Source organism: Pseudophryne corroboree, chromosome 8, assembly GCF_028390025.1.
Source record: "Pseudophryne corroboree isolate aPseCor3 chromosome 8, aPseCor3.hap2, whole genome shotgun sequence".
Classification (NCBI taxonomy): Eukaryota; Metazoa; Chordata; class Amphibia; order Anura; family Myobatrachidae; genus Pseudophryne; species Pseudophryne corroboree.
The window spans coordinates 87,975,966-88,048,054 of record NC_086451.1 but is presented as its reverse complement, the minus strand read 5'-3'; positions in this window follow the sequence as shown (position 1 = coordinate 88,048,054).

Sequence of the window (72,089 nt, the reverse complement as noted above, 5' to 3'; positions counted from 1 at the left end):
AGGTGGTGTCATCTTTTAATTTAAACCAACCTATTGTGGTGCCCGCGGCTACTCGTGACTTGGAGGACTCCAAGTTGATGGACATAGTCCGGGCTTTGAAGATTTATGTCACCAGAACAGCTGGAGTCAGGAAGACGGACTCACTGTTTATCCTGTATGCATCCAACAGGCTGGGTGCTCCTGCTTCAAAGCAAACTATTGCTCGCTGGATCTGTAACACGATTCAGCAGGCTCATTCTGCGGCTGGATTGCCGCATCCAAAATCAGTGAAAGCCCATTCCACAAGAAAGGTGGGCTCTTTTTGGGCGGCTGCCCGAGGGGTCTCGGCTTTACATCTTTGCCGAGCTGCTACTTGGTCAGGTTCAAACACATTTGCAAAGTTCTACAAGTTTGATACCCTGGCTGAGGAGGACCTTGTGTTTGCCCATTCGGTGCTGCAGAGTCATCCGCACTCTCCCGCCCGTTTGGGAGCTTTGGTATAATCCCCATGGTCGCCCAAGTGCGGACTTTCTGCAATACGTGTATATAGTTATTGCTTAATAAAGGGTTATTGTTATGAGCCATCCGTTGAGTGATGCTGGGTTGTTGTTCATACTGTTAACTGGGTAAAAAGTTATCACAAGTTGTATGGTGTGATTGGTGTGGCTGGTATGAGTCTTACCCTGGATTCCAAAATCCTTTCCTTGTAATGTCAGCTCTTCCGGGCACAGTTTCCTTAACTGAGGTCTGGAGGAGGGGCATAGAGGGAGTAGCCAGTGCACACCAGATAGTACCTAATCTTTCTTTAGAGTGCCCAGTCTCCTGCGGAGCCCGTCTATTCCCCATGGTCCTTAGGGAGTCCCCAGCATCCACTACGGACTACGAGAAATAGAATTACCGGTGAGTAAATTCTTATTTTCTTTAAAGTATCTCACACTTCAATCAAAGATATAATTATTTCGGACCATGCCCCCATAACTCTATCCCTACACTTAGCTTTACCTCAATGTATCTCCAAATGTTGGAGATTTCCGGCATATCTTGCACAATCGGAGGATTTTTTGCTACATCTTAAACACACCTGGCTTAACTACGTCACTGACAATTTGGAACAAGAACCTAATGCCCCACTTTTTGAGGGGCCTCTAAGGCTGTCCTCAGAGGACACATTATTTCTTATGTCAATTCTAAGCATAAGAAATTCAATTCTAAATTACAAGAGCTGAGCGCTGCGCTCACGCCTGCTTATCGTACTTACATACGATGTGACAGTCCCACTCATAGGGAAACGTACCTCATGGCAAAACAAATCTATGACACCTATCTTATCGAACAGGCCCAAACGAGCTATGACTATGGCAGGAATAGGTTTCATAAATGGGGAAATAAGTCAGGGAAACTTCTGGCTAATCTAGTCAGGGGACCTCGGAACAAAACATGGGTCGATGCTTTGCACAGTTCTGGAACCATCCTTTCTAATCCTACTGACATTTGTTCTGCTTTTATGCGTTTCTATAAATCTCTGTATGCCGCGGACACTGACGATGCATTGGATGGCCAATCCTTTTTGAGCAAAGCACAGTTACCGGTGCTCAAGTCAGAGGAGAGAGACTTGTTGGTTGCTCCTATTACCGATGATGAGGTTCGGACCACCATTAAGTCTCTCCCTAATGGAAAGAGCCCTGGCCCTGACGGCTTCAGTGCCGAATTCTATAAGATGCTTAATGCTGAAATACTTCCTATTCTAACCAAGCTATATAACCATATCCTTACGACAGGAGAGACTCCCCTTCGTTTTAATGAAGCACGGCTCATTGTACTTGCAAAGCCTGGCAAGGATCCCACCCTGGTGGGGTCATACCGCCCTATCTCACTCCTCAACCAGGATTTTAAAATCTTAACTAAGATAATGGCTAACAGATTTCAGACTTGCTTGCCCCGCCTAATTTCACCTGCGCAGATGGGTTTTGTCAGGGGTAGACAGTCCACACGGGGTATAAGAGCGGCCTTGGCTGCAATATCTCACACTCATTTCTGTCAGGCCAAAAGCAATATTATTATAAATCTAGATGCAGAAAAGGCGTTTGATAAGATCGCCTGGCCTCATCTGACTAGAGTACTTGCCCACCAATGGTTTGGCACATTGTTCTGTAACTTGGTGCGGACCATATACACTAACCCTGTAGCGCAAGTTTTAGTTAACAGTGTGGCATCTGCCCCCTTCACACTGGAAAGAGGCACCAGACAATAATCTAGCATTAGAACCCCTCATAAGATATATTCTGTTACATAGAGACTACAGAGGCATTGCCGTGGGCACTCAGGAACTGAGGGTGGTAGCGTTCGCTGATGACCTTCTCCTTTTTATGTCCAACCCCCACCTTTCGATTCTTCAGCTGATTACCACAATCGACCACTTTTCTTCTTTCGCAGGATTCTCTATCAATTATGGGAAGTCTGAGGCATTGGCCATGTTTGGACAGGCGAGAGCGGGGTGGGGGACCACCTTTCCTTTTAAATGGGCGACTAGAATAGAGGGAGGAGCCAGTGCACACCAGATATAGTACCTAATCTTTCTTTTAAGAGTGCCCAGTCTCCTGCGGAGCACGTCTATACCCCATGGTCCTTACGGAGTACCCAGCATCCACTACGGACTACGAGAAATAGAATTACCGGTGAGTAAATTCTTATTTTTTTCTTTGCATCATGTGCTGTTTGGGGACTATTTTTTAAATCTGCCATCCTGTCTGACACTGCAGTGCCACTCCTAGATGGGCCAGGTGTTTGTGTCAGCCACTTGGTTCGCTTAGCTTAGCCATCCAGCGACCTTGGTGCACCTCTTTTTTTCTTTGCATCATGTGCTGTTTGGGGGCTATTTTTTGAAGTGCCATCCTGTCTGACACTGCAGTGCCACTCCTAGATGGGCCAGGTGTTTGTGTCGGCCACTTGGGTCGCTTAGCTTAGTCACACATCTACCTCATTGTACCTCTTTTTTTCTTTGCTTCATGTGCTGTTTTGGGACTATTTTTTAAATCTGCCATCCTGTCTGACACTGCAGTGCCACTCCTAGATGGGCCAGGTGTTTGTGTCAGCCACTTGGGTCGCTTAGCTTAGCCATCCAGCGACCTTGGTGCACCTCTTTTTTTCTTTGCATCATGTGCTGTTTGGGGACTATTTTTTAAATCTGCCATCCTGTCTGACACTGCAGTGCCACTCCTAGATGGGTCAGGTGTTTGTGTCGGCCACTTGGGTCGCTTAGCTTAGTCATCCAGCAACCTTGGTGCAAATTTTAGGACTAAAAATAATATTGTGAGGTGTAAGGTGTTCAGAATAGACTGGAAATGAGTGGAAATTATGGTTATTGAGGTTAATAATAAGAATTTACTTACCGATAATTCTATTTCTCGTAGTCCGTAGTGGATGCTGGGAACTCCGTAAGGACCATGGGGAATAGCGGCTCCGCAGGAGACTGGGCACAAAAAGTAAAAGCTTTAGACTAGCTGGTGTGCACTGGCTCCTCCCCCTATGACCCTCCTCCAAGCCTCAGTTAGGATACTGTGCCCGGACGAGCGTACACAATAAGGAAGGATTTTGAATCCCGGGTAAGACTCATACCAGCCACACCAATCACACCGTACAACTTGTGATCTGAACCCAGTTAACAGTATGATAAACGTAGGAGCCTCTGAAAAGATGGCTCCCAACAATAAACAACACGATTTGTTTGTAACAATAACTATATACAAGTATTGCAGACAATCCGCACTTGGGATGGGCGCCCAGCATCCACTACGGACTACGAGAAATAGAATTATCGGTAAGTAAATTCTTATTTTCTCTGACGTCCTAGTGGATGCTGGGAACTCCGTAAGGACCATGGGGATTATACCAAAGCTCCCAAACGGGCGGGAGAGTGCGGATGACTCTGCAGCACCGAATGAGAGAACTCAAGGTCCTCCTCAGCCAGGGTATCAAATTTGTAGAATTTAGCAAATGTGTTTGCCCCTGACCAAGTAGCTGCTCGGCAAAGTTGTAAGGCCGAGACCCCTCGGGCAGCCGCCCAAGATGAGCCCACCTTCCTTGTGGAATGGGCTTTAACAGATTTTGGCTGTGGCAGGCCTGCCACAGAATGTGCAAGCTGAATTGTATTACAAATCCAACGAGCAATCGTCTGCTTAGAAGCAGGAGCACCCAGCTTGTTGGGTGCATACAGTATAAACAGCGAGTCAGATTTTCTGACTCCAGCCGTCCTGGAAACATATATTTTCAGGGCCCTGACTACGTCCAGCAACTTGGAGTCCTCCAAGTCCCTAGTAGCCGCAGGTACCACAATAGGTTGGTTCATGTGAAAAGCTGAAAACACCTTAGGGAGAAATTGAGGACGAGTCCTCAATTCCGCCCTATCCGAATGAAATATCAGGTAAGGGCTTTTATAGGATAAAGCCGCCAATTCTGATACGCGCCTGGCTGAAGCCAGGGCCAACAGCATTACCACTTTCCATGTGAGATATTTTAAATCCACCGTGGCAAGTGGTTCGAACCAATGTGATTTTAGGAACCCTAAAACTACATTGAGATCCCAAGGTGCCACTGGAGGCACAAAAGGAGGCTGTATATGCAGTACCCCTTTGACAAACGTCTGAACTTCAGGCACTGAAGCCAGTTCTTTCTGGAAGAAGATCGACAGGGCCGAAATTTGAACCTTAATGGATCCTAATTTTAGGCTCATAGACAATCCTGCTTGCAGGAAATGTAGGAAACGACCCAGTTGAAATTCCTCTGTAGGGGCCTTCTTGGCCTCACACCACGCAACATATTTCCGCCAAATGCGGTGATAATGTTTTGCGGTTACATCCTTCCTGGCTTTGATCAGGGTAGGGATGACTTCATCTGAAATGCCTTTTTCCTTCAGGATCCGGCGTTCAACCGCCATGCCGTCAAACGCAGCCGCGGTAAGTCTTGGAACAGACAAGGTCCCTGCTGGAGCAGGTCCTTCCTTAGAGGTAGAGGCCACGGGTCCTCCGTGAGCATCTCTTGCAGCTCCGGGTACCAAGTTCTTCTTGGCCAATCCGGAGCCACGAGTATCGTTCTTACTCCTCTCCTTCTTATGATTCTCAGTACTTTTGGTATGAGAGGCAGAGGAGGGAACACATACACCGACTGGAACACCCACGGTGTTACCAGAGCGTCCACCGCTATTGCCTGAGGGTCCCTTGACCTGGCGCAATATCTGTCCAGTTTCTTGTTGAGACGGGACGCCATCATGTCCACCTTTGGTTTTTCCCAACGGTTTACTATAACTTGGAAGACTTCTGGATGAAGTCCCCACTCCCCCGGGTGGAGGTCGTGTCTGCTGAGGAAGTCTGCTTCCCAGTTGTCCACTCCTGGAATGAACACTGCTGACAGTGCTATCACATGATTTTCCGCCCAGCGGAGAATCCTTGCAGCTTCTGCCATTGCCCTCCTGCTTCTTGTGCCGCCCTGTCTGTTCACGTGGGCGACAGCCGTGATGTTGTCCGACTGGATCAATACCGGTTGACCCTGAAGCAGAGGCCTTGCTTGACTTAGGGCATTGTAAATGGCCCTTAGTTCTAGGATATTTATGTGAAGAGACGTTTCCATGCTTGACCACAGGCCCTGGAAATTTTTTCCCTGTGTGACTGCTCCCCAGCCTCTCAGGCTGGCATCCGTGGTCACCAGCATCCAATCCTGAATACCGAATCTGCGGCCCTCTAGAAGATGAGCCTTCTGTAACCACCACAGGAGAGACACCCTTGTCCTTGGAGATAGGGTTATCCGCTGATGCATCTGAAGATGCGATCCGGACCATTTGTCCAGCAGATCCCACTGAAAAGTTCTTGCATGGAATCTTCCGAATGGAATCGCTTCGTAAGAAGCCACCATTTTTCCCAGGACTCTCGTGCATTGATGCACTGACACTTGTCCTGGTTTTAGGAGGTTCCTGACTAGTTTGGATAACCCCCTGGCCTTCTCCTCCGGGAGAAAAACCTTTTTCTGGACTGTGTCCAGAATCATCCCTAGGAACAGTAGACGTGTTGTTGGAATCAGCTGTGATTTTGGGATATTTAGAATCCACCCGTGCTGACGTAGCACTACCTGAGATAGTGCTACTCCGACCTCTAACTGTTCCCTGGACCTTGCCCTTATCAGGAGATCGTCCAAGTAAGGGATAATTAATACGCCTTTTCTTCGAAGAAGAATCATCATTTCGGCCATTACCTTGGTAAAGACCCGTGGTGCCGTGGACAATCCAAACGGCAGCGTCTGAAACTGATAATGACAGTTTTGTATCACAAACCTGAGGTACCCTTGGTGAGAAGGGTAGATTGGGACATGGAGATAAGCATCTTTGATGTCTAGAGATACCATATAGTCCCCTTCTTCCAGGTTCGCTATCACTGCTCTGAGTGACTCCATCTTGAATTTGAACCTTTTTATGTAAGTGTTCAAAGATTTTAGATTTAAAATTGGTCTCACCGAGCCGTCCGGCTTCGGTACCACAAACAGCGTGGAATAATACCCCTTTCCCTGTTGTAGGAGGGGTACCTTGATTATCACCTGCTGGAAATACAGCTTGTGAATAGCTTCCAATTACTGCCTCCCTGTCGGAGGGAGACGTTGGTAGAGCAGACTTCAGGAACCGGTGAGGGGGAGACGTCTCGAGTTCCAATTTGTACCCCTGTGATACTACCTGCAGGATCCAGGGGTCCACTTGCGAGTGAGCCCACTGCGCGCTGAAATTCTTGAGACGGCCCCCACCGTGCCTGAGTCCGCTTGTAGAGCCCCAGCGTCATGCTGAAGACTTGGCAGAAGCGGGGGAGGGCTTCTGCTCCTGGGAAGAGGATGCCTTGTGCAGTCTTTTTCCCCTTCCTCTGCCCCGGGGCAGAAATGAGCGGCCTTTTTCCCGCTTGCCCTTATAGGGACGAAAGGACTGAGTTTGAAAAGACGGTGTCTTTTTCTGCTGAGAGGTGACCTGGGGTAAAAAGGTGGATTTTCCAGCCGTTGCCGTGGCCACCAGGTCCGATAGACCGGCCCCAAATAACTCCTCCCCTTTATACGGCAATACTTCCATATGTCGTTTGGAATCCGCATCACCTGACCACTGTCGCGTCCATAACGTTCTTCTGGCAGAAATGGACATCGCACTCACTCTAGATGCCAGGGTGCAAATATCCCTCTGTGCATCTCGCATATATAGTAATGCATCCTTTAAATGCTCTATAGTTAATAATATACTGTCCCTATCCAGGGTATCAATATTTTCAGTCAGGGAATCCGACCAAGCCACTCCAGCGCTGCACATCCAGGCTGAGGCGATTGCTGGTCGCAGTATAACACCGGTATGTGTGTATATACTTTTTAGGATATTTTCCAGCCTTCTATCAGCTGGTTCCTTGAGGGCGGCCGTATCAGGAGACGGTAACGCCACTTGTTTTGATAAGCGTGTGAGCGCCTTATCTACCCTAGGGGGTGTTTCCCAACGTGCCCTAACCTCTGGCGGGAAAGGGTATAGTGCCAATAATTTATTAGAAATCAGCAGTTTTTTATCGGGGGAAACCCACGCTTTATCACACACCTCATTTAATTCATCTGATTCAGGAAAAACTATGGGTAGTTTTTTCACACCCCACATAATACCCTTTTTTGTGGTACTTGTAGTATCAGAAATGTTCAATGCCTCCTTCATTGCCGTGATCATGTAACGTGTGGCCCTACTGGACATTACGTTTGTCTCCTCACCGTCGACACTGGATTCAGTATCCGTGTCTGGGTCTGTGTCGACCATCTGAGGTAACGGGCGTTTTAGCGCCCCTGACGGTGTCTGAGACGCCTGAACAGGCACTAATTGATTTGCCGGCTGTCTCATGTCGTCAACAGTTTTTTGCAAAGTGCTGACATTGTCACGTAATTCTTTAAATACGACCATCCAGTCAGGTGTCGACTCCCTAGGGGGTGACATCACTAACACAGGCAATTGCTCTGCTTCCACATCATTTTCCTCCTCATACATGTCGACACAATCGTACCGACACCCAGCACACACACAGGGAATGCTCTGAATAGAGGACAGGACCCCACGAGCCCTTTGGGGAGACAGAGGGAGAGTTTGCCAGCACACACCAGAGCGCTATATATATACAGGGATAACCTTATATAAGTGTTTCTCCCTTTATAGCTGCTGTTTTATATTAGCTGCCAATAGTGCCCCCCCTCTCTTGTTTTACCCTGATTCTTGTAGCAGGACTGCAGGGGAGAGTCAGGGAGCCGTCCTTCCAGCGGAGCTGTGAAAGAAAATGGCGCTCGTGTGCTGAGGAGAAAGGCTCCGCCCCCTTCACGGCGGCCTTTTCTCCCGCTTTTTTCAGGAAAACTGGCAGGGGTTAAATGCATCCATATAGCCCAGGAGCTATATGTGATGCATTTCTTTAGCCATATAAGGTTTTTATAGTGTTCTATTGCGTCTCAGGGCGCTCCCCCCCAGCGCCCTGCACCCTCAGTGACCGGAGTGTGAAGTGTGCTGAGAGCAATGGCGCACAGCTGCAGTGCTGTGCGCTACCTTATTTGAAGACAGGAACGTCTTCCGCCCAATCCACTCTGCAGTCAGGTGAGTTCGCTTCTTCTCCCCTTAGTCCCACGATGCAGTGAGCCTGTTGCCAGCAGGACTCACTGAAAATAAAAAAACCTATTTAAACTTTTACTTCTAAGCAGCTCAGGAGAGCCACCTAGCCTGCACCCTTCTCGTTCGGGCACAAAAATCTAACTGAGGCTTGGAGGAGGGTCATAGGGGGAGGAGCCAGTGCACACCAGCTAGTCTAAAGCTTTTACTTTTTGTGCCCAGTCTCCTGCGGAGCCGCTATTCCCCATGGTCCTTACGGAGTTCCCAGCATCCACTAGGACGTCAGAGAAAATACTATGGGATCAAAATGACCCCCAAATTCTATGATTTAAGCTGTTTTTGAGGGTTTTTTGTACAAATACACCCAAATCCAAAACACACCCGAATCTGACAAAAAATTTTTAGGGAGGTTTTGCCAAAACGCATCCGAATCCAAAACACGGCCGCGGAACCGAATCCAAAACCAAAACACAAAACCCGAAAAATGTCCGATGCACATCACTAGTTTAGTTCCTATAAATTAGATGCCAATATTGGCTAATACAATCACCAGTGGACCATACAGTCTCTTTCCTCTATGCCCCACAAACTGCGTACTTCTTACCAGGGCCGGTGCAAGGTTTCTCGACACCCTAGGCTATGGGTCTTCAACCTGTGGCCCTCCAGCTGCTGTGGAACTACACATCCTAGCACCGTCCACTGTACACTGAATGGGCAAGACAATGGGAAAAAAGCGCTATAGTATACTTTGCCCTGCCTACTTGGTGATCTGAATGCAGGGTCGGATTAAGGGTTACTCAGGCCTAGGGCTGAATATGACCAAAGGCCTATTGAGAGAAGGGGAGGAGATGTAACAAGTACTGTGTGGGTGTGGCCAGTGCCATGTGGGCATGTACATCCCTACACTCTCAGCCCAATGTCTCCACAAATACCGGTGATGTGCGGTCAGGGTGTCGTACTCCAGTATACTCCAGAGTTTTGACTAAAAAATAATTAGAATAATACATCTTTGTCTAATCATTTTTATAGTGAAATCTCACCAAATTTGCAGCACTTTGCTGGGTATACAAAGACTGTCAGGGAGAATTGTAGGTAAATTGCATCATTTTGTGAGGGGGGAAAAAGAAATAAAATTCTAATACTAATTATTTATGGCAGACCATGCTGTCATCTGGGGGGCTTTTCGTTGTCGTCATCATCATCTTATGATTATGTGGAGGCTTGGAGCTGTAGCTCCATCTGCCCCATTGATAACTCGGCACTTGTCATCCTAAGTCACATGACCTATGTATAGACAGTCTGTGTCGATCTTTTGGATTGGTCCGTTGCTTATCAATCAACGGAAGTAACAATAGTTTAGAATAACAATATCATCAGCCACACCTGCGCACAAGAGACCTGCATCCTCAAGAAAAGAATTCCATTAGTTAATATACTGAAGTATTAATGGTTTGTTTCAGGGCTCCTTTAGCATAGAAAGAGCAGAATGCTGGCAAGAGCAGCTGCCATTACTTCTGAGTTTCTCCTCATTATGTTCATTAGGCTGTGTACACATTGGCCCTAATTCAGACCTGATCGTAGCCCTGCAAAATTTTGGGAAGGTAATTGAATTGCCTGATAATGAACATTAGGCAACACTCGCAGGGAAAAAAAAATGTTTGGTTTTTTTTCGGCAAAAGTTTACCGCGCCTAATTGAATTAGTATTTATATATTATTTTCTGCCTGTTTTATGTATTAGGTTTTATAGGGTTAAGAGTTTGGTGATTCTCTATCACATAGGGGCCTATTTATCAAATGCTATTATACATATAAAATCAAACACATTTACAAATGTTACCCAGAAGCTATGTAGTCATTAAGGGGTACATTTACTAAGCAGTGATAAGAGCAGAGAAGTGAACCAGTGGAGATATTTCCCCATCGACCAATCAGCAGCTCTGTATCATTTTATAGTATGCAAATGATAGATGTTACTTCAGTGCTGATTGGTTGCCATGGGCACTTCTCCACAGGCCCACTTCTCTGCTCTTATCACCGCTTAGTAAATGTACCCCTAAGTCTACATTCAGAATGTTGACATGGTCTAAAAGTCAACACTGAATGTTGACAGCATGAATGTAGACAGATGATTTTATTGGGGTTAGGGTTAAATTAAGTCTATACAAAATCGCATTGTCAACATATGAAATGTGGCAGTCTATCCATACTGACATTCTTTAATGTTGACTTTACATATCACAACCCAGAAAGTTGTGTTGGGTAACTGCCAAAATCTGTAAACCCAACAACAGATGCATACCCTCCAACTGTACCTTTTTTATTTTTTGTTTATGCTCAGTACCGTTTTTTGGCTTTGAAAACTTCCATTGAAAGTATAGGAAAAAGGATGTGACCACACCCCTTTACCTGTGACCACGCCCCTTTCCCTAATTTGTACCAATTTTTATGTGTAAAATATTGGATGGTATGCAGATGTGTGCAGGTTTAGGCTATACAATGTATTTCTAATATCTATTATACAACGTTTAAGAAAACACAATGCGACTTTACTCAAATTATATAATGTACTTAGATCGGGCCAAATAAAAATGAGAACCTTCCTTTGTGTTCTCTATATCAAGTGAGTGTTTCCTGACAGAATTGCCTAACATCTCCTGACGGGGCAATAAATTGCTCATCTTACTAAACTCCACACAGGAGATGAATGGCCTACAGCAGAGCCGGCCATAACCAATATGATGCCCTAGGCAAGATTTTGGCTGGTGCCCCCTAGCACCACCGCTGGTTCCGCCTCTGACCTTGCACCTCTTTCCCAGCACCATCACCCCTCATACATAGCAGCCCTCATTTTGGTGTTTGTACCCCCTATATTTTAAATAGGAACAGATCGCACATTTGGCGCACAGCCCCAAAAGGGGTGTGTTTTTGCTGGCAAGGGGCATGGCCACACAATAGTAACCCCAATTCCAATTACACCACACAGTACTGCAACTTTATTCACATTTGATCACGCGATAGTGTCCATAATTCATATTACATCCCACAGAAGTATCACTTTACCTTATATATTTATCCTCACAGTAGAGCCCCTTATTCACATTACATCACACTGAATTGCTTCTTATTCACATTACACCACACCCTATTGCTCTTTATTCACAATAGACGACACAGTAGTACCCTTTCTATACGCAATGCCACATAGTAGAGCACCTTATACACATAATGCCACACAGTAATGCCCCTTACACATATGAGACACATTATTAATGTCCATAGAAACATAATGTGCCTTACACATTATGACAACCTTTATTAATGCCCTTTTACACATAATGTCCCTTACACATTATTAATGCCCTTATACAATCACTGACACACATAGTGCCCCCTACACATTTGCTGCACATTATTAGTGCCCCTATACACATAATGACACACATACAGTAGTACCCTGTTACACATATGCCGCACATTATTACACATAGTGCCCCTTACACATATGTTGCATATTATTAATGCATTTTTACATGACACACATAATGCTTCTTACACATATTCCGAACACTACTGCTCAACCAACCCACTCACATGCATACAGCACTCACCCTGCCACTAACACTGTGACCTCTGCCTCTGCTTGGATACAGATGTGTCCTCAGAAATCTTGCCTCAATGCTAATGTCGGGCACATTTTTTTAAATGAAAATGCATCTTATTTGCATTGCTATGTGGCTAGGCTGCACAAGCAGCTTCTGCTGATTAAACTGATATGCTGCATGCCTATATACTGTGTGAGACTGTGGCTGTATCTGCATATGAAATGCTACACACAGAATATAGGCATGCTGCATATCATTTTAATCAGCAGAAGCTGCTGATGCCCCTAGGCATATCAAATTCCCTATGCAATTGTCTAGTTTGCCTATGCCTATGGCCGGCTCTGGCCTACAGTTCACGCAAGGCAATTATATTGTTTAATCGTGTTACCTGCAGATCACCACACTGCAGAGAGGTTAAAAGTCGCTTGTGTAGCACAGCACAGAGAACACACAAACAAACAACAATCATTTATATAGAATGTGAGAAAACTGATCTATATAGATATATTTATATAGATCTATAGATCTCTCAGTCTGTAGCTTCCTGCTGCCTCCATTCTTCTCCTGACATCATGTCACTGCCTTTGTGGCATGCAGCCCTGTTCTCACTAAGCTTGTCACACAAGAGGACAGGTCACAGTCTTCTACATTGATCGCACACTCCACACCTTAGGGTTGGCAGGGTTGGATTAAGGTTTGTGGGGTCACCAGCACAACTAACTTGTGGGGGCCTCTACCAATAGAATTGTCAAAATATATACTGGTGATGGTATTCTAAAATATAACATGAAAATACTACCAGCACCACAGATATGTTGAACTGCACACTGCAGTTCCCCCAGTTTACATTATGTCACACTGAACCCCCTGGTTACATTATACCACAGTATCCTAGCTATGTGTAAGGTGGGCACTGGGCAACTGCCCTATCCATCTTGCTGTTAATCCAGCACTGAGGGATGACCGTAGAGGGTGGAGCACGGCCGCCGGCAACCAGAAGACCACCCGGCCGTAGACCATCATTGGTCTGTGACCAATGGCACTTGGAGGTCTGATGGCAGATGTCTGCATATGCACTGTCCTATTTTGCGCATACACACCACCCAACCATCAGTGATTTCCTGTTGATGGGTTTAAAATCATAGTCCATGGCTTACTCTCACAGTCCAAATATCCAACTGGCTGCTGGTTGTTCTATCCCTGCCCACCTCAGAGCGTTGTGCGTTCCACACCAGCAGATGACAGTGTGATGTTCAGACCCTTTTAACTTATAAAAAAAAGAAAAGAAATAGCAGTATAAAATGTGAAAAAAGTAAAAATGACATGCTGCTCGGGCCATTCAGTGACGTATGAGGTATTTCTGTGCAATGTTCCCGTTTTATCTGACAGGCCAATATTTACGTGTCAGGATGTGATGGAATTGTGCGCTGTCGGATTGGAGTAGCTGGGAGCACTTATGCACCACTCCACAAATGTGTTTATGTGTGGTACATATTATTGAAATGTTATTTAATGTGTGGAGGGGACGAGTTTGATAATTGAGAATTCTCTCAAATATTTAATAAGATTTGTTTTTTTTTATTTTTTTCCCCCCAATCTTGATGTGAGTACAGGCATTTTGTCTCCTCACACTCAGGATTCATTTCGGACATAAAGAAGGAATCGGTAATGTTTAAAGAAAAAAAACAAAAAAACTATTTAAACTCCTCTTAGATAGAGGGGGCAACCCGTGTCCTCCTTCTATGTCAAAGGGTCAACCTGGGTCACAATTCCGGGGACACCAGTCACGACCAGGGTTGAAGTTTTAGCAATTGCAGCCCGGGTTGACCCTTTCATGCAGATCACTGGGTCCAAATACTTGACAAGACAATTTCATCTTTGGTCTGAAATGGGGTTCTAGGCTGGGACCGGGAACCAACCTGTGCTCCAAAATCCGGGTAAAAGCCGGATTGAAGCCCCGGCTCCTGTGTGAAAGCGGCATTACTGAAGGATGCATGTAAGTTATATGACTTTCATGAGATGTTTTTAGCTTTTACATCTTGAATATCCCCAGCTGGGCATGCACTCCTTCACCAGTACAGACAGCACGTTTGTGTGAGACAGACAGCCTGAGATGATAGGGCGTACTACCAGGCCACGCTCGTCTTCCAAAGCAAAAAATGGTGTATCAGTGTGGCATGTAATGCAGTCACGTATTCTCCAGCTCCGAGGGTACCCGGTCATGCCATCTGCATTGCACACACGCTCCCAGTTTTTCCACATGATCATTTTGCTGAGTAACTTCCCAAAAATCAGAATGTGGGTGCACATGGCAGAGGAATAGGCAGTTATGTGCAAGAGAAAATCGCCTTTTTGTGTCCACATTGTACACATTTTTGTGCTATCATGAATGATTTAGCAGGGGCGGGTTGGGAACTGAAAGTGTATAGATGAGGTACGACGTGGGCAGCACCAGAGGTATAGCATGATGTTTAGCCAAGGCAGCATCACTTTGATGGCAGTTAGTGTACTGCAGAGATGAAATGAATGGGGACAAGGCACTGGTGTATTTCTGAAAAGCCTGACATACAGAACTATACAGGAGCTAGTTGGCTGATACTTTATCTATCGCCACTTTATCACTTTATTGATGCCCCCAAAAGCATCGGGTTTAGAGGTGTAAAGGGCTAAACCTGACTAAAGTCCTGACCGCGACTCAGAAGCGCGTTTGAGTGCACAAACGGGACGCTTTTCAGATTTCTGCTCTTCCCCTCAGGAGGCGGAGAGCAGAAATGTCTGCCCCGGTGGCACCTGCACCCTATTGGCAGGACAGTTGAATAGCACCGAGATTCCCAAACACGGTCCTTAAGGCACCCGAACAGTACAGGTTTTAGGTCTATCCATTGCTCAGCACAGATGGTTAAATCAAATTGACTAAGGTGCTTATTAAGTCACCTGTGGCCAAGCATGGATACATTTAAAACCAGGACCGTTGTGGTGCCTTGAGGACCACAGTTGGGAACCTCTGGAATAGCAGGTTTTTTTTGTTTGTTTGTTTTATTGTTTTTATTGTTGCGCTTTAAAAGGTAACAAGGAACTAGACATCAACATATTATTCAATGGCCAAAGTTCACAAGACACGAAAGATAACCTTTAAATAAACAAAATAAGATTATTTATACTCTTAAATGTGTCAAGAAATTTTTTATCTTTTAATGATTTTACGCTACTCTGACCCCCCTAATGGGAAACACAACTGGCCCACAGTATAGAGTTGCAACTTTTTTGTAACATACTTTTATTGAGCATTTTCAATAACAGTACAATGAAAAACAGCAAATATCATCAAACAAAATAATGACCACCGTAGGCGTAGCTATTACATCAATGGCATTGGACCATGATCCAGCCGGGATGCGTCGGTCGGGATCCCGGCACACAGCATACCAGCACCGGAATCCCTACACGTGACAAAATGCAGACGCGGGCCAGGACACAGACACCGGAATCCCGACCGTCAGGATCATCGAGACAGCCAGATGGGGATAGCTGGGAAGGGGGGGGGGAGACTAGGTGTAGGTGACCCCTGAGGGATTTGGGATTAGGGTGCGGAGAGGGTGGGGGGAGTCAGGTTTAGGGTGTGTTGGGGGTTTAGGGTTAGGATGCGGGGGGGGGGACGCTTAGGTTTAAGGTGCAGGCAGGGGGAGTTCACTTTAGGTGCCATCTGGGGTGGGTGTGTGTGTGTGTGGGAGGGGGGTAGGGTTAGGCACCTAAAAAGGAGGGGTAGGGTAGGGAAAGGGTTACACTACTTACCGCCGCTTGTCTGGTTTTCTACATGGAACTACCAGTAACCACTCTAGGGGTCAGTAATGGTCATTGACGGAAATCAAACATGTCATTATTATTATTATTATTATACAGGCAGAGAGCATATCTTTGAGAAAGAATAGAGAGGAAAAAAATCTAAGATTAGCGAGAATATGAAAAGTAAAATATTAGCCTTTGACAGTAAAACATCAGACCAAGGTTACCGGTGAATAGACACAAGTGCCCAGAAGATACTATAACTATACCATAGTATACTATTCTACCATCAGACAACAAGGGGAAGAGACCTGCAGAGAGGGTGGGGAATGGGGGGTGATGTGACATAGCATCTGTGCAGAATATGAGCATAAAAATAAGAGACTCATATTGAGCAGAGATCCATCATCATCCGTTAAGGTGACATTAACAGCTGTCTATGTAAATACCACTCAGTGGGTTAAATTAGCTGAAAGATCAGGTCTTGGGTGTCAGAATCCAACGTATAAATATCAACATCCCATTTTCCGTAGAATCTGACCACTCCTTTCTCAGTAGCTGGCAGAGTGAAGTGTCTATAGTAATACATTCCTTTCAGTAACATCTGAGTAGCTGTAGATAGGGAGGGTGAGCTTCCTGCTGTCCAACGTTGTACAAGAACTCTTTTTGCCACAGTTACTAAAACGGTGAGAAAGTGGCGGTCTACCCCCATTGCTTCCCAAATCCCAATTCACAAAGTAAGCGTTCGATAGAGCTGTCGGGTCCAGTTTGAGCTGCAAATAGAATATGGAATTAATGAATATTATGAACTTATTCCAGAACTTCTTGGTGACGCCACAATCCCAGTAATTATGTATAAATGTAGCCACGGAGCTATGGGATTTTGGGCAATGACCAATTTCATCTGGCACCATGAATTTGCGTTGAACCTGCGAAATATATTCCCTATTCATAGGTATGGGACTCAGGGTCGTCAGTGTCTAGGTCGACACCTATTGGTCGACACATGAATTAGGTCGACATGGAAAAAGGTTGACACAAGTTTTTTATGGGGGTCTTTTGGGGGATGTTTTCTTCGTAAGGTGCACCGTGTCCCCTCGCAGCTCGCTGTGCTCGGCACAGGTTACCGTTCCCAATTGTAGTCTATGTGGATCGTAAAGTATGAAAAAGGGGGGGGGGAGAGAGAAAAAGTGAAAAACTCATGTCGACTTAATGGCCGTGTTGACCTGCTCACTGTCGACCAATGGGTGTTGACCTAGAGTCCGGATACCCCTATTTTCACTAGAGATGAGCGGGTTCGGTTTCTCTGAAACCGAACCCGCACGAACTTCATGTTTTTTTTACGGGTCCGAGCAGACTCGGATCCTCCCGCCTTGCTCGGTTAACCCGAGCGCGCCCGAACGTCATCATGACGCTGTCGGATTCTCGCGAGACTCGGATTCTATATAAGGAGCCGCGCGTCGCCGCCATTTTCACACGTGCATTGAGATTGATAGGGAGAGGACGTGGCTGGCGTCCTCTCCATTAGAAATTAGATTAGAAGAGAGAGAGAGATTGTGCAGAGTCAGACAGAGTTTACCACAGTGACCAGTGCAGTTGTTGTTAGTTAACTTTTATTTATTTTAATATATATCCGTTCTCTGCTATATCCGTTCTCTGCCTGAAAAAAAACGATACACAGCAGCAGCCAGTCACACAGTGTGACTCAGTCTGTGTGCACTCAGCTCAGCCCAGTGTGCTGCACATCAATGTATAAAAGGCAAAGCTTATAATAATTGTGGGGGAGACTGGGGAGCACTGCAGGTTGTTATAGCAGGAGCCCCCAGGAGTACATAATATTATATTAATTTAAAATTAAACAGTGCACACTTTTGCTGCAGGAGTGCCACTGCCAGTGTGACTAGTGGTGACCAGTGCCTGACCACCAGTATAGTAGTATATTGTTGTATGTATTGTATACTATCTCTTTATCAACCAGTCTATATTAGCAGCAGACACAGTACAGTGCGGTAGTTCACGGCTGTGGCTACCTCTGTGTCGGCAGTCGGAACTCGGCAGGCAGTCCGTCCATCCATAATTGTATTACAATATATACCACCTAACCGTGGTATTTTTTTTTCTTTCTTTATACCGTCATAGTGTCATACTAGTTGTTACGAGTATACTACTATCTCTTTATCAACCAGTGTACAGTGCGGTAGTTCACGGCTGTGGCTACCTCTGTGTCGGCAGTCGGCAGGCAGTCCGTCCATCCATAATTGTATTATTATTATAATATATACCACCTAACCGTGGTTTTTTTTCCATTCTTTATACCGTCGTCATAGTGTCATACTAGTTGTTACGAGTATACTACTATCTCTTTATCAACCAGTGTACAGTGCGGTAGTTCACGGCTGTGGCTACCTCTGTGTCGGCAGTCGGCAGGCAGTCCGTCCATCCATAATTGTATTATTATTATAATATATACCACCTAACCGTGGTTTTTTTTCCATTCTTTATACCGTCGTCATAGTGTCATACTAGTTGTTACGAGTATACTACTATCTCTTTATCAACCAGTGTACAGTGCGGTAGTTCACGGCTGTGGCTACCTCTGTGTCGGCAGTCGGCAGGCAGTCCGTCCATCCATAATTGTATTATTATTATAATATATACCACCTAACCGTGGTTTTTTTTCCATTCTTTATACCGTCGTCATAGTGTCATACTAGTTGTTACGAGTATACTACTATCTCTTTATCAACCAGTGTACAGTGCGGTAGTTCACGGCTGTGGCTACCTCTGTGTCGGCAGTCGGCAGGCAGTCCGTCCATCCATAATTGTATTATTATTATAATATATACCACCTAACCGTGGTTTTTTTTTCATTCTTTATACCGTCGTCATAGTGTCATACTAGTTGTTACGAGTATACTACTATCTCTTTATCAACCAGTGTACAGTGCGGTAGTTCACGGCTGTGGCTACCTCTGTGTCGGCAGTCGGCAGGCAGTCCGTCCATCCATAATTGTATTATTATTATAATATATACCACCTAACCGTGGTTTTTTTATACCACCTAACCGTGGCAGTCCGTCCATAATTGTATACTAGTAAACTATCCAATCCATCCATCTCCATTGTTTACCTGAGGTGCCTTTTAGTTCTGCCTATAAAATATGGAGAACAAAAAAGTTGAGGTTCCAAAATTAGGGAAAGATCAAGATCCACTTCCACCTCGTGCTGAAGCTGCTGCCACTAGTCATGGCCGAGACGATGAAATGCCAGCAACGTCGTCTGCCAAGGCCGATGCCCAATGTCATAGTACAGAGCATGTCAAATCCAAAACACCAAATATCAGAAAAAAAAGGACTCCAAAACCTAAAATAAAATTGTCGGAGGAGAAGCGTAAACTTGCCAATATGCCATTTACCACACGGAGTGGCAAGGAACGGCTGAGGCCCTGGCCTATGTTCATGGCTAGTGGTTCAGCTTCACATGAGGATGGAAGCACTCAGCCTCTCGCTAGAAAACTGAAAAGACTCAAGCTGGCAAAAGCACCGCAAAGAACTGTGCGTTCTTTGAAATCCCAAATCCACAAGGAGAGTCCAATTGTGTCGTTTGCGATGCCTGACCTTCCCAACACTGGACGTGAAGAGCATGCGCCTTCCACTATTTGCATGCCCCCTGCAAGTGCTGGAAGGAGCACCCGCAGTCCAGTTCCTGATAGTCAGATTGAAGATGTCAGTGTTGAAGTACACCAGGATGAGGAGGATATGGGTGTTGCTGGCGCTGGGGAGGAAATTGACAAGGAGGATTCTGATGGTGAGGTGGTTTGTTTAAGTCAGGCACCCGGGGAGACACCTGTTGTCCGTGGGAGGAATATGGCCGTTGACATGCCAGGTGAAAATACCAAAAAAATCAGCTCTTCGGTGTGGAGGTATTTCACCAGAAATGCGGACAACAGGTGTCAAGCCGTGTGTTCCCTTTGTCAAGCTGTAATAAGTAGGGGTAAGGACGTTAACCACCTCGGAACATCCTCCCTTATACGTCACCTGCAGCGCATTCATAATAAGTCAGTGACAAGTTCAAAAACTTTGGGTGACAGCGGAAGCAGTCCACTGACCAGTAAATCCCTTCCTCTTGTAACCAAGCTCACGCAAACCACCCCACCAACTCCCTCAGTGTCAATTTCCTCCTTCCCCAGGAATGCCAATAGTCCTGCAGGCCATGTCACTGGCAAGTCTGACGAGTCCTTTCCTGCCTGGGATTCCTCCGATGCATCCTTGCGTGTAACGCCTACTGCTGCTGGCGCTGCTGTTGTTGCCGCTGGGAGTCGATGGTCATCCCAGAGGGGAAGTCGTAAGCCCACTTGTACTACTTCCAGTAAGCAATTGACTGTTCAACAGTCCTTTGCGAGGAAGATGAAATATCACAGCAGTCATCCTACTGCAAAGCGGATAACTGAGTCCTTGACAACTATGTTGGTGTTAGACGTGCGTCCGGTATCCGCCGTTAGTTCACAGGGAACTAGACAATTTATTGAGGCAGTGTGCCCCCGTTACCAAATACCATCTAGGTTCCACTTCTCTAGGCAGGCGATACCGAGAATGTACACGGACGTCAGAAAAAGACTCACCAGTGTCCTAAAAAATGCAGTTGTACCCAATGTCCACTTAACCACGGACATGTGGACAAGTGGAGCAGGGCAGGGTCAGGACTATATGACTGTGACAGCCCACTGGGTAGATGTATGGACTCCCGCCGCAAGAACAGCAGCGGCGGCACCAGTAGCAGCATCTCGCAAACGCCAACTCTTTCCTAGGCAGGCTACGCTTTGTATCACCGCTTTCCAGAATACGCACACAGCTGAAAACCTCTTACGGCAACTGAGGAAGATCATCGCGGAATGGCTTACCCCAATTGGACTCTCCTGTGGATTTGTGGCATCGGACAACGCCAGCAATATTGTGTGTGCATTAAATATGGGCAAATTCCAGCACGTCCCATGTTTTGCACATACCTTGAATTTGGTGGTGCAGAATTTTTTAAAAAACGACAGGGGCGTGCAAGAGATGCTGTCGGTGGCCAGAAAAATTGCGGGACACTTTCGGCGTACAGGCACCACGTACAGAAGACTGGAGCACCACCAAAAACTACTGAACCTGCCCTGCCATCATCTGAAGCAAGAAGTGGTAACGAGGTGGAATTCAACCCTCTATATGCTTCAGAGGTTGGAGGAGCAGCAAAAGGCCATTCAAGCCTATACAATTGAGCACGATATAGGAGATGGAATGCACCTGTCTCAAGTGCAGTGGAGAATGATTTCAACGTTGTGCAAGGTTCTGATGCCCTTTGAACTTGCCACACGTGAAGTCAGTTCAGACACTGCCAGCCTGAGTCAGGTCATTCCCCTCATCAGGCTTTTGCAGAAGAAGCTGGAGGCATTGAAGAAGGAGCTAACACGGAGCGATTCCGCTAGGCATGTGGGACTTGTGGATGCAGCCCTTAATTCGCTTAACAAGGATTCACGGGTGGTCAATCTGTTGAAATCAGAGCACTACATTTTGGCCACCGTGCTCGATCCTAGATTTAAAGCCTACCTTGGATCTCTCTTTCCGGCAGACACAGGTCTGCTGGGGTTGAAAGACCTGCTGGTGACAAAATTGTCAAGTCAAGCGGAACGCGACCTGTCAACATCTCCTCCTTCACATTCTCCCGCAACTGGGGGTGCGAGGAAAAGGCTCAGAATTCCGAGCCCACCCGCTGGCGGTGATGCAGGGCAGTCTGGAGCGACTGCTGATGCTGACATCTGGTCCGGACTGAAGGACCTGACAACGATTACGGACATGTCGTCTACTGTCACTGCATATGATTCTCTCAACATTGATAGAATGGTGGAGGATTATATGAGTGACCGCATCCAAGTAGGCACGTCACACAGTCCGTACTTATACTGGCAGGAAAAAGAGGCAATTTGGAGGCCCTTGCACAAACTGGCTTTATTCTACCTAAGTTGCCCTCCCACAAGTGTGTACTCCGAAAGAGTGTTTAGTGCCGCCGCTCACCTTGTCAGCAATCGGCGTACGAGGTTACATCCAGAAAATGTGGAGAAGATGATGTTCATTAAAATGAATTAATATCAATTCCTCCGCGGAGACATTGACCAGCAGCAATTGCCTCCACAAAGTACACAGGGAGCTGAGATGGTGGATTCCAGTGGGGACGAATTGATAATCTGTGAGGAGGGGGATGTACACGGTGATATATCGGAGGGTGAAGATGAGGTGGACATCTTGCCTCTGTAGAGCCAGTTTGTGCAAGGAGAGATTAATTGCTTCTTTTTGGGGGGGGTCCAAACCAACCCGTCATATCAGTCACAGTCGTGTGGCAGACCCTGTCACTGAAATGATGGGTTGGTTAAAGTGTGCATGTCCTGTTTTGTTTATACAACATAAGGGTGGGTGGGAGGGCCCAAGGATAATTCCATCTTGCACCTCTTTTTTCTTTTCTTTTTCTTTGCATCATGTGCTGATTGGGGAGGGTTTTTTGGAAGGGACATCCTGCGTGACACTGCAGTGCCACTCCTAGATGGGCCCGGTGTTTGTGTCGGCCACTAGGGTCGCTAATCTTACTCACACAGCTACCTCATTGCGCCTCTTTTTTTCTTTGCGTCATGTGCTGTTTGGGGAGGGTTTTTTGGAAGGGACATCCTGCGTGACACTGCAGTGCCACTCCTAGATGTGCCCGGTGTTTGTGTCGGCCACTAGGGTCGCTAATCTTACTCACACAGTCAGCTACCTCATTGCGCCTCTTTTTTTCTTTGCGTCATGTGCTGTTTGGGGAGGGTTTTTTGGAAGGGCCATCCTGCGTGACACTGCAGTGCCACTCCTAGATGGGCCCGGTGTTTGTGTCGGCCACTAGGGTCGCTAATCTTACTCACACAGCTACCTCATTGCGCCTCTTTTTTTCTTTGCGTCATGTGCTGTTTGGGGAGGGTTTTTTGGAAGGGACATCCTGCGTGACACTGCAGTGCCACTCCTAGATGGGCCCGGTGTTTGTGTCGGCCACTAGGGTCGCTAATCTTACTCACACAGCTACCTCATTGCGCCTCTTTTTTTCTTTGCGTCATGTGCTGTTTGGGGAGGGTTTTTTGGAAGGGACATCCTGCGTGACACTGCAGTGCCACTCCTAGATGGGCCCGGTGTTTGTGTCGGCCACTAGGGTCGCTTATCTTACTCACACAGCGACCTCGGTGCAAATTTTAGGACTAAAAATAATATTGTGAGGTGTGATGTGTTCAGAATAGGCTGAAAATGAGTGTAAATTATGTTTTTTGAGGTTAATAATACTTTGGGATCAAAATTACCCCCAAATTCTATGATTTAAGCTGTTTTTTAGGGTTTTTTGAAAAAAACACCCGAATCCAAAACACACCCGAATCCGACAAAAATAATTCGGTGAGGTTTTGCCAAAACGCGTTCGAACCCAAAACACGGCCGCGGAACCGAACCCAAAACCAAAACACAAAACCCGAAAAATTTCAGGCGCTCATCTCTAATTTTCACAACTACTATAATGAAATGTGGCCGATTGTAATGTTCGCAAAGTAGAAGGGGTTTATTCATGAAGCAGTGAGAAGTGTGGAGAAATGAGCCAGTGGAGAAGTTGCCCATAGCACCCAATCAACACTGAAGTAACATTTATAATTTGCATACTATACTATTGTATGGAGAACCTGATTGGTTGCCATGGGCAACTCCTCGACAGACTTACTTCTTCACTCTTTTTTCACTGCTTATAAACTCTGAACAATCTATTAAAGCAGGGAAATCCCTAGAGTGGCACTTTTAAATAGGGATTACAGGGGTAGAATGCAAAGGGTGACATCTAGAATGTGATATGATGTTTTGTGGGAATAAAATCTCTGCAAATGCAGAAAAGCAATGGGATTGGCACTGTGTAAGGGCTTGCTCGCTCCTGCAGTCTGCTGCTGCCCTTGGCATATATTTTAAATCCTTACTGTAAACATGAATTAACGTCTCGTATAACCAGCTGGCTAATGTTTATATTGTACACACTGTGTCAGGATTTTCCCTGCAGCTAAGGAGAACAAGAACCTGCCTCCTGCAGTGCGAGGGACATGGGGGTAATTGTGATAGTGACAGTTCTTCTGCCATTATCAGGGAATTATGATGGAGATAAAAGGAGATTATCTATGTAATGCTATATAGATAAAGAGTCAATACACGTTCAGTAAGCAATCAGCCTTATCTGTATATTTTCAGTTTAAGACCTAAACAACAGATCTGGTTGGCTAACTTGCTTCCTTACAACCAAATTGGCCTGACATTCTATACTGGCCTCCCTACAGTCCGCTTACAATGTGGCTGATGAACATTTCCCATCTCTATTTATAGGAAGTCGCTCCTAAAGCATTTGAACATCTCTGCCAATACCCTTGCGCTAGAAACAGACCCTCTTCCATTACAGAACGGTTTGGTAGGATAGCTATGTACTGTATATGTGTATGGATGATCTGCTGCTATCAATCCAGGGAAAACTTAATGGCTTTGTTGCCACTTGGCTTTGCTGGTTGACCCAATTGACACCCAATCTCCCCCTCCCTTCCCCCTTTATCTTATCCAGTGGCAATGCGTCTTTCATGTACAGTATTCTTTTTATTGCTGTTCGTTCCTCTTTTTCACACAATATTTATCAGTCTGCCGAATGCTTTAAACGGAATGTGACACGCCTTTTTTTTAAGTTCTTGTGAAAGTCACTAAAGTGGTGTGTGTGTGTGTGTGTGTGTGTGTGTGTGTGTGTGTGTGTGTGTGTGTGTGTGGTAAATGCATAGTGCTGCCAAGTGTCTGTGATTAGCATCTGTAAGCTGTAGAAAGTGGTGGCAGAATAAGAGTTTGGTAATCAAGAAAAGCTTTGCATTGTATACTGGTCACCAGTAACCAGTATGTCATTGTATAATGGTCACTGGTACGGGCTCTGCATTGTGTATTGGTAACCAGTATGTCATTGTATAATGGTCACTGGTACGGGCTCTGTATTGTGTATTGGTAACCAGTATGTCATTGTATAATGGTCACAGTACGGGCTCTGCATCGTGTATTGGTAACCAGTATGAGTATGTTATTATACAATGGTCACTGGTACGGGCTCTGTATTGTGTATTGGTAACCAGTATGAGGATGTCATTGTATAATGGTCACTGGTACGGGCTCTGCATTGTGTATTGGTAACCAGTATGAAGATGTCAATGTATAATGGTCACTGCTACGGGCTCTATATTGTGTATTGGTAACCAGTATGAGGATGTCATTGTTTAATGGTCCCTGGTACGGGCTCTGCATTGTGTATTGGTAACCAGTATGAGGATGTCATTGTATATCGGTTAACGGTATGGTCTCTGGATTGTGTACTGGTAACCAGAATGAGTATGTAATTGTATAACTGTCACCGGTACCAGATTAGGCTGCAGTTTATATACTGGTCACCCAGTGGGGCTGTGTTTTTTATGCCAGCCACTGAATATGGCTTCGTATACAGACTGGTCAACTTTGTACTATATCAGTGTTTGAAATGATAAAGCCTCCACCCAGTGCGCCAAGTTAATGCCATAGTTTTTTTTTTTAAAGTTAGAGTTTTTTATTGAGAATGAACAGTGTCCAAAACAGTAACAATAATTAGGTTGTACAGGTTGAGGAAATAAACATGGGTATGGGGTGTGTACATATCATACCATCTTAATAAAGACACTTCTATTAAGATAAAGGTGAACCGGTATCATCAAAATGTGTCTTATAAAAGTCCACCTGTGAACCTAAACAATTCTCAATTTATTTTTAATTTATCGGATCGATTCTATATCCAAACAAAGTGTAAATCTATGGAGGATAGAAGCATGAAAGAGAAGGAGGGGGAGGGGAGTGAAGAAACGAGAAAACGGGCGTTGATAAAGGAGGAAGATTAAGAAGGTTCCCTATAAGAAAGCAAGAGGTTGGAGATATTCTTCTGTTTTAATACCATAAGGAGGGACAATTGGTGAGCTAGAAAATATAGTAATGCTAGCGGTCTTAGCAGTATTAGCTATATTAGTAATATTAGCAGTATTAGCAGTATTATTAGCAGAGTCCGGGCATCAATAGAGAGCGGGCGAGGTACCAAGGAGACCAGGTGTTGTGAAACTGCGCCACAGTGTTATTCCGTAGGCTTGTAATGTATTCCATATTGGCTATGTGATTAATCTTAGTCATCAGTACAGCCTTGGAAGGTGGCTTATGGTCTTTCCAGCATTTGGCGATCAGTGCTTTAGCTGCCATGCAAAGTTGCATGATTAGCTTGTCTTGGGTTTTGGGTATTGACGGTATGGGGGCGTGAAGCAAAGCAATGTCAGGGGAGAGGTCAAAGGTATGCCCGCAGGTTTGAGCAATAAGTGCTCCGACCGTGTTCCAGAAGGGGCGGATAGAGGGGCAAGTCCACCATATGTGAAAAAAAGTTCCCTCCTCTCCACAGTGTCTCCAGCACAGGTTTGATGTTGTGGGGAAAATGGCGTGAAGTCTGGAGGGGACCAGATACCACCTGGTGTAGACCTTATAACATGTTTCCTTAAGTGCTACGCTGATAGAAGCCTTAGCGATACGCAATCTAATTTCCTCCCATTGATCGTCATCCAACGGATGGGAGAGGTCTGATTCCCAGGCTAATTCGTGGGGTTCTCGGATTGGGGGGTCTGGTGCCAAGATTGAGTTGTATATTGTTGAGATATTCCCCTTTTTGCCAATTGAACGTAAACACATATACTCATAAGAGGTGGGTGTTTTCAGAGGGGTGGTTCTAAGCTGAGACTTGAGGAAGCTGAGAATTTGGATATAATGGTATTGACACGAGGATGGGATACCAAAGCGCTCTTGAATTTCTCCAAAAGTGGTCGGTGCTGAGAGGCCTTTAATATGGATGAATCTCGTGATACCCTGGAATTGCCATGGGGCCGCTATTCTTCGCTCGCATCCTGGGGGAAAGGCGGGGTGACCCCAGATGGGTGATAAGGGTGAGGGGTGTGAAGATAGATTGTGGGTGCTGCGGAGTTTATCCCACAGTCTGAGTGTGAATTTAATCGTGGGGACTGAGTAGGCCGAGGCTGGTCTGCAGGACCCGGGGAGCCAGGTAAGAGAGTCGAGGGGGACGCCCTGGTATAGTGAATTCTCGATATCTACCCATTTTCTGATCCCTAAGGGGGAGTGCCAGGACACTATGTGGTTAAGGTGACATGCGTTAAAATAAGCCTGAAGGTCAGGGTATCCCAAACCCCCTGAGGTGGCGCTCTTAGTCAACATAGCACGTCGTAATCGAGATTTACGATGAGCCCAAACAAATTTGTTGCACTGTGATTGCAAGGACGCCAAAGTCACTCGGGGCACCATTATTGGAATGGTCTGAAACAGGTAAGTTAATGCCATAGTTTGTGTTGATTTTCCTTCTCAGCTTGCTATAAAAGGTAATTCCAAGCTTGTTAGGATTTTTTTTTTTGCATAGAGCAGTTTAAATGTTAGGTTTCAGGTGTCCTTTAAATTCAGGGACCTTTTGGTGCTACACGAATACTGTTGAGAAGAGAGATATGACTCATGACGGAAGTTTGGAGATTGGGATGAATGCGTAAATCGCATACTACGCTTCATTCCAGACCCTGTGAGTGCAGACGCAGTATGATCAGAGGAATCATGTACATCACACTAAACATTGTTTTCATATTGTTCCAACAGAAATGGAGGCTGGTATTCAACAGGAAGGAGAAGGAAGTGGAGCTACAGCAGAATTGAGCCACAGAGCTAACACTCCATGCTCAGGAATTGTCCAAGCGCCTGAACAGCCCAAGCATATTTCAGAAGAGCCAGAAGGCATAGAGAACACTGGATTTGTTGGGGATCTTCCACCTTATTCTCCTCCAGACTCAGAGATTGCACACCTGCTGTACCCAAATGATCAGCCTAACTTTTCTGGCCCTATGCCAGACATGTCCCAGCCCGGACCCCCAATGCAAAGTGCCTGCACTCAACAGAACCTGCCGCCAGGATCAAACTCCTATATCATAGTAAGTCCATCTCTTTACTCTGTAGCATCCAAATGTCCATACTATCTAGGAGCCCACAAGAACACAGATGTTTTAGCATCATTTTGCCCCATTCGGAATACAGTGCATTGATGCAGCTCCATTTTACCTCTTTACTTGGACCAAGCCTGTTATTTGTGATAAAGCTAAATATTTATCTTACTTAAAACCCTTTAAGAGGCCTAAGAACACTGTACGCTAATGACGTCTGGAGTACCGTAAGGGTACGCACGTTGCGTAACAATCGCTTAGCCGTAGTCGAGACGCTCAAGCGTCACGTTCGCTCACGGCCAAGAGATCACAGGCAGGCACGCTATTGGCTGCCGACTAACGTAATGGTTCGCTATAGCGTTGCGGACGCTCGGGACCACGAGGAGATCACCAGCGGCGCAGACGCTCACAATGTTAAACCTTTATATGTAAACCATGAACAATGTAATATACAGGAAAAACCTTAGTGTAGTGGTGGGGTGTAGATGCAACACAGTGTAACCTTATTAACTTTAAAAGCTGTACGAGCGTCTTCGACGCTCTGAGAATACTTAACACTATAAGAAATACACAAATACCGTGCTTAGGGTCTAGCGCCTTATATGAATGTTATACTTGCAAAAGGATAATACAATACAAGTCATACACTACAATATAACATAGACTAACTAACCAGATAACTACACAGGAAATACAATACAATACAATTACGTTTAAGGGAAAATGAGAGAGAAAGAGGAGAAGAGAGAGAGAGATATGGCCCACAATAACAACAAAGACAATATGGTTGCGGAGAAAACTTACGCACAAGGGGAACGATCGCATGCGCCTCGATATCCAGCTCCCGATTATCAGCAATGAGAACCGTTGAAGAGTGTGAGCTGGATATGATCGGCTTGTCTATTTATGCCCCACACACAATACAATTCAATGGTCCCTACAATCTCATTGTTCATTGGACACAGGAATTCGTCTTCGCATTATAACAAAAGGTCATAGGTTGATTCATACAGGTGGGCTGTGTCTATTTCCAACTGCTCAGGTGGGTGGGAAACTAGGTTTCCCGCCGCATGGATAAGTAAGTGCTAATAATAGTAAAAGTACATAAACTTCTTATGTCCATAACTATTCGCACGAGCGATTAATCTGCTTCAAACCAACACCGGAATATTGCTAATTAAATACTCTTCCGATGGATACTAAACACCACTGTATGACCCATGTCTGACCCTTCGTATCAAACAAAGAGGGATCTCTCTGTCTATGAACATGCTATATTAACTAAACTTTCAGATTCTATCAAAGGGACCATAATCTACAAAATACATTATATAGTTAAAATATGTTACGAACGAGTCGCCCGCCAGACGCACATAAACTTTACCGCAAATGCGCATACCGTGCTCCCGCGGGTGCACGCAACAGCGAGTATGCGCACGCACGGCAGGGCTCATGAACGTGCAACAGGCACTCGCATAAGGTGCAAATATGGCAGTGTGTAGCGTGATATTTTTCTGACTTTGACAGTCCACCCTTTGGCAGTCAACAAAAACTGCCACTTCCTAAAACATTTCAAAAAGAGAAAAATATATGTCAAGTGTAAATACATTTCTATGGTTGGGTAGGGGAGGAGAGGAGAAGGTAGGAAAAGGGTATGACCTAGTGAGATAGCAGAAGCATGTGTGTATGAATCCATGTTTGGGGGGTCATGTATCATCGTGCCGTACGTGTTTTAAATCAAGCTTCGAGGTATTGCGAAGTATACATTCGAATTCCTTCTTATCCCGTGGTACGGGTCTGTGGATGGGCTGTCAAACTTTACCGAGCTCTTTTCGGCTGTGGTTGTAACAAAATGGGGGAGTACATTTTAGTTGATGATACATGAATGGGGGAATATGTGATTGCTGATATCTGTGTTGGTATTCCCTATCGACTATGTGTGTAATTACCTGAAGGTTGTAGAGATGAAGATAAGACACCATTATGGTAAATGCAGTGGTATTCTATGTCAGGTTAATGAACATTTGTCGGTTGAAGTCTTGTTCGGTGTCTGTTGAATGCAGTCTTCTTTGGGCTTTTGCCAAAAGGTGTGGGCAAAAAGCTTTGTCAATGTCCATAGACTTACAAAAGTGTTGGGCTAGCGTAATTTTAAAATTTCTAGGGAAACTGGGGGTCTATGGCATAGTTCATCAAATATCTGTGTATAAGGTTGTCAAAACTTCTTCTTTAATCCATCAGTTGTCTGTATACAGGGTCATCAAATTCCTCGTCAAAAGTGGGTCTTTTTACCTTGGAAAAAACGGAAAAACAGGTGAAAGAAACGGACCGTATAATCGCATTTTCATCACATCATTGTTTCTACAGTTGGGTCATAAATCAAATCCATTGGAATTACAATTTCCTGACTCCTTAGACTCATTACCCTGGTACTACGTTTGCACTTCATTAAAGCCTGACCGCATCTAAATATCAAGCCAATCGATATGACAACACCTAAGATACATAGAAGAAACTTCCCAACATCCATTATGACTCCTTGAGCCCATTCTCCTAAACCAGAGAACCAATTTCGCGGGTTCAACCATGACACCCAACCAGTCAGCTCATTACCCACAGCAGCAATGGTGAGATTGTGTCTCCTGCGAAATTCCCACTTTAATTGGAGAATATCGTCCATCTTTTGGTCTATGACCTCGACCGGATCCTCGGTACTATTCGTTATATAAGTGCAGCATTTCACGCCGTACTGCGTTGCCAGTGTGACACAATATCCACCTGTTACTGCTGTGAGATAATTAAGAACCATTCTATGCTGAACCAGTTCTGTTTTATAAGCTTGAAGTTCTCTTCCAGTATACCTAAACGTGTCATCATACATTTCTGTGATATTGTCTAACAAATTTGCAAGCGCAGAGATATATTTATAGTTCAGCACTCCTCTAGCGGTGCGAGTGAAATCTAACGCAAGTAGGACCTGAATCCCGGTGGATTCATGGATCATGTCAGAGGCCGAATGCTCTGTCCTTTCTGTCAGTTGCCTTTTAACTACGTGCTCGTAGTGGGTGTGAGTATAAGGAGCTTGGGCACCACGGTGTATATCTTTCATTTTGGCATGTGATACAGTCATTACTTCAGGCAGTACTTTTCCAATATAACACAATCCTTCAGAGTTTGGGGCAAGCCACTTATACGCCTTCCTCCCGCATATGAAATATGCATCATCGGGGAGAACATATGGGACGGAGTAGGACATAACCATATTGCACATCTTCCATGTGAAATTTCCTAACCCTAATTCTCCCATCTGTCTAGTACACGTACCAGTTTGTACGATATGTGCACAGTATCCTGGTGATACCTCTCCAACTCTCGTAATCCTACTTCCTAGGGTATATCTATATCGGAAAGATTTTTCTCTACTGGCTATGTGGCGTATAAGCTCTGTATCTGTAGGCATTCTATCTGCCCTATATGAAAAGGTCATGGTTTGGTTACTCCATGACACTTCCCAATTTCCCGGCTTTCGGGGATTGGAAATGTTAAAACATATTAGGGATCTATCCACATGATATTGGTGGAGCTTCAAACTAGGAGGACTGGAGATATTAAACCTCCTGTCCACCGGTCTCCCACCCTTTAGCTCAAGTACCTCCCCTACCATTAAAGGAAATGGTACTAGTCCTGATTTGCTATGACCTTGAGGTACTTGAGAGCATACCCAACAATCTGTTTGATTTAACACACTACCCACTAAGGAGTGATAGTCACTCAAGGGATGCCGGTCCATGTGGATATTAAAACTGGATTGGCATTTCTTGATGCACCCATCCTCAACTACATTGTCACAGAGCCTACAGATACAGTTTTCTTCAGCTAAGAATCCTTCACAATTCCTTCTATTGTCAATGCTATCGGATCGTTTTCTGATACTCGCCTTTACTTGTTGGTTAAGTTGTTCTTGGAAAACTACGCCTCCATCTTTGTCATCAGAACCCATTCCAGAACCTCTCTCGACCTCCATGGTACTCTCGCCGGAACAGACTGCTCTGGTCAACATCATGGTCAACAGGAAAATCCGGATCACAGTCTCTTGGGGCAAGTCCATCTTATAGGAGGAAACGGAGAAGAATGAGAAGGGGGAAAAAATAATTTGAGGGAGAAGGGATGGGAAGTGGAGAAAAACAATAAAAGGGAACAGGGAATCGACAACTGCTTTTGATCTTATGATTTTCCGATGCTCAGGTGCCGCCTCAGTCCTCCTGGAACAGACACTCCAGTGATACAACTTCCTCTACCGTCTGTTCCTTATCACGGGACCTCTCTGGATCAGCAACCTTCTTACAGTGGGACGAATGAACCCAAGTCTCTCTCTCGGCAACCTTCAATGCTGTAGTGCTAGTCAATAAGACTTGGTATGGTCCTTCCCATCTGTCAATAAGGCAACCTGAGCGTAGAAAATTCCGTATCATTACATAATCCCCAGGTTCAATGTCATGACAATTACTATCTGGCAAATCAGGAATCACTAACTTCAAATTATCATTTTGATTCCTTAGCTGTTTACTCATGTTAACCAGGTACTTTACAGTCACTTCATTGTTACACTTCAAATCATCCTGAGGGTTAATCATAACATGCGGTTGTCGACCAAACAAGATTTCAAAGGGAGACAGATTAAGAGGGGACCTGGGAGTGGTTCTGATGCTGTACAGTACAATGGGTAAAGCTTCTGGCCATGTCAATCCTGTCTCTGCCATAACTTTGCTCAGTTTATTTTTAATAGTGCTGTTCACTCTTTCCACCTTCGCACTCGCCTGTGGACGGTATGGAGTGTGCAGCTCGCTATCAATTCCCATCAACTTACACATTCCTTGAAAGACATCACCTGTAAAATGGGTACCCCTATCACTTTCGATAATTCTAGGGATACCATATCTACATACAAATTCCTGCACAATTTTCTTAGCAGTGAACATAGCGGTATTTGTGGCCGCAGGAAATGCTTCGACCCAATTTGAGAATACATCTATACAAACAAGTACATATTTCAAATTTCGACAAGGGGGTAATTGTATAAAGTCAATCTGTATTACCTAAATGAAAAAAACAACGATACCACCTGCGATCCTTGCTAGTAAACTGGCTGCTGGAATTTTTAAGTGACTACACCGATCACAAAATAACAATCAAAAAGAAGGGGAAAGAATTCCTGCGCACTAGAAAGGGTATATAGCACACTTTTTTAGGGTGTGGTAAACACCATAAAACAATTTTTTGATTATATGTGAGATGATTTTTTTATCCACCAGAAATCTTTACATTAGTATATATACCATACGTCTTATTTCTCACAAAAGAAATAAAACAAAAGAGAAAAGTCTCGTAATAAGTTCATGAAATGTATAAAGTCCAGTCAAAGTCCAAAATGAAAAAACAATCGGTTGCTTATCTGGTATCCTCCTTATTGTTTGTAGTAAGTCGTTCCCACCGTATATGATTCCTTGTCTGGCTCCTCAGTATAGGTGCATGCAAAACAAATAATGGGGAATCATGGTGCAGACTTCTACAAGTTTATTCAAAAAAACAGTATTTTACAATAAAAATGCGTACCACAAATGACCTTCCAGGAAGGCACAGTAAATAGCAAGTAAGGGTATTTGTTGAGCTCCCCCCTATAGAGCTGTACCTTCACCAGGTCCTGGGCAGCAAGGGCACCAACGCGTTTCAACCAATCAGGTCTTTGTCAAGGTGTGAATAGTATGAGGATAACCAGATTTTTATAGCTGAACAATTGAAACACACCCACTTCCTGTTATAGGGGGTGTGGCTAACCGTTTTGGATGTAAAAAACTTTTAAGATAATACAAATAGTTCCCCACAAATAATGTTATTACATGGTGGAGTGTATTAGTTATATATCCCTCTTTTTAACTGCTAAAAGTGTTTTTAATACATTAAATAGATTAAATAGCTAGAAAAACGTTTTTTTTTCTTTGCGTTCCATCCTTTGGAACGCGAAGCGTCATTTCCGGTTCCACCGGAAGTGACGCGTATGAGCCGGGATTGCAGTCCGGAGGGAGTAGTGACAGGCCGCATTAATCTCCCTTCCGCCGGACATGCTTTTTATTCCTAGCAAGGGGCGGTATGTGTTGATGCGTTCCACATAGATGGAACGCATCCCGTGACTTCCGGGTTTGACGGAACTCGTAGTCCCGCTAATTCTAATAATAAAAAATCTTTGAGTTGATAAGTGACAATATGCCACGTTATCCGCCCTTCCGCTGGATGTACTTCTTGTTTCTAGAAAAGGGCTTTAAGTCGCGGTGCGTTCCACATAGATGGAACGCATCCCGCGACTTCCGGTTTTCCCGGAACTGATGGTTTAACTAATAGGAAAATTAAAATGCTGGAAAATTGATACAATGAACCAGAAAAAATAAACATATAAATCAAATGACAATGGTCCAGTAATTGGTTTTGATACTGGAATCCCTATTGTTTTGAAATAGGTATTTATACTGTCACCCCGGATTTAGTGGGGACACTTCCATTACCCATCTAAACATTCATAATTTATAAAAAATATTAAATGAATAATAAAACATAAAACCTATCTGAAAACAACCTTAAAAAGGATCATTTAAAAAACTCGCAAATAACAATTGGACATACACCCCCCAAACAAAGTCAAAATTCATATGGATATATTATATTCAACCCTGATTCATGTGGGGGTTTTTAATAAACGAAAATGTGATGTTTTCAAATGGACTGGGCAGTTTATGGAGTGGGAATAGATGATTGGAGAACAATTAAATTTGATTGAGCCTTACAGGAACCATTTAAGTTAAAATTCGGCGTTTAAGCCCCATGGTTCTAAGGTTTTAACCTCGTGTATTGCTCTCATTTCTGCCTTCGCTAAAAAGGTTTCTTTGCCCTTGGTCCTCCAATGACCGTCTACTTTTTTTTATCCCTATAATGCTCTTAATGCTGGAAAGGGAGCAGTTATGTTTTAACGAAAAGTGTTGAGAAAGTGAATGGTTGGGGAAACCTTTTTTAATGTTTCTTAGATGTTCGGCCCATCTTTCTCTGAGTTTTCTTGAGGTTTTCCCTATGTATTGGAGGCCACAAATGCATTCTATTAGGTAGATGCAATTTGGGCTGTTGCAAGTAATAAATTCATTGATCTTAAATGTTTTTTTGGTGGAGTTGGAAATATACTCAACCATTTTAGTAGGTTGTTTAGTATGAGAAATGCACACGATACATGAACCACATCTGTGGAAACCTTTCGTCTTGATTCTTCCTGTCCTTTTCTCAGGTATGGCACTTTTAACTAATCTATTTCTTAAATTAGGTGCTTTTCTGTACACGAATCTGGGTTTCGGTGGTATGATGTCTTTAAGAATGGGATCTTGTTTCAATATATACCAGTTTTTTCTCATGATGTGTTCAATCGTCCTGTATTTATTATTGAAGGTTGTGATGAATGGTATTATAGGTTTTTCCTCCTGTTTGGATTTATCCTTATATTTCAAAAGGGACTGTTGTGATGTTTCTTCAAACTCCTCTATAGCTTTATCAATAGGAGATTTATCATATCCTTTAACCAGGAGTTTTTCTTTCATAACCTCAATTTGATCAGAGAACACTTCTTTCTTTGTGCAATTTCTTCGTATTCTTTGTATTTGTCCTTTGGAAATGTTTTTAAGCCATTGAGGATGATGGTGACTGGTCACAGGAATATAGGAATTACTGTCGGTGGGTTTGGTGAAATTCCGTGTGATCAGTGATTCTCCTTCTTTGTAAATGGTGAGATCGAGGAAATTCACTTCCGTGGTACTGATATTATAAGTTAATTGAATGTTGTATGAGTTAATGTTGAGCGATCTACAGAATTCTTCCAGACTTTCTTTGTCTCCTGTCCACACAAAAAGGATATCATCTATAAAACGAATCCATAGGGAGATGTTATCCCTCCATGGGTTGTTGTGCCAAATTACTTGGTCCTCCCACCAACCCATAAAAAGGTTTGCGTAAGACGGGGCAAATTTAGTGCCCATAGCTGTACCCTTTTTCTGTATATAGTATTGATTATTATACCAGAAAAATTGTTTTCCAGGATGAAGGCAATGGATTCTTTAATGAACTCCAGTTTTTTTTCATTTACAATCTCGTTATTTTTCCTCAAAAAGTATTCGACTGCCGTAATTCCCACCTGGTGATCTATGATCGTGTAAAGAGACGAAACATCTGCAGTTATTAGTAGATGTTGATCGGTGACTTTTACTCTCTTCAGCTGGTTAATGGTGTCAATGGTATCTTTAATGTATGAGGGGATCTTGAGTACTTCTGGCTGGAGATGGGCATCTATAAATTGGGACAGGTTGGATGATAAAGAGTCTGTGCCTGCAATTATGGGACGACCTGGGTTTTTTTTTGGATCCTTGTGTATTTTGGGTAGAACGTATATGACAGGTAGTACCGGATGTTCTCTTATGAGGTATTTCCTCTCCAAATCCGTGATAGTCCCGTTTTCTTCATATTTGTTCACCAGAGAGATGAGGTTTTTCTCAATCCGGTCCGTGGGATTGCTTCTTAAAAGGCCATACGTTGTCCGATCTTCCAGTTGCCTCAAAATTTCTTGATTGTATTTGCAGGTGTCCATGATAACGACCCCTCCTCCCTTGTCCGCTGGTTTAATTGTAATGTTTTCATTTTTTTCAAGACTCGTTATGGCTTCTTGTTCTTCCTTGGTGATGTTCTGATTGAATGATTTCTTTTCGTTGATCTTGTCTACTTGTGCGCAGACAATTCTGTTAAATGATTCTACAAAACAACCCCGACTGAAGGTGGGATTGAATGTGGATTTAGGTTTGAAAATTGAGATATCTCCATTTTGAGCTACTTTTTGACTAGCAAAATACTTTTTCAAAGTCAGATTCCTGACAAATTTTTGAATATCTACATATGTGTCAAACTTATTCAGTTTATTCACTGGGGCGAACTTGAGGCCTTTCTGTAGAATAATTCTTTCATTGTCCTTTAATTCATGTTGACTAAGGTTGAAGATCTTTACAGAGTGGTTTTCCAAGGATCTAAATGTAGAGTTTGTTTCTTTATTTATTCTTTTGGATTTTCCATTTCCTCTTTTCCCTCTATGTGTTCTTTTCTTTATCTCCATCTGTTTTTTTTCCTTTGGCTCTGCTCTAAAAAAACCTCCCTGTTCAGAGTGTTAAACCTATTCGATGTTTTTATCGAATAGTGGTCTGGTCTTTGAAAGCGGGGATTTTCTTCATAACTTCCAGTTGTAGACAATCTTCGACGGGGGATTCTTTGTTTATTTCTGGGGTTGTTCCACTGATCTCTTCTTTCCCAGTTCTCTTTTCTTTCCCCGTAATTTCTTTCTTTTTCTTGATGTCTTTCCCTGTAATCTCTTTTTTCTTCTTGATGTCCCCTTGGTTTAGATCTTTCTCCATATTGGAGTCGTTTGTCTGGATCCATAAAATGTATCTTTCTATTTTGTCGTGGTGATGGCCTCCTGCGATTGAACAGTGGGGTATGAACGGGACAGTAGGATGGAGTATTATATTCCTCCTGATCAATGGTGATCAAACTATCAACTTCTTCGATTTCTTCTGTATCTTCTTTTTCAATATCTTTAATATCTCTATTATATTTATTTTGTTTTCTTGTTATAATTTCTTTTTCTTTTTTGACAATTCTATATTCTAATTCTTTTTCTAATTCCTTACACTCTTTTAATTCACGAAAGGGTTCTATTAGAGTGGTTAACTCACTGATGGTTTTTTCTATCCTTGCTAATTCTTGTTTTCTTTCATTAATTATTAATTCCATTAAGGATAGAGAACATTTATTTAAAATGATACCCCATTCTTTATCAAAACTGTCATTCTCTGTTTTGAAAGTGCAGGATTTGTGGATTCTTAGACCCTTTGGCACTAAATCTTCTGCTACATATCTCTCAAGGGTGGCTATCTCCCACCAAGTTTTACTTTCCTTGATGAGGATTTTTTCAAGTTTTCCTGTTATACTATTTAAATCTACATTCGATAATTCTGTAATTTCTTGGTCATTTCTACCTTTGACCATGTCAAAAACAGAATTAACTAGGAGTCTTCGTTTTTCTCTATACCCCAGCATGGTCAGCAGATGGTGGGTGGTGGATAAGTATAAATAAATGAAAAAAACAACGATACCACCTGCGATCCTTGCTAGTAAACTGGCTGCTGGAATTTTTAAGTGACTACACCGATCACAAAATAACAATCAAAAAGAAGGGGAAAGAATTCCTGCGCACTAGAAAGGGTATATAGCACACTTTTTTAGGGTGTGGTAAACACCATAAAACAATTTTTTGATTATATGTGAGATGATTTTTTTATCCACCAGAAATCTTCACATTAGTATATATACCATACGTCTTATTTCTCACAAAAGAAATAAAACAAAAGAGAAAAGTCTCGTAATAAGTTCATGAAATGTATAAAGTCCAGTCAAAGTCCAAAATGAAAAAACAATCGGTTGCTTATCTGGTATCCTCCTTATTGTTTGTAGTAAGTCGTTCCCACCGTATATGATTCCTTGTCTGGCTCCTCAGTATAGGTGCATGCAAAACAAATAATGGGGAATCATGGTGCAGACTTCTACAAGTTTATTCAAAAAAACAGTATTTTACAATAAAAATGCGTACCACAAATGACCTTCCAGGAAGGCACAGTAAATAGCAAGTAAGGGTATTTGTTGAGCTCCCCCCTATAGAGCTGTACCTTCACCAGGTCCTGGGCAGCAAGGGCACCAACGCGTTTCAACCAATCAGGTCTTTGTCAAGGTGTGAATAGTATGAGGATAACCAGATTTTTATAGCTGAACAATTGAAACACACCCACTTCCTGTTATAGGGGGTGGGGCTAACCGTTTTGGATGTAAAAAACTTTTAAGATAATACAAATAGTTCCCCACAAATAATGTTATTACATGGTGGAGTGTATTAGTTATATATCCCTCTTTTTAACTGCTAAAAGTGTTTTTAATACATTAAATAGATTAAATAGCTAGAAAAACGTTTTTTTTTCTTTGCGTTCCATCCTTTGGAACGCGAAGCGTCATTTCCGGTTCCACCGGAAGTGACGCGTATGAGCCGGGATTGCAGTCCGGAGGGAGTAGTGACAGGCCGCATTAATCTCCCTTCCGCCGGACATGCTTTTTATTCCTAGCAAGGGGCGGTATGTGTTGATGCGTTCCACATAGATGGAACGCATCCCGTGACTTCCGGGTTTGACGGAACTCGTAGTCCCGCTAATTCTAATAATAAAAAATCTTTGAGTTGATAAGTGACAATATGCCACGTTATCCGCCCTTCCGCTGGATGTACTTCTTGTTTCTAGAAAAGGGCTTTAAGTCGCGGTGCGTTCCACATAGATGGAACGCATCCCGCGACTTCCGGTTTTCCCGGAACTGATGGTTTAACTAATAGGAAAATTAAAATGCTGGAAAATTGATACAATGAACCAGAAAAAATAAACATATAAATCAAATGACAATGGTCCAGTAATTGGTTTTGATACTGGAATCCCTATTGTTTTGAAATAGGTATTTATACTGTCACCCCGGATTTAGTGGGGACACTTCCATTACCCATCTAAACATTCATAATTTATAAAAAATATTAAATGAATAATAAAACATAAAACCTATCTGAAAACAACCTTAAAAAGGATCATTTAAAAAACTCGCAAATAACAATTGGACATACACCCCCCAAACAAAGTCAAAATTCATATGGATATATTATATTCAACCCTGATTCATGTGGGGGTTTTTAATAAACGAAAATGTGATGTTTTCAAATGGACTGGGCAGTTTATGGAGTGGGAATAGATGATTGGAGAACAATTAAATTTGATTGAGCCTTACAGGAACCATTTAAGTTAAAATTCGGCGTTTAAGCCCCATGGTTCTAAGGTTTTAACCTCGTGTATTGCTCTCATTTCTGCCTTCGCTAAAAAGGTTTCTTTGCCCTTGGTCCTCCAATGACCGTCTACTTTTTTTATCCCTATAATGCTCTTAATGCTGGAAAGGGAGCAGTTATGTTTTAACGAAAAGTGTTGAGAAAGTGAATGGTTGGGGAAACCTTTTTTAATGTTTCTTAGATGTTCGGCCCATCTTTCTCTGAGTTTTCTTGAGGTTTTCCCTATGTATTGGAGGCCACAAATGCATTCTATTAGGTAGATGCAATTTGGGCTGTTGCAAGTAATAAATTCATTGATCTTAAATGTTTTTTTGGTGGAGTTGGAAATATACTCAACCATTTTAGTAGGTTGTTTAGTATGAGAAATGCACACGATACATGAACCACATCTGTGGAAACCTTTCGTCTTGATTCTTCCTGTCCTTTTCTCAGGTATGGCACTTTTAACTAATCTATTTCTTAAATTAGGTGCTTTTCTGTACACGAATCTGGGTTTCGGTGGTATGATGTCTTTAAGAATGGGATCTTGTTTCAATATATACCAGTTTTTTCTCATGATGTGTTCAATCGTCCTGTATTTATTATTGAAGGTTGTGATGAATGGTATTATAGGTTTTTCCTCCTGTTTGGATTTATCCTTATATTTCAAAAGGGACTGTTGTGATGTTTCTTCAAACTCCTCTATAGCTTTATCAATAGGAGATTTATCATATCCTTTAACCAGGAGTTTTTCTTTCATAACCTCAATTTGATCAGAGAACACTTCTTTCTTTGTGCAATTTCTTCGTATTCTTTGTATTTGTCCTTTGGAAATGTTTTTAAGCCATTGAGGATGATGGTGACTGGTCACAGGAATATAGGAATTACTGTCGGTGGGTTTGGTGAAATTCCGTGTGATCAGTGATTCTCCTTCTTTGTAAATGGTGAGATCGAGGAAATTCACTTCCGTGGTACTGATATTATAAGTTAATTGAATGTTGTATGAGTTAATGTTGAGCGATCTACAGAATTCTTCCAGACTTTCTTTGTCTCCTGTCCACACAAAAAGGATATCATCTATAAAACGAATCCATAGGGAGATGTTATCCCTCCATGGGTTGTTGTGCCAAATTACTTGGTCCTCCCACCAACCCATAAAAAGGTTTGCGTAAGACGGGGCAAATTTAGTGCCCATAGCTGTACCCTTTTTCTGTATATAGTATTGATTATTATACCAGAAAAATTGTTTTCCAGGATGAAGGCAATGGATTCTTTAATGAACTCCAGTTTTTTTTCATTTACAATCTCGTTATTTTTCCTCAAAAAGTATTCGACTGCCGTAATTCCCACCTGGTGATCTATGATCGTGTAAAGAGACGAAACATCTGCAGTTATTAGTAGATGTTGATCGGTGACTTTTACTCTCTTCAGCTGGTTAATGGTGTCAATGGTATCTTTAATGTATGAGGGGATCTTGAGTACTTCTGGCTGGAGATGGGCATCTATAAATTGGGACAGGTTGGATGATAAAGAGTCTGTGCCTGCAATTATGGGACGACCTGGGTTTTTTTTTGGATCCTTGTGTATTTTGGGTAGAACGTATATGACAGGTAGTACCGGATGTTCTCTTATGAGGTATTTCCTCTCCAAATCCGTGATAGTCCCGTTTTCTTCATATTTGTTCACCAGAGAGATGAGGTTTTTCTCAATCCGGTCCGTGGGATTGCTTCTTAAAAGGCCATACGTTGTCCGATCTTCCAGTTGCCTCAAAATTTCTTGATTGTATTTGCAGGTGTCCATGATAACGACCCCTCCTCCCTTGTCCGCTGGTTTAATTGTAATGTTTTCATTTTTTTCAAGACTCGTTATGGCTTCTTGTTCTTCCTTGGTGATGTTCTGATTGAATGATTTCTTTTCGTTGATCTTGTCTACTTGTGCGCAGACAATTCTGTTAAATGATTCTACAAAACAACCCCGACTGAAGGTGGGATTGAATGTGGATTTAGGTTTGAAAATTGAGATATCTCCATTTTGAGCTACTTTTTGACTAGCAAAATACTTTTTCAAAGTCAGATTCCTGACAAATTTTTGAATATCTACATATGTGTCAAACTTATTCAGTTTATTCACTGGGGCGAACTTGAGGCCTTTCTGTAGAATAATTCTTTCATTGTCCTTTAATTCATGTTGACTAAGGTTGAAGATCTTTACAGAGTGGTTTTCCAAGGATCTAAATGTAGAGTTTGTTTCTTTATTTATTCTTTTGGATTTTCCATTTCCTCTTTTCCCTCTATGTGTTCTTTTCTTTATCTCCATCTGTTTTTTTTCCTTTGGCTCTGCTCTAAAAAAACCTCCCTGTTCAGAGTGTTAAACCTATTCGATGTTTTTATCGAATAGTGGTCTGGTCTTTGAAAGCGGGGATTTTCTTCATAACTTCCAGTTGTAGACAATCTTCGACGGGGGATTCTTTGTTTATTTCTGGGGTTGTTCCACTGATCTCTTCTTTCCCAGTTCTCTTTTCTTTCCCCGTAATTTCTTTCTTTTTCTTGATGTCTTTCCCTGTAATCTCTTTTTTCTTCTTGATGTCCCCTTGGTTTAGATCTTTCTCCATATTGGAGTCGTTTGTCTGGATCCATAAAATGTATCTTTCTATTTTGTCGTGGTGATGGCCTCCTGCGATTGAACAGTGGGGTATGAACGGGACAGTAGGATGGAGTATTATATTCCTCCTGATCAATGGTGATCAAACTATCAACTTCTTCGATTTCTTCTGTATCTTCTTTTTCAATATCTTTAATATCTCTATTATATTTATTTTGTTTTCTTGTTATAATTTCTTTTTCTTTTTTGACAATTCTATATTCTAATTCTTTTTCTAATTCCTTACACTCTTTTAATTCACGAAAGGGTTCTATTAGAGTGGTTAACTCACTGATGGTTTTTTCTATCCTTGCTAATTCTTGTTTTCTTTCATTAATTATTAATTCCATTAAGGATAGAGAACATTTATTTAAAATGATACCCCATTCTTTATCAAAACTGTCATTCTCTGTTTTGAAAGTGCAGGATTTGTGGATTCTTAGACCCTTTGGCACTAAATCTTCTGCTACATATCTCTCAAGGGTGGCTATCTCCCACCAAGTTTTACTTTCCTTGATGAGGATTTTTTCAAGTTTTCCTGTTATACTATTTAAATCTACATTCGATAATTCTGTAATTTCTTGGTCATTTCTACCTTTGACCATGTCAAAAACAGAATTAACTAGGAGTCTTCGTTTTTCTCTATACCCCAGCATGGTCAGCAGATGGTGGGTGGTGGATAAGTATAAATAAATGAAAAAAACAACGATACCACCTGCGATCCTTGCTAGTAAACTGGCTGCTGGAATTTTTAAGTGACTACACCGATCACAAAATAACAATCAAAAAGAAGGGGAAAGAATTCCTGCGCACTAGAAAGGGTATATAGCACACTTTTTTAGGGTGTGGTAAACACCATAAAACAATTTTTTGATTATATGTGAGATGATTTTTTTATCCACCAGAAATCTTCACATTAGTATATATACCATACGTCTTATTTCTCACAAAAGAAATAAAACAAAAGAGAAAAGTCTCGTAATAAGTTCATGAAATGTATAAAGTCCAGTCAAAGTCCAAAATGAAAAAACAATCGGTTGCTTATCTGGTATCCTCCTTATTGTTTGTAGTAAGTCGTTCCCACCGTATATGATTCCTTGTCTGGCTCCTCAGTATAGGTGCATGCAAAACAAATAATGGGGAATCATGGTGCAGACTTCTACAAGTTTATTCAAAAAAACAGTATTTTACAATAAAAATGCGTACCACAAATGACCTTCCAGGAAGGCACAGTAAATAGCAAGTAAGGGTATTTGTTGAGCTCCCCCCTATAGAGCTGTACCTTCACCAGGTCCTGGGCAGCAAGGGCACCAACGCGTTTCAACCAATCAGGTCTTTGTCAAGGTGTGAATAGTATGAGGATAACCAGATTTTTATAGCTGAACAATTGAAACACACCCACTTCCTGTTATAGGGGGTGGGGCTAACCGTTTTGGATGTAAAAAACTTTTAAGATAATACAAATAGTTCCCCACAAATAATGTTATTACATGGTGGAGTGTATTAGTTATATATCCCTCTTTTTAACTGCTAAAAGTGTTTTTAATACATTAAATAGATTAAATAGCTAGAAAAACGGGTTTTTAACTGCTCCCTTTCCAGCATTAAGAGCATTATAGGGATAAAAAAAGTAGACGGTCATTGGAGGACCAAGGGCAAAGAAACCTTTTTAGCGAAGGCAGAAATGAGAGCAATACACGAGGTTAAAACCTTAGAACCATGGGGCTTAAACGCCGAATTTGAACTTAAATGGTTCCTGTAAGGCTCAATCAAATTTAATTGTTCTCCAATCATCTATTCCCACTCTATAAACTGCCCAGTCCATTTGAAAACATCACATTTTCGTTTATTAAAAACCCCCACATGAATCAGGGTTGAATATAATATATCCATATGAATTTTGACTTTGTTTGGGGGGTGTATGTCCAATTGTTATTTGCGAGTTTTTTAAATGATCCTTTTTAAGGTTGTTTTCAGATAGGTTTTATGTTTTATTATTCATTTAATATTTTTTATAAATTATGAATGTTTAGATGGGTAATGGAAGTGTCCCCACTAAATCCGGGGTGACAGTATAAATACCTATTTCAAAACAATAGGGATTCCAGTATCAAAACCAATTACTGGACCATTGTCATTTGATTTATATGTTTATTTTTTCTGGTTCATTGTATCAATTTTCCAGCATTTTAATTTTCCTATTAGTTAAACCATCAGTTCCGGGAAAACCGGAAGTCGCGGGATGCGTTCCATCTATGTGGAACGCACCGCGACTTAAAGCCCTTTTCTAGAAACAAGAAGTACATCCAGCGGAAGGGCGGATAACGTGGCATATTGTCACTTATCAACTCAAAGATTTTTTATTATTAGAATTAGCGGGACTACGAGTTCCGTCAAACCCGGAAGTCACGGGATGCGTTCCATCTATGTGGAACGCATCAACACATACCGCCCCTTGCTAGGAATAAAAAGCATGTCCGGCGGAAGGGAGATTAATGCGGCCTGTCACTACTCCCTCCGGACTGCAATCCCGGCTCATACGCGTCACTTCCGGTGGAACCGGAAATGACGCTTTGCGTTCCAAAGGATGGAACGCAAAGAAAAAAACCCGTTTTTCTAGCTATTTAATCTATTTAATGTATTAAAAACACTTTTAGCTGTTAAAAAGAGGGATATATAACTAATACACTCCACCATGTAATAACATTATTTGTGGGGAACTATTTGTATTATCTTAAAAGTTTTTTACATCCAAAACGGTTAGCCACACCCCCTATAACAGGAAGTGGGTGTGTTTCAATTGTTCAGCTATAAAAATCTGGTTATCCTCATACTATTCACACCTTGACAAAGACCTGATTGGTTGAAACGCGTTGGTGCCCTTGCTGCCCAGGACCTGGTGAAGGTACAGCTCTATAGGGGGGAGCTCAACAAATACCCTTACTTGCTATTTACTGTGCCTTCCTGGAAGGTCATTTGTGGTACGCATTTTTATTGTAAAATACTGTTTTTTTGAATAAACTTGTAGAAGTCTGCACCATGATTCCCCATTATTTGTTTTGCATGCACCTATACTGAGGAGCCAGACAAGGAATCATATATGGTGGGAACGACTTACTACAAACAATAAGGAGGATACCAGATAAGCAACCGATTGTTTTTTCATTTTGGACTTTGACTGGACTTTATACATTTCATGAACTTATTACGAGACTTTTCTCTTTTGTTTTATTTCTTTTGTGAGAAATAAGACGTATGGTATATATACTAATGTGAAGATTTCTGGTGGATAAAAAAATCATCTCACATATAATCAAAAAATTGTTTTATGGTGTTTACCACACCCTAAAAAAGTGTGCTATATACCCTTTCTAGTGCGCAGGAATTCTTTCCCCTTCTTTTTGATTGTTATTTTGTGATCGGTGTAGTCACTTAAAAATTCCAGCAGCCAGTTTACTAGCAAGGATCGCAGGTGGTATCGTTGTTTTTTTCATTTATTTATACTTATCCACCACCCACCATCTGCTGACCATGCTGGGGTATAGAGAAAAACGAAGACTCCTAGTTAATTCTGTTTTTGACATGGTCAAAGGTAGAAATGACCAAGAAATTACAGAATTATCGAATTTAGATTTAAATAGTATAACAGGAAAACTTGAAAAAATCCTCATCAAGGAAAGTAAAACTTGGTGGGAGATAGCCACCCTTGAGAGATATGTAGCAGAAGATTTAGTGCCAAAGGGTCTAAGAATCCACAAATCCTGCACTTTCAAAACAGAGAATGACAGTTTTGATAAAGAATGGGGTATCATTTTAAATAAATGTTCTCTATCCTTAATGGAATTAATAATTAATGAAAGAAAACAAGAATTAGCAAGGATAGAAAAAACCATCAGTGAGTTAACCACTCTAATAGAACCCTTTCGTGAATTAAAAGAGTGTAAGGAATTAGAAAAAGAATTAGAATATAGAATTGTCAAAAAAGAAAAAGAAATTATAACAAGAAAACAAAATAAATATAATAGAGATATTAAAGATATTGAAAAAGAAGATACAGAAGAAATCGAAGAAGTTGATAGTTTGATCACCATTGATCAGGAGGAATATAATACTCCATCCTACTGTCCCGTTCATACCCCACTGTTCAATCGCAGGAGGCCATCACCACGACAAAATAGAAAGATACATTTTATGGATCCAGACAAACGACTCCAATATGGAGAAAGATCTAAACCAAGGGGACATCAAGAAGAAAAAAGAGATTACAGGGAAAGACATCAAGAAAAAGAAAGAAATTACGGGGAAAGAAAAGAGAACTGGGAAAGAAGAGATCAGTGGAACAACCCCAGAAATAAACAAAGAATCCCCCGTCGAAGATTGTCTACAACTGGAAGTTATGAAGAAAATCCCCGCTTTCAAAGACCAGACCACTATTCGATAAAAACATCGAATAGGTTTAACACTCTGAACAGGGAGGTTTTTTTAGAGCAGAGCCAAAGGAAAAAAAACAGATGGAGATAAAGAAAAGAACACATAGAGGGAAAAGAGGAAATGGAAAATCCAAAAGAATAAATAAAGAAACAAACTCTACATTTAGATCCTTGGAAAACCACTCTGTAAAGATCTTCAACCTTAGTCAACATGAATTAAAGGACAATGAAAGAATTATTCTACAGAAAGGCCTCAAGTTCGCCCCAGTGAATAAACTGAATAAGTTTGACACATATGTAGATATTCAAAAATTTGTCAGGAATCTGACTTTGAAAAAGTATTTTGCTAGTCAAAAAGTAGCTCAAAATGGAGATATCTCAATTTTCAAACCTAAATCCACATTCAATCCCACTTTCAGTCGGGGTTGTTTTGTAGAATCATTTAACAGAATTGTCTGCGCAGAAGTAGACAAGATCAACGAAAAGAAATCATTCAATCAGAACATCACCAAGGAAGAACAAGAAGCCATAACGAGTCTTGAAAAAAATGAAAACATTACAATTAAACCAGCGGACAAGGGAGGAGGGGTCGTTATCATGGACACCTGCAAATACAATCAAGAAATTTTGAGGCAACTGGAAGATCGGACAACGTATGGCCTTTTAAGAAGCAATCCCACGGACCGGATTGAGAAAAACCTCATCTCTCTGGTGAACAAATATGAAGAAAACGGGACTATCACGGATTTGGAGAGGAAATACCTCATAAGAGAACATCCGGTACTACCTGTCATATACGTTCTACCCAAAATACACAAGGATCCAAAAAAAACCCCAGGTCGTCCCATAATTGCAGGCACAGACTCTTTATCATCCAACCTGTCCCAATTTATAGATGCCCATCTCCAGCCAGAAGTACTCAAGATCCCCTCATACATTAAAGATACCATTGACACCATTAACCAGCTGAAGAGAGTAAAAGTCACCGATCAACATCTACTAATAACTGCAGATGTTTCGTCTCTTTACACGATCATAGATCACCAGGTGGGAATTACGGCAGTCGAATACTTTTTGAGGAAAAATAACGAGATTGTAAATGAAAAAAAACTGGAGTTCATTAAAGAATCCATTGCCTTCATCCTGGAAAACAATTTTTTCTGGTATAATAATCAATACTATATACAGAAAAAGGGTACAGCTATGGGCACTAAATTTGCCCCGTCTTACGCAAACCTTTTTATGGGTTGGTGGGAGGACCAAGTAATTTGGCACAACAACCCATGGAGGGATAACATCTCCCTATGGATTCGTTTTATAGATGATATCCTTTTTGTGTGGACAGGAGACAAAGAAAGTCTGGAAGAATTCTGTAGATCGCTCAACATTAACTCATACAACATTCAATTAACTTATAATATCAGTACCACGGAAGTGAATTTCCTTGATCTCACCATTTACAAAGAAGGAGAATCACTGATCACACGGAATTTCACCAAACCCACCGACAGTAATTCCTATATTCCTGTGACCAGTCACCATCATCCTCAATGGCTTAAAAACATTCCCAAAGGACAAATACAAAGAATACGAAGAAATTGCACAAAGAAAGAAGTGTTCTCTGATCAAATTGAGGTTATGAAAGAAAAACTCCTGGTTAAAGGATATGATAAATCTCCTATTGATAAAGCTATAGAGGAGTTTGAAGAAACATCACAACAGTCCCTTTTGAAATATAAGGATAAATCCAAACAGGAGGAAAAACCTATAATACCATTCATCACAACCTTCAATAATAAATACAGGACGATTGAACACATCATGAGAAAAAACTGGTATATATTGAAACAAGATCCCATTCTTAAAGACATCATACCACCGAAACCCAGATTCGTGTACAGAAAAGCACATAATTTAAGAAATAGATTAGTTAAAAGTGCCATACCTGAGAAAAGGACAGGAAGAATCAAGACGAAAGGTTTCCACAGATGTGGTTCATGTATCGTGTGCATTTCTCATACTAAACAACCTACTAAAATGGTTGAGTATATTTCCAACTCCACCAAAAAAACATTTAAGATCAATGAATTTATTACTTGCAACAGCCCAAATTGCATCTACCTAATAGAATGCATTTGTGGCCTCCAATACATAGGGAAAACCTCAAGAAAACTCAGAGAAAGATGGGCCGAACATCTAAGAAACATTAAAAAAGGTTTCCCCAACCATTCACTTTCTCAACACTTTTCGTTAAAACATAACTGCTCCCTTTCCAGCATTAAGAGCATTATAGGGATAAAAAAAGTAGACGGTCATTGGAGGACCAAGGGCAAAGAAACCTTTTTAGCGAAGGCAGAAATGAGAGCAATACACGAGGTTAAAACCTTAGAACCATGGGGCTTAAACGCCGAATTTTAACTTAAATGGTTCCTGTAAGGCTCAATCAAATTTAATTGTTCTCCAATCATCTATTCCCACTCCATAAACTGCCCAGTCCATTTGAAAACATCACATTTTCGTTTATTAAAAACCCCCACATGAATCAGGGTTGAATATAATATATCCATATGAATTTTGACTTTGTTTGGGGGGTGTATGTCCAATTGTTATTTGCGAGTTTTTTAAATGATCCTTTTTAAGGTTGTTTTCAGATAGGTTTTATGTTTTATTATTCATTTAATATTTTTTATAAATTATGAATGTTTAGATGGGTAATGGAAGTGTCCCCACTAAATCCGGGGTGACAGTATAAATACCTATTTCAAAACAATAGGGATTCCAGTATCAAAACCAATTACTGGACCATTGTCATTTGATTTATATGTTTATTTTTTCTGGTTCATTGTATCAATTTTCCAGCATTTTAATTTTCCTATTAGTTAAACCATCAGTTCCGGGAAAACCGGAAGTCGCGGGATGCGTTCCATCTATGTGGAACGCACCGCGACTTAAAGCCCTTTTCTAGAAACAAGAAGTACATCCAGCGGAAGGGCGGATAACGTGGCATATTGTCACTTATCAACTCAAAGATTTTTTATTATTAGAATTAGCGGGACTACGAGTTCCGTCAAACCCGGAAGTCACGGGATGCGTTCCATCTATGTGGAACGCATCAACACATACCGCCCCTTGCTAGGAATAAAAAGCATGTCCGGCGGAAGGGAGATTAATGCGGCCTGTCACTACTCCCTCCGGACTGCAATCCCGGCTCATACGCGTCACTTCCGGTGGAACCGGAAATGACGCTTTGCGTTCCAAAGGATGGAACGCAAAGAAAAAAACCCGTTTTTCTAGCTATTTAATCTATTTAATGTATTAAAAACACTTTTAGCAGTTAAAAAGAGGGATATATAACTAATACACTCCACCATGTAATAACATTATTTGTGGGGAACTATTTGTATTATCTTAAAAGTTTTTTACATCCAAAACGGTTAGCCACACCCCCTATAACAGGAAGTGGGTGTGTTTCAATTGTTCAGCTATAAAAATCTGGTTATCCTCATACTATTCACACCTTGACAAAGACCTGATTGGTTGAAACGCGTTGGTGCCCTTGCTGCCCAGGACCTGGTGAAGGTACAGCTCTATAGGGGGGAGCTCAACAAATACCCTTACTTGCTATTTACTGTGCCTTCCTGGAAGGTCATTTGTGGTACGCATTTTTATTGTAAAATACTGTTTTTTTTTAATAAACTTGTAGAAGTCTGCACCATGATTCCCCATTATTTGTTTTGCATGCACCTATACTGAGGAGCCAGACAAGGAATCATATACGGTGGGAACGACTTACTACAAACAATAAGGAGGATACCAGATAAGCAACCGATTGTTTTTTCATTTTGGACTTTGACTGGACTTTATACATTTCATGAACTTATTACGAGACTTTTCTCTTTTGTTTTATTTCTTTTGTGAGAAATAAGACGTATGGTATATATACTAATGTGAAGATTTCTGGTGGATAAAAAAATCATCTCACATATAATCAAAAAATTGTTTTATGGTGTTTACCACACCCTAAAAAAGTGTGCTATATACCCTTTCTAGTGCGCAGGAATTCTTTCCCCTTCTTTTTAATCTGTATTACCTGAAAAGGGCTGCCTGTAGGTGGGATATGAGATGGTTCTGTTGGTATTGCCTTTCCGATATTCTTTCTCAAGCAGGTAAGGCATGACATTGCTCTCTTACCTGCATGAGATGAAAATCCTGGGGCGCACCAATATGCTCTTACCAACTTGCACATTCCCTCCTTGCCCAGATGAGTCAGCCCGTGTGCTGCCTCAGCTAAACATGGAAGATATGCTCTGGGGGCCACCGGTTTTCCTTGTCCATCCGTCCAGAGTCCTGAGGACTCCTGGCCATATCCTTTTGCCTTCCAGACTGCCTTTTCCTGTGTGGAACACAAATTTTGCATCTCACACAACTTCTGTGTGTTGATGGTATTAAATACCATCAGTTGTGTGGTGTCTGTCTGTCTGGGGGTACCAGCTGCTAGCTTAGCAGCTTCGTCTGCTCGGCTGTTACCAAGTGATACTGGGTCCTGGCTATATGTGTGTGCTTTACACTTGATAACAGCCACTCTGTTGGGTTCCTGTATCGCTGTTAGAAGCCTTTTTATGTGAGGTGCATGCGCTACCGGTGTACCAGCTGCCGTCATGAAATTTCTGAGGCGCCATAGGGCTCCGAAATCATGGACTACCCCGAATGCGTATCTAGAGTCGGTGTAGATATTGGCTGATTTGCCCTTAGCCAATTCACATGCTCTGGTTAGGGCGACCAGTTCAGCAACCTGGGCTGAGTGAGGTGGGCCTAGCGGTTCAGCTTCTATGGTGCCTTGGTCATCTACGACTGCGTATCCAGTACACAAGTCTCCCGAGTCCGACTGTCTGTGACAACTACCGTCCGTGTAGAAAGTTAGATCTACATCTTCCAGTGGGTTGTCACTGATGTCAGGCCTTGCGGTAAAATTTTGGGTCAAATATTCCATACAATCATGTGTGTCCTCCTTTGTATTAAATCCTCCTTCCCCACCACTCTCATCCTCCACCCTTTGTGCCTGTCCAGGCACACCTGGGAGATATGTTGCAGGATTTAATGCACTGCATCTCCTTATGGTGATGTTTACGGGGGCCATTAGTGCCAATTCCCATCTTGTAAACCGCGCTGATGAGACGTGCCTGGTTTGGGCAGAATTTAGCAAGGCTGACACTTCATGTGGTGTATGAATTGTGAGGTTGTGACCTAGCACTACATCTTCGCTTTTCGTTACTAGCAATGCTATCGCAGCAACGCTTCGCAAGCATGTGGGGAGGGATCGCGCTACCGTATCTAGCTGAGCGCTGTAGTATGCTACCGGCCTGCTGGCATCACCGTGCTTTTGGGTTAGGACGCCTGCCGCGCAACCAGCACTTTCTGTTCCGTACAGCTCAAAGGGTTTCCCATAGTCTGGCATACCTAATGCTGGTGCCTGCGTTAGGCACTGTTTAAGTCTCTCAAATGCCATCTCGGACTCGTCTGTGTGCGAAATCCGATCAGGCTTGTTTGAGGAAACCATCTCCTGCAAAGGTAATGCTAGAATGGAAAATCCTGGGATCCAGTTACGGCAATACCCACACATTCCTAAAAACGTTCTGATCTGTTGCTGGGTTTGAGGCAGAGTCATGTCTCTAATTGCTTGAATTCTATCAACGGTCAGGTGTCTCAGTCCTTGTGTTAGACAGTGTCCCAAATATTTTACTTTAGTTTGGCATAATTGCAACTTGTCTTTGGAAACCTTGTGTCCTGTGTCTGAAAGATGAAACAGGAGCTGTTTCGTATCCTTCAGGGATGCTTCCAATGAATCTGAACACAGTAGTAAATCATCCACATACTGTATCAATACTGATCCACTCTCTGGTTGGAAAGACTGTAAACAATCATGCAAAGCCTGATATACTTGGACTGTCTATGAAACCTTGTGGTAATCGAGTCCATGTGTATTGGACTCCTGTATGTAAATGCAAACAAATATTGGCTGTCAGGGTGCAGAGGTACCGAAAAGAAAGCGGAGCAGAGGTCAATAACAGTGAAAAATTTCGCAGTGGGTGGGATTTGCATAAGGATGACAGCTGGATTTGGCACTACGGGGAACTGACTCTCAACTATTTTGTTAATCCCCCTTAGATCCTGCACTAGCCTGTAACCCCTCCCCCCACTCTTTTTAACAGGGAAGATGGGACTATTGGCTGTGCTGGATGTTCTTACCAGAATGCCCTGTTGTAGCAAGCGCTCTATTACTGGGTAAACTCCTAACTCCACCTCTGGCTTCAGAGGGTACTGTGGGATTTTTGGAGCTATCCTACCATCTTTTACTTGCACAACTACTGGAGCTACGTTTGCCATCAATCCAGTGTCTTGTCCGTCTTTAGTCCACAGTGACTCTGGTATCTGGGATGTCATTTCTTCTACTTGGGATGGAGTCCTATTTGTCATAATGGTATGTGACATTAATTTTGATGGGGAGTCTAACATGTCTCGCACTTCTTGAGCGTGATTCTCAGGTATGTCCAAGAATACACCCTCAGGAGTACAATAAATGACGCACCCCATTTTACACAATAAGTCTCTTCCCAGGAGATTTGTCGGTGCCGATGCAGCCAGCAAAAAGGAATGCTTGGTATGTAAAGGCCCTATTGTAATCTCGGCTGGTTTGCTAACAGGGGAATGCTGGACTACTCCCGTTACTCCCATGGCTGGAATTGTCTTACCAGTGGTTCTCATGCCCACTGTCGAATTTATCACTGATTTGGCCGCCCCCGTATCTACAAGAAAGTTTAATGATTTACCAGCTACATTAATTGCAATTTCGGGTTCACTTCCAAGACTTGCAATCAATTTTACTGGCTGCAGATTACAGGTATGGCCACACCCCTATTGGGTATGGTGACCTCCCTGAATCCCGCTGGCAGCAACTACTTGTGAAGGGGTTAAATGGGAACTACCAGAGGCTTGCCAGTCTCTGTTCGGGGGGTATCTTTTTGTTTCCCCTGCATGTGGCTCATAACTCCGTTTCTGCGGACCCTGCTCCCAATGTCGTGTGTCGTGTCGTTGTCTAGGGGGTTGATAAGACTTTTGTATGTTTCTCGATTTACAGTCTCGTGCAAAGTGTCCCTCTCTATGACAGGAAAAACAGGTTACCACATTTGACTTACCCACAGGGTTTGGTGATTTATACAAAGGCTGCCTTGTGGTCAGGGCCTGTATACTTACGGCCATTAACTTATCACCTTGTAATTCCCTGTGTCTGGTGATATTCCGATCGTGATCCACAGCTGCCTCTCTCAAAGTAGCCACCGACAGACCTCGCCAACATGGTTGCGTGGTCTGTACCCTTGTCTTTAATGCCTCTTTTAAACCATCCATTAGTACAGTTACTGCTACTTCTCGATGGTTTATGTTTGTTTTAATGTCCTCTATGCCTGTGTATTTTGCCATTTCTAGTAATGCCCTGTGAAAATATTCTGCAGCAGTTTCTGACTCTTTTTGTTTAATGGAGAAAATCTTGTTCCATTTAACTACAGCTGGAAAATACTCCTTTAACTGTAAACTTATCCTTTTTACATTGTCTTTGTTGTACACATCTGTAAGAGGTACATCCTGATCCAATCCACAGTCAGCTAAAAATTGAGCCGAGTCGACATTGGAGGGTAAACAAGCCCTCAGCAATACCTGCCAGTCTTTGTTATTGGGCTCTAAAGTGTTCCCTAGGTCTCTGATGTATTTCTGGCTAGCAACTAAGTCTTTCCTAGGGTCAGGGAATTCAGACACTATGGTTCTTAATTCCATTCGGGAAAATGGGCTGTACATGGCAATGTTCCTAACAGGAGTGACTCCTGACGTGTCAGTTTTCCCATTTGGCACTGCTATTACCCTAACAGGATTTAGTATAGCAACATCATTCTGTGTAGATTCTACAGCCTGTGGTGAAATGGTTTCAGCATAGTGTATGGTGCCGTACTTACCCGTAGATACGACCTCACCTGTCCCTCCGCTAGGGGCCTTTGTTACTAATCTTAAGGGTTGGGCCGTGCCTACTGTTGTTTCTGATATGGTGGCTGCTAGAGAGAGCGCCGATATTGTTGCCGATTCGTCCTCTTGATCACACTCCTGGGGAAAGTTCAAAACAGGGTACAACTTGCACGGGTTAATACTTGCATTGGTTAACTTATTAACATTTACACAGTTGCTAAGTGTTTGTTTGTTAAACCCTAATGCGTCATTCTCCGCAACCAATTTCTCTCCTGATATGTATGGTGGCGGCGGGGCCGTGGCTATCAGTTTCTTGATAGGATTAGATCCCGCCGCCTGAGCCAATCCTCTCTGTATTTCACCCTCCTGTTGCCATAACTGCAAATAATCATAATGTTTGATTCGTCTCTTTGTTGATTTAATGAGACATATCCTCCTCCTTAAATTTTGTAACACTTCTGGGCTAAAGCTGCCTACTCTTGGGAACTTCTCCCCGTCATGTACCGTCATTCTCTCCCATTCATCACATAAAACCTCTGTGTGTGAACCGTATTTTTCACACATTACGTACCTTGCCGACCCGACTGGTCGGTTTACTGAATCAACCCGAACCAAGGTTGATCGCCCCCTACCTGAACAATTGGCCCCCATAACTTGCAGGTGTTGCTTTCACCACCTCTGACCTTCAATCAGGGTCTTCAGCGAACCCTTACAAAAACCAGAATGTTCAAGATAGGCTGACGGTGGCGGTTTACCGAGTACCCCACTCACTCGCCCACGCCGACCAATACGACCTACACACTGCCCTAGTGCTGGCGTACTCGACCCAGGGCCCCTATGAACCTTTGTTTACTGGAACATGTGAGTGTGATCCGCAGAGCATTAACCCTTTCCAGTAACTGTTGGTTGTTGGATAATTCCTGAGTGACCAGCGAACTTCCCTTTAGAAAATAAAAAATTACACAAATCACGTCAGAATGTACAAATAGTGTTTATGACCCGTTTCGTACACAAATGGTACTGGTCAGATTAACTAATGCACACAATTACGTGCGGTACAATCGTTCAGCACATAAGCAACTAATCTTATGTGCAGAGCGACCAGTGGAATCGAAAATTTCGGCTGCAAATTCCTTCAGCATGAGCTTTAATGGCCTATATGGGTTCTGCACCAACCCCCTGGGTTGTGCTCTTCTCTCTATTTATAGCGGACTTCCTTGTCTGCTGTACCTGGACCTCCTGGTCTGTTCTGGACCTCCTGGTCTGTTCTACAGTATGACCTCCTGGTCTGCTATACTCTAATGCTCAGATTTTATGTTTAACAAGGGATGCCTCCCTAGCCACCATGTACGTCACTTACATGCATGTACCTCATGAGAACTCGACTTCTTGTGGTTCAACCTCAAAAATTGTATAAACTTATATATACAAAACACTCACTCATCACATGTACACTTTTGTTTCTATTTCTATTTCTGCGCAGAAATTTTCTTTCCTTTAGACCAGATGTGTTGTAAATTTGGAGAAGGATCTGTTAGTCTAAATTTCGGACACTAAAATAGACTTGCGCTATTTATCGCGTTGCCACCTTTTCGCCTGTTACAATAACACTAGCGTGTGATTTGAGTTACGTGGGCATACCCGGGCGCTCCGTTGCGTAATATACGCTGCGTGCGTTGGCCTTTGAGTTGCGTACGCGAGTCTCACCCTTTGTTAGAGACACGTGTACACAAAGCAAATATCCACCGTAACACAATTTTACACGTTTATCAATGTAGATGATCCTCGATCATCTACCGAACACCACACCAATCTCTCCTTGTATCTTTAGGCAGAGCTGTGTGCGTGCTTTTCACTTTATCCCTTAATGTATTACTTTTACACTTTAACTATGAAATAGCGACAAATCTCTCTTAGCACGTTTATCAATTATAAAATGGCAAACAGGAGAGTGATATGAAAATACAGGAATGAAAAAGAAATGCAGATATGTGCGTGCGTGTGTACGCAAGACAGAAAATAAACAGTTTTAAAAGACACTAGCGTTTTGTTCTTACCTCCGGTTCCGGATTCCTTCAGCACCCTTTACTAAGCGAAGCAGACGCTTATCCAGACAGCACTACGAGGAAAATGACCTCCCGCCCTTTGCTGATGGATAATGTCTGCTGAAATTACCTAGTATAGATATGTGAAGGACGGACGAGCCGCCAATTGATAAAGCTAAATATTTATCTTACTTAAAACCCTTTAAGAGGCCTAAGAACACTGTACGCTAATGACGTCTGGAGTACCGTAAGGGTACGCACGTTGCGTAACAATCGCTTAGCCGTAGTCGAGACGCTCAAGCGTCACGTTCGCTCACGGCCAAGAGATCACAGGCAGGCACGCTATTGGCTGCCGACTAACGTTATGGTTCGCTATAGCGTTGCGGACGCTCGGGACCACGAGGAGATCACCAGCGGCGCAGACGCTCACAATGTTAAACCTTTATATGTAAACCATGAACAATGTAATATACAGGAAAAACCTTAGTGTAGTGGTGGGGTGTAGATGCAACACAGTGTAACCTTATTAACTTTAAAAGCCGTACGAGCGTCTTCGACGCTCTGAGAATACTTAACACTATAAGAAATACACAAATACCGTGCTTAGGGTCTAACGCCTTATATGAATGTTATACTTGCAAAAGGATAATACAATACAAGTCATACACTACAATATAACATAGACTAACTAACCAGATAACTACACAGGAAATACAATACAATACAATTACGTTTAAGGGAAAATGAGAGAGAAAGAGGAGAAGAGAGAGAGAGAGAGATATGGCCCACAATAACAACAAAGACAATATGGTTGCGGAGAAAACTTACGCACAAGGGGAACGATCGCATGCGCCTCGATATCCAGCTCCCGATTATCAGCAATGAGAACCATTGAAGAGCGTGAGCAGGATATGATCGGCTTGTCTATTTATGCCCCACACACAATACAATTCAATGGTCCCTACAATCTCATTGTTCATTGGACACAGGAATTCGTCTTCGCATTATAACAAAAGGTCATAGGTTGATTCATACAGGTGGGCTGTGTCTATTTCCAACTGCTCAGGTGGGTGGGAAACTAGGTTTCCCGCCGCATGGATAAGTAAGTGCAAATAATAGTAAAAGTACATAAACTTCTTATGTCCATAACTATTCGCACGAGCGATTAATCTGCTTCAAACCAACACCGGAATATTGCTAATTAAATACTCTTCCGATGGATACTAAACACCACTGTATGACCCATGTCTGACCCTTCGTATCAAACAAAGAGGGATCTCTCTGTCTATGAACATGCTATATTAACTAAACTTTCAGATTCTATCAAAGGGACCATAATCTACAAAATACATTATATAGTTAAAATATGTTACGAACGAGTCGCCCGCCAGACGCACATAAACTTTACCGTAAATGCGCATACTGTGCGCCCGCGGGTGCACGCAACAGCGAGTATGCGCACGCACGGCAGGGCTCATGAACGTGCAACAGGCACTCGCATGAGGTGCAAATATGGCAGTGTGTAGCGTGATATTTTTCTGACTTTGACATTTGCAATAGCAAATGTTGAGTTTTGAATATTCATATTAAGCATTTACACGGACAAGAATAGCATCACTGCGATGACCATGTATAAGGCAGTACTCAAACATACACCACATGCAGTATGTATAGCCTCACATGTTCCCTGATCACATAATTATTGGCCCTCATCAACCTTTTCCCTTATCTCCCTATGAGGATTATACCCCCCCCCCCCCCATCCCCAACTGCATCCAATACAAAGCAGGGGATTGTAATGTGGGCTACTCCATTCATATATTATCATATATCATATATATCATATATTTAGTGGGTGTGCACAGCTGCCTAGATCTATATATCTGAGGACAAGAATCTTTCAGAAAGGATTGCGTGGCTTATGGTGGGTTGCTGTTTGTTGACTCCATATTGTTAAAGGCTGTTATAGTGGTGGTCATCCACTGTTCTGCCATTGATAGTGAATGGTTTTACACCATCGGTCAGATGCCATCAATGGTTTGTGTTTTACAAATCGGATTCCATCATCAATAGTATACCATTAGCCAATGACCATTGATGGTTGCTAACCCATCGAAAAGTGGATGGTCAACCCTAGGCTGTTATTCAGCTGGATGTTCTTATTCTCAATATAGTGTTGGTGAAGTCTGAACGTTTAAACTGCTGCAGTTCTTTTGATCTTGTGCATTAATGTTGTGAAGACGTAGTCTCCTGTGTTAACGTCCTTTTCAACGCACTACATATTCCGATTAGGAGTGAGCCTCATTGAATTCAGATGTAGCTGGTTATAACCGCTGTACCCTTTGCGGAGGCTTGTTGGCGTGCTCACTGATTTTGTGATTTTTTTTTTTCCTGGTTTCAATTGCTTGAGCCTCTGTGCCCTTCAGGTACATGATGGGTTAAACATAAGCTTCCCATGGGGAATGGCAAGGAAACCAGATATTAGAAAGGCAATGTATTATTAATGACCCCTGATCCAGTGCGGTTACTAACTCAGAGACAGCATTAATGGAAGTCTGCAATAATAAGAATTTACTCACCGGTAATTCTATTTCTCGTAGTCCGTAGTGGATGCTGGGAACTCCGTAAGGACCATGGGGAATAGCGGGCTCCGAAGGAGGCTGGGCACTCTAGAAAGATCTTAGACTACCTGGTGTGCACTGGCTCCTCCCACTATGACCCTCCTTCAAGCCTCAGTTAGGATACTGTGCCCGGACGAGCGTACACAATAAGGAAGGATTTTGAATCCCGGGTAAGACTCATACCAGCCACACCAATCACACCGTACAACTCGTGATATGAAACCCAGTTAACAGTATGAAACAACAGAGCCTCTCAACAGATGGCTCAACAATAACCCGATTTAGTTAACAGTAACTATGTACAAGTATTGCAGATAAACCGCACTTGGGATGGGCGCCCAGCATCCACTACGGACTACGAGAAATAGAATTACCGGTGAGTAAATTCTTATTTTCTCTGACGTCCTAGTGGATGCTGGGAACTTCGTAAGGACCATGGGGATTATACCAAAGCTCCCAAACGGGCGGGAGAGTGCGGATGACTCTGCAACACCGAATGAGAGAACTCCAGGTCCTCCTCAGCCAGGGTATCAAATTTATAGAATTTTGCAAATGTTTTTGCCCCTGACCAAGTAGCAGCTCGGCAAAGTTGTAAAGCCGAGACCCCTCGGGCAGCCGCCCAAGATGAGCCCACCTTCCTTGTGGAATGGGCATTGACAGATTTTGGCTGTGGCAGGCCTGCCACAGAATGTGCAAGCTGAATTGTATTACAAATCCAACGAGCAATAGTCTGCTTAGAAGCAGGAGCACCCAGCTTGTTGGGTGCATATAGGATAAACAGCGAGTCAGATTTTCTGACTCTAGCCGTTCCTGAAACATATATTTTCAGTGCCCTGACAACGTCTAGCAACTTGGAGTCCTCCAAGTCCCTAGTAGCTGCAGGCACCACAATAGGCTGGTTCAGGTGAAACGCTGACACCACCTTTGGGAGAAACTGGGGACGAGTCCTCAATTCTGCCCTATCCATATGGAAAATCAGATAAGGGCTTTTACAGGACAAAGCCGCCAATTCTGATACTCGCCTGGCAGAAGCCAAGGCCAATAACATAACCACCTTCCACGTGAGATATTTCAGATCCACGGTTTTTAGTGGTTCAAACCAATGTGATTTTAAGAAACTCAACACCACGTTGAGATCCCAAGGTGCCACAGGGGGCACAAACGGGGGCTGAATATGCAGCACTCCTTTAACAAATGTCTGAACTTCAGGTACTGAAGCTAGTTCTTTTTGAAAGAAAATCGACAGAGCCGAGATCTGTACCTTAATGGAGCCCAGTTTTAGGCCCATATTTACTCCTGCTTGCAGGAAATGCAGAAATCGACCTAGTTGAAATTCCTCCGTTGGGGCCTTTTCGGCCTCACACCATGCAACATACTTCCGCCATATGCGGTGATAATGAGTTGCTGTGACCTCTTTCCTGGCTTTAATAAGCGTAGGAATGACTTCCTCCGGAATGCCCTTTTCCTTCAGGATCCGGCGTTCAACCGCCATGCCGTCAAACGCAGCCGCGGTAAGTCTTGGAACAGACAGGGCCCCTGCTGTAGCAGGTCTTGTCTGAGCGGCAGAGACCACGGGTCCTCTGAGATCATCTCTTGAAGTTCCGGGTACCACGCTCTTCTTGGCCAATCCGGAACCACGAGAATTGTGTTTACTCCTCGCTTTCTTATTATTCTCAATACCTTTGGTATGAGAGGTAGAGGAGGGAACACATAAACTGACCGGTACACCCACGGTGTCACTAGAGCGTCCACAGCTATCGCCTGAGGGTCTCTTGACCTGGCGCAATACCTCTCTAGTTTTTTGTTTAGGCGGGACGCCATCATGTCCACCTGTGGACGACCCCATTGATTTACAATCATTTGGAAGACTTCTGGATGAAGTCCCCACTCTCCCGGGTGGAGGTCGTGCCTGCTGAGAAAGTCTGCTTCCCAGTTGTCCACTCCCGGGATGAACACTGCTGACAGTGCTAGTATATGATTCTCCGCCCATCGGAGAATTCTTGTGGCTTCTGCCATTGCCATCCTGCTTCTTGTGCCGCCCTGTCGATTCACATGGGCGACTGCCGTGACGTTGTCTGACTGGATCAGCACCGGCTGGTGTAGGAGCAGGGATTTTGCTTGACTTAGGGCATTGTAAATGGCCCTTAGTTCCAGAATATTTATGTGAAGGGCAGTCTCCTGACTTGACCATAGTCCTTGGAAGTTTCTTCCCTTTGTGACTGCCCCCCAGCCTCGTAGGCTGGCATCCGTGGTCACCAGGACCCAGTCCTGTATGCCGAATCTGCGGCCCTTCAGAAGATGAGCACTCTGCAGCCACCACAGAAGAGACACCCTGGTTCTTGGGGACAGGGTTTTCAAGCGATGCATCTGAAGATGCGATCCGGACCACTTGTCCAACAGGTCCCACTGAAAAATTCTGGCATGGAACCTGCCGAATGGAATTGCTTCGTAAGAAGCTACCATCTTTCCCAGGACCCGCGTGCAGTGATGCACCGATACCTGTTTTGGTTTTAGGAGGTCTCTGACTAGAGAAGACAACTCCCTGGCTTTCTCCTCCGGGAGAAACACTTTTTTCTGGACTGTGTCCAGAATCATTCCCAGGAACATTAGACGTGTCGTGGGGACCAGCTGTGACTTTGGGATATTCAGAATCCAGCCGTGCTGGCGCAGCACTTCCTGAGATAGTGCTACTCCCACTAACAACTGTTCCTTGGATCGTGCCTTTATTAGGAGATCGTCCAAGTATGGGATAATTAAAACTCCCTTTATTCGAAGGAGTATCATCATTTCCGCCATAACCTTGGTAAATACCCTCGGTGCCGTGGAGAGTCCAAACGGCAGCGTCTGGAATTGGTAATGGCAATCCTGTACCACAAATCTGAGGTACTCCTGGTGAGGATGGTAAATGGGGACATGCAGGTAAGCATCCTTGATGTCCAGGGATACCATGTAATCCCCCTCGTCCAGGCTTGCAATAACCGCCCTGAGCGATTCCATCTTGAACTTGAATTTTTTTATGTATGTGTTCAAGGATTTCAAATTTAAAATGGGTCTCACCGAACCGTCCGGTTTCGGCACCACAAATAGTGTGGAATAGTAACCCCGGCCTTGTTGAAGTAGGGGTACCCTGATTATAACCTGCTGGGAATACAGCTTGTGAATCGCTGCTAGCACCGCCTCCCTGTCTGAGGGAGCAATCGGCAAGGCAGATTTTAGGAACCGGTGGGGTGGAGCCGCCTCGAATTCCAGCTTGTATCCCTGAGATACTATTTGAAGGATCCAGGGATCCACCTGTGAGCGAGCCCACTGATCGCTGAAATTCATGAGGCGGGCCCCACCATACCTGGCTCCGCCTGTGGAGCCCCACCGTCATGCGGCGGACTTGGAAGAGGAAGCGGGGGAGGACTTTTTGTTCCTGGGAACCTGGTGTTTTGCTGCAGCCTTTTTCCCCTACCTCTGCCTCTAGACAGAAAAGACCCTCCTTTTCCCCGCTTGTTTTTCTGGGTCCGACAGGACTGAACCTGATAAAATGGAGCCTTCTTAGGCTGTGAGGGGACATGGGGTAAAAATGCTGACTTCCCAGACGTTGCTGTGGAAACTAGGTAGGAGAGACCATCCCCAAATAATTCCTCCCCTTTATAAGGCAAAACTTCCATGTGCCTTTTGGAATCTGCATCTCCAGTCCACTGGCGAGTCCATAAGCATCTCCTAGCAGAGATGGATAATGCACTTACTTTAGATGCCAGCCGGCAGATTTCCCTCTGTGCATCTCTCATGTATAAGACTGAGTCTTTGATATGGTCAATTGTTAGCAGAATCGTGTCTCTGTCTAATGTGTCAATATTTTCTGACAGTTTATCTGACCACGCAGCGGCAGCACTGCACATCCAAGCTGACGCAATAGCTGGTCTAAGTATAATGCCTGAGTGTGTATATACAGACTTCAGGATCGCCTCCTGCTTTCTATCAGCAGGTTCCTTAAGGGCGGCCGTATCCTGGGACGGTAGTGCCACCTTTTTAGACAAACGTGTGAGCGCTTTATCCACCCTAGGGGGTGTTTCCCAACGTAACCTATCCTCTGGCGGGAAAGGGAACGCCATTAGTACCTTCTTAGGAATTACCAATTTCTTATCAGGGGAAGCCCACGCTTCTTCACACACTTCATTTAATTCATCTGACGGGGGAAAAACTACAGGTAGTTTTTTCTCCCCAAACATAATACCCTTTTTTGTGGTACCTGGATGTAAATCAGAAATATTTAACACCTCTTTCATTGCCTCAATCATGCAGTGAATGGCCTTAACGGGCATTAAATTTGACTCATCGTCGTCGACACTGGTGTCAGTATCCGTGTCGACATCTACTTGTGCCATCTGAGATAGCGGGCGTTTCAGAGCCCCTGATGACTTTTGAGATACCTGGACAGGCACGAGCTGAAGACTCGGCTGTCCCACAGTCGGCATGTCGTCAAATTTTTTATGTAAGGAGTCTATACGTGCACTCATTTCCTGCCATAAACTCATCCACTCAGGTGTCTGCCCCCCAGGGGGTGACATCCCTGCTAAAGGCATCTGCTCCGCCTCCACATCATTATCCTCCTCAAACATGTCGATACAGCCGTACCGACACACTCCACACACACAGGGAATGCTCAAACAGAGGACAGGACCCACAAAAGGCCCTTTGGGGGGACAGAGTAAGAGTATGCCAGCACACACCAGAGCGCTATATATATACAGGGACTAACTGAGTTATGTCCCTAATAGCTGCTTTCAATAAAATATATATATACTGCCAAATTTAATGCCCCCCCTCTCTTTTCCCTCTTACTGGTACTGTAGATTGCAGGGAAGAGCCAGGGAGCTTCCTTCCAGCGAAGCTGTGAGGGAAAAATGGCGCCAGTGTGCTGAGGAGATAGGCTCTGCCCCTTTTTCGCGGCCTATTCTCCCGCTTTTTATGGAATTCTGGCAGGGGTATTTACCTCATATATAGCCCCTGGGGCTATATATTGAGGTATTTTAGCCAGCCAAGGTGTTTTTATTGCTGCCTCAGGGCGCCCCCCCCCCCCCCAGCGCCCTGCACCCTCAATGACCGGAGTGTGAAGTGTGTGAGAGGAGCAATGGCGCACAGCTGCAGTGCTGTGCGCTACCTTGGTGAAGAACAGAGTCTTCATGCCGCCGATTTTCCGGACCATCTTCTTGCTTCTGGCTCTGTAAGGGGGACGGCGGCGCGGCTCCGGGACCGAACATCAAGGCTGGGCCTGCGGTCGATCCCTCTGGAGCTAATGGTGTCCAGTAGCCTAAGAAGCCCAATCCGGCTGCAAGCAGGCGAGTTCGCTTCTTCTCCCCTTAGTCCCTCGCTGCAGTGAGCCTGTTGCCAGCAGGTCTCACTGAAAATAAAAAAAATCTAAGACTATTACTTTCTAAGAGCTCAGGAGAGCCCCTAGTGTGCATCCAACCTCGGCCGGGCACGAAATCTAACTGAGGCTTGGAGGAGGGTCATAGTGGAAGGAGCCAGTGCACACCAGGTAGTCTAAGATCTTTCTAGAGTGCCCAGCCTCCTTCGGAGCCCGATATTCCCCATGGTCCTTACGGAGTTCCCAGCATCCACTAGGACGTCAGAGAAATGCAGAAATCCATCTGCTGGGCCGACCATCCCCCTGTTATGTGTGTCATCACACGGAAAGTCGGAAACGTCCATTTATTGTCCAGGAATAACATTTTGAGCGACATACAGGAGAATATTTTAAGTCCTCTTTTCATATTTGATAGAGAACTAGTTTAGGTTTAGTGATGTCAGGTTAAGGTCCATTTCAGGGGGATACATACGATGGATGGGATGCCAGCGGTCATATGACCAACACTGGCATTCCAAAGCAGAGGTTCTGCACTACTCCCCCCTAACCCTACCCTCCCTTCCCGCAGCCTAACCCTAGTCCTCCCCTGGAATTACCAGGGTGCATTTATTGGAAGATAATCTATACCAGGGGAATTAGCAAATGTTTACTTTATGTGATAGAATGAGTACACTATTTACACCACATCCCACCGCCCCAAAAAAAAAAAAATAACTAGGTGATTCATCGCGCCCTACGGGCGCTCTTCACACCGTCGTAAGGGGCTACGCCCCCTTAACCCTTGCACACCTTTGTGGTGTGTAATATTTGTATTATATGGAGTATTACATCCAATCATAATTGTGTGAGTGGTTAAATACTGCACGGACAAAGGGTGTGCAATGGTTAAGGGGTGGAAGCCCCTTGCAACGGTGTGAACAGCGCACGCAGGGCCTGGTGAATCACCTAGTAGGTGCTTTGGTTGGGGGAGTAGGGGGTGCGGGGAAGAGGTGGATGGGATCCTGGGGGGCCACGGGAGGGGCGGTTGCGGTTGTGCCGCAGGTGGGGGACGGTGCGTGGGTGCCACGGGTGGTGGTCCGGAGCCGCTGCGGGTGGGGAAGGAGCAGTTGCAGGGTTGCCCCGGGTGGGGGAGGGGCGGATGCGGTGGTGCGGCGGGAGGTACGGGGTCGCTGCGGGTGGGGGAGGGGGTCTGGAGCTATCGCGGGTGCTGGAGGAGGTGTGTGGGGGTGCCGCAGGTGGGGCCCGGAGGTACTGTGAGTGGGGGAGGGGCGGGTAATGCTTCTCCTACTGGAAGCAGCTAAGCTGCTGTACTCCGTTTGGCAGTGGCTCTCCCGGAGACTCGCACAGCAGCCAGTCACAATTGTTAGCGCCGGTGTCCCAATGTGCCGTATTACAGGGAAGAAGATGTACACAATAAACTACAGCTCCCAGCAGCCCTAAGGGCTGGAATGCTTTGGCGCTAAGGGCTGCTGGAAGCTGTAGTTTATTTAGTGTGTCTACTTCCCTGTAATGCGGCGCGTTGGAACACTGGTGCTAACAATAGTGACTGGCTGGCAGAACTGAGTGACTGGCTGAATCAATGTAAAAGGTGAGAGTGCTGTGCAGTGTCAGCAAAGGGATGCAGTGCAGGGAGGCACCATGAAGGAGAGACGTTCTCCCTGCTCTGTATCCCTGTGCTGAGCTGCGTCTGCTATCCCTGCTGCTGCTGTCGGGTGCTGTCACACATGCAGCAGCGCCGGAAGCACAAAACCTTTTCTCCCCCTCGGCGGCGGCAGCACAAAACCTCCTCTCCCCCTCCCCTCTCCTGTGTGACATTCAGTGGCCGGGAGTGAGCCAAAGTGGGTGGAGCTAGATGGGAGTAAGGGGCGGAGCTACACGGGACCATGCTGCAGCAGGAGGATGAGCTGCTACAGCTTCGGCCAGCCAGACTTCATTAGATAAGTGTCTATAAAGAGAGTGAGTGTGTGTGCGTATATACAGTGTCTGTGTATACTGTATATATGTGTGACTGTGTATGTGTGTAATGTATGTACAGTATGTATGTGTGTGTGTTTGTATATATGTGTCTGTTGTGTGTGTGTGTGTGTGTGTGTGACTGCTGCATAATGTGTGTAAGCGTCACTGGTACAGGGGGCGTTACGTGTGTAAGCGACACTGGTACAGGGGGCGTTACGTGTGTAAGCAGCACTGCTACAGGGGGCGTTATGTGTGTAAGCGTCACTGGTACAGGGGGCGTTATGTGTGTAAGCGTCACTGGTACAGGGGGCGTTACGTGTGTAAGCGACACTGGTACAGGGGGCGTTGCGTGTGTAAGCAGCACTGCTACAGGGGGCGTTACGTGTGTAAGCGTCACTGGTACAGGGGGCGTTATGTGTGTAAGCGTCACTGGTGCAGGGGGCGTAACATGTGTAAGAGTCACTGGTACAGGGGGCGTTATGTGTGTGTCACTGCTACAGGGGGTGTTACTTGTGTAAGCGTCACTGGTACAGGGGGGGTGTGACATATGTAAGCGTCACTGGTTCAGGGGGCATTACATGTGTAAGCGTCTCTGGTACAGGGGGCATTACATGTGTAAGTGTCTCTACTACAGGGGTCATGTGCGCTGTATGTGAGGGTGCAAATTTATAGTTTGCAGGGGGGCGCCTTAACACTCTGGCAATGGCCCAGACTGCACACCCACTGCACTGCACAGCACTGTCACCTTTTACATTGATTCAGCGTCCATACATTACCCTCCGCAATATCACCCTCTCTATCCGCTACATTTACCATCTCGGGGCTTCCAGGCCGGCAGCTCAAGTGCTGTGTTGCGGAGTCAGGGCTTCTGGGGATCTGGGTGCGGCTGTGGCTGGGAGGCACTTCTGTGACATCACACGCAGAGGAGGCTCTGGGGCTCATAGAGTATGCGGCGCAGGGAGGCCTATGAAAGTCTTCCGCTGCGCCAATTTCATACACATCTATGCCGGTGGCCACAGCAGCTTTTGTACCACCTGTGGGAGTGGGGATTGTTGATGCCGGAGGGGGCAGGTGGACTGGCAGCAAGACATTGGTGGTCATTCCGAGTTGATGGCTCGCTAGCAGTTTTTAGCAGCCGTGCAAACGCTATGCCGCCGCCCACTGTGAGTGTATTTTAGCTTAGCAGAAGTGGGAACGAAGGGATCGCACAGCGGGTACAAAAGAAAATTTTGTGCAGTTTCATAGTAGCTTCAGACCTACTCAGCGCTTGCGATCACTTCAGACCATTCAGTTCCTGATTTGATGTCATGAACACGCCCTGCGTCCGGCCAGCCATGCCTGCGTTTTTCCGAATACTCCGTGAAAAAGGTCAGTTGACACCCAGAAATGCCCTCTTCCTGTCAATCACTCTGCGGCAGCCTGTGCGACTGAAAAGCATCGCTAGACCCTGTGTAAAACTACATTGTTCGTTGTAATAGTTCGCTGCACGTGCATGTGCTGCATACCCATGCGCAGATGTGCCGAGTTTTTGCCTGATCGCTGCACAGCAAACGAATGCAGCTAGCGATCAACTTGGAATGACCCCCATAGGACGCTGCAGTAAAAGGATGTTTTTTCCCTATCTACAGCACAGAGACTTGCTGCAGATACAGTGGCATACCCTCCAGCTGTACCTTTTTGGCAGGTACAGGACCTTTTTTTAATGGTCTGTACCGTTTTTTGACTCTCCAAACTTGAATTGAAAGTATATGAAAAGGGGCGTGGCCAAGCCGCTGTACCCGTGACCACGCCCCCTTTTCGAATTTGTATCAATGTTTATCTGTAAAGTGTCGGAGGGTGTGTTGCTGCAGATGCAGGGGACTATTTTGGGGTGTGGGGCTGGAGCTGCAGCTCCATCAGTCCCATTGCTAATCCTGCTCTGTGAAAACACAGCAGCCAAAGGGCAGAGCCTCCCATTGGATGTAACCTGTGTGGGAGGGCGTTTCTCACCCAATCAGCTGTGGACTGGGTGTGATAGACCTGCCACTAACCCAATGAGAGCTCCTAGCCACGCCCAGCGTTAGAGACCCAGGCACAGAATCACAGGGCTATTATATAGGAGATAGGAATGTAATACCTAAAAAGGTAATTCTTTTACTCGTAGTTCGTAGTGGATACTGGGGATCTGTACTTTAGTACCATGGGTATAGATCAGGTCCATTGGAGCTTGGCACTTTAAAACCTTTAGTTTGTATGTGTGTGCTGGCTTCTTCCCTCTATGCCCCCCCCCCAACCAGTCTCAGTCTAGAAAACTGTGCCCGAGGAGATGGACATACCACGAGAGAAGAAAACAGGTACAACAGCGGCGAGGCACTAAACCAACAATAAAATGGGACCGCAATGGCAGGCCAACCCAAAAACGTACTCAGATAAGCAGGAATCGAAGCACTGAGGTGGGCGCCCAGTATCCACTACGGACTACGGGAAAAGGAATTACCAGTAGGTATTAAATTCCTATTTTCTCTTACGTCCTAGTTGATACTTTAGTACCATGGGGAAGTCCCAAAGCTCCCAAACGGGTGGGAGGGTGCTGAGACCCCTGTTATACCGCCTGACCAAACTGAAGGTCATCATTGGCCAAGGTGTCGAACTGATAGAACTTAACAAAAGTGTTCGAACCAGACCAAGTGGCAGCTTGGCACAACTGTAAGGCTGAGGCAGCCGCCCAGGAAGAGCCCACAGATCTCGTTGAGTTGGCCTGAATAGACATAGGCAAAGGCAGAGTCGCCGAAGTATAAGCTTGTTGAATGGTCAACCTGAGCTAATGAATAGTCAACCTGAGCCAATTGATTGCTTAGAAGCCGGACGACCGATCTTGGTGGCATCATAAAGGACAAACAGCGAGTCAGATTTCTACTTTCACACCAAGAAACATACTTTTTCCAGATACGATGATAATGTTTAGACATAACCATCTTCCTGGCCTGGACCATGGTGGAAATAACCCAGGAGGGAAGACCTTTTCTAGCTAGAATCTCCCTCTCAACTTCCAAGCCGTCAAACGTAGCTGCGGTAAGTCTGGATAGACGAACGGCCCTTGCTGAAGAAGATTCTTTAGAATCGGCAGAGGCCAGGGATCCTCTAGAGCTATGGATAGGAGGTCCAAATACCACGCCCGTCGAGGCCAATCCGGGGCAATTAGAAGTAACGGCATAGCTTCTTGTTCAGATGAGAAGCCATCCGATCTATCTGCGGACAGCCCCACCACTGAATTAACTGTTGAAACACCTGGGGATGTAGGCCCCATTCCCCCAAATGGAGGTCGTGTCTGTGTCACAGCGCCGCGGTCCTCATACTTACCTCTCCGGGCGCGCTGGGTCTCCGTGCGGCCGTCCTCGCTGGCGGGTCCCCGGCGCTCCGTCTAGCAGGCCTCCACGTCCGACGTCCTCGGGAGCTGTGGGTGACGTCATCGGCCCGTCCTCCAATCAGGCCCTGGCGGGAAGTTTAAATTCAGACGCCGGGCAGTGCTCCGGCGCCTGAGTATCATCGTGCCTCCGAGCACCTCCGTGCCTCCAAGCACCTCTGTGCCTCCAAGCACCTCCGTGCCTCCAAGCACCTCCGTGCCTCCAGCACCTCCGTGCCTCCAGCACCTCCGTGCCTCCAAGCACCTCCGTGCCTCCAAGCACCTCCGTGCCTCCAGCACCTCCGTGCCTCCAAGCACCTCCGTGCCTCCAAGCACCTCCGTGCCTCCAGCACCTCCGTGCCTCCAAGCACCTCCGTGCCTCCAAGCACTTCCGTGCCTCCAAGCACCTCCGTGCCTCCAAGCACCTCCGTGCCTCCCAGCACCTTCGTGATTTACCAGCACCTGTCAAGTTCTCTCTTTCAGGAGACCTTCAGCGTCCGCACGTGCCTCCTGTCCGCCGATCAGATCCTGCATGAGGAAGACTTACATCCGGCCATCTCTGCTGCGGCCCAGTTGCGGTTCCACTTCCCGGTCATCGGAAGAAACCCCGAGTCCACAACCTCCTCAAACCAGGTCAGTGATAGTATACTCAGGCCCTATGGACCCGGGGAATCGGAACACGGACTCAAGTGCCATCCAGGACCTGGCTTCCCGTGTACAAAGTCAGGAAGCGGCACAAGGTCAAGTGATGCAGTACCTCCAGGAGTTGTCCGGACGTCTGGATCAGATTCAGGCGTCTCTAGCCTCAGTAATTCCGGCACCAGTTCCGGTGGCTGCACCACTTGCCACCTCCAGCAATGTCCAACCATCGGCCGGTGCCACTCCGCGCCTTCAGCTGCCTACGCCATCCCGTTACAATGGGAATCCTAAGAATTGTCGTGGTTTCTTAAACCAATGCGAGGTACATTTCGAGCTACTAGCTCACAACTTTCCTACAGACCGGTCCAAGGTAGCATATATTATTTCTCTGCTGGAAGGATCTGCCTTGGACTGGGTGTCTCCATTATGGGAACGTTCTGATTCACTGGTTTCCAATTACTCCGAATTCATCACGTCTTTTCGACAAATTTTTGACGAGCCCGGCAGGATGACCTCGGCCTCTTCTGACTTACTCCGCACCTGTCAAGGCTCCCGATCCGTGGGACAGTATGTGGTTCATTTCCAAACCATTGCCTCTGAACTTCGTTGGAATAATGAGGCTCTGAGAGCTGCTTTCTGGAACGGTCTTTCTGATCGCCTGAAGGACGAGTTGGTCACTCGAGAGCTTCCGGGTTCTTTAGAGGAATTGATCTCCCTCTGTGTCAAGGTAGATCTCCGGATGCAGGAACGTGGAGGAGAACGTAGTCGATCGGATCGTTCTAGGTTCCGGCTTCCTCCTGCAAGGCAAGCGGTGGGTCCAAGTCCAGACGAACCCATGCAGATTAACCGATCCCGATTGTCCCCGGAGGAGCGGCAACATCGTCATGAGGGTAAGCTCTGCCTGTACTGCGGAGCTGCGGGTCACTTCATCAAGTCCTGCAAATC